This window comes from Scyliorhinus canicula, chromosome 15 (assembly GCF_902713615.1).
Source record: "Scyliorhinus canicula chromosome 15, sScyCan1.1, whole genome shotgun sequence".
Lineage (NCBI taxonomy): Eukaryota > Metazoa > Chordata > Chondrichthyes > Carcharhiniformes > Scyliorhinidae > Scyliorhinus > Scyliorhinus canicula.
The window spans coordinates 9,299,800-9,371,888 of NC_052160.1; the positions used below are offsets into that span (position 1 = coordinate 9,299,800).

A 72,089-nucleotide genomic window follows, 5' to 3' on the forward strand; every position below is an offset into this window, starting at 1 on the left:
TAAGAGGAGAAGGCACGAGAATGGGGATGAGAAAAATATCAGCCATGATTGAATGGCAGAGCACTCTTGAGCCGAGTGGCTGAATTCTGTTATGTTCTCATGATGATCTAAGAATGAGATCAAAATAGTCCTTAGTTAAGGGGTGATGTAGGCAATGTTATTGATACTCCATCATGGTGAGGAAAACAATTTACTTTATCTGCATCTCCAAATGTAGAATTCCACCGCCATTTTCTTCAATTAAATATTGTACTTGACTCACTGGTGTACCCAAATACACACACGCACACCTTGAAATCGTTCAAACCTCCTTAAAACCAATTTAAGTTCCAAAAATGTCACAATGTTCTTTAGTCCTCAATTAAATTAATGTAAAAGAAAATTCCATCTCCAGAAATTGCACAGAGAAGATTAAACGTGTGGATACGCAGGAGGCAACTATTACCGAACAAAATTTACAATCTGCTAGAGAGTGCAGCAAAGGGCAATCTGACAAAATAAAAATCATCTTTGTGATGGGTTGGAGAATTAATTAAATGCAATGGAGAAATTACAGCAACCACTTTATTTAAAGCATTTTTACAGCAGTATACGAAGTTACTCCTAGAAGTATTCAGAATTCAATGTAAAATAAACTCTTGTTTTAAAAGTACTCTAGTCTTAAGAAATATAACAAATATAAATGATGTTTATAATACATGTAAGGAAGACTGAAGTTCATTTTTTGTTTATGAACCTTTAGTCTGTTCCCATTTCAAACTCCATCCAATAACATGTGGATGTTAAATAAAGTCTTTATTACAATTTGTCAAAAAATGTACACCTAGCCAGGGATCAGGAGGTCTTCCTTGCATGTGGAATGTAACTCAAGTCACAGCAATAGTCTATGAAGTATTCTCAACAGAACTTGAAAATAAATCCACTGGAAAATCATCACGACATCTATGTAACAGAGGTTAGAATATTTTCTTTCTGCTAAGTATCAATATGGCCAGAAATTAGTTTCCTTTTCTAAAAGGAAAATCCATTTCTTCACAGTGCAATAGCAGATGAACAGGCATGTGATTGATATACTTTGCCTACTCTGGAAATGTAACTTAAATGAAATAAAAATTAACAGAATGAGGCATTTGGGGGTGGGCACAATGTGGCTGACCCACCCACCCACAGGATGTTGCTTTGGTTGAAGCAAGTTGTTGGAATGCTGTGAGATTCGCACGGGGAATTGTACTTTTCAGAAAATTAGCTAATGGATGTCTTATAACCGCAAGTTGTGTGTATTGCATGCCTGACCTTTGCATCGTATATTAACTGGGGGATTAGAGCATTCTTTGCTTTAGCTTTGCAAGCAGTTTAAAAATAAATTGTAGTTACCAGAATGGTGATTGATGCCCATTGCCTTACCACACAATCCACGCTGTATGCAGATCCTAAACATTTCAACCCTGAATTAATGTTCCAAATAATCCTGTCCCTTTGACCAAAGAATTCCAAAACATTAACATACTGACACACTATACAGAAGGCAGTGAATAACCCACTTCTGACTGGTAACAAAAAGGGTATTCTTTCATCAATGATACGGACTATCCAAATAGACTTACTAAAAAAGTTGTGTTCTGTTAACTAACCATGTGTACACGCATAAACATCCAGATGCTTGTGTGCGCACGCACCAGTCAGAGTGTACAGAAATGTCCTGTGATAACCTCCGACTTGGATACCAACGTTGAATCTGTTCCAGGTGCCCTCCAAAGCACCTTTCTATATTAGTTTGTTGCTTGGCGAGACACATTTCAACAACTGGAAAACATGCCAACAGTGCATGCTTTATGTAATAAGATGTCACAGCAAATCCCTTTAGGAAATTCTTTTTCTTGCCAGTACCACTTCAAGGTGGCTACGAGGAAAAATATATAATAGTCCAAAAATAACTTCACAGCTAGTTACTTTAGTTAACATTTTTTTCATGGTTCGGGTTCAGCTGGAGGTTTTCATGGTGAATGACTTGATTTTCACTGTGCCCAATTTTAGCTGATTTCTTTGTGTTCTGCAGCATTTTAAAACGATTTTGGGAAGTTACTGGAGGGTCAGCCGCTGCATAGTGGATGCCGCACTGAGTTTTTGAGCACTGCTTTCTCAGGTATATTCGCAGAGGTGGCCACAGCCAGCTGGGCAATGTGAACTAGTCTTTAGCCAGTTCATGATGTGCTCCAAGTGCCCACCATGGCTACATCCCTGACACCAAACAAACAGTCCTTTAACAACTTGGTGGCACACAGCACACATACTAGCACACTGCCGGCATCTAAAACAAACCAAAAACAGCAGGTTAGAGTAAATAATACTGGCAATTACATTAAAATATATTATTCTTCCACCAAGAATGATCCCATTCTACCACTGAAACTTTGGCAAGAAACCAGTGGGATGCCCAAAAGAGAACAGCATAAAATGCCCAAAAAGGGGCAGCACAGTGAATGGCACTACTGCCTCACGGCACCGAGGTCCGATCCCGGCTCTGGGTCACTGTCCGTGTGGAGTTTGCACATTTTCCCCGTGTTTGCGTGGGTTTCGCCCTCACAATCCAAAGATGTGCAGGGTAGGCGGATTGACCACGCTAAATTGCCCTGTAGTTGGCAAAAATGAATTGGGTACTCTAAATTTATGTTTTAATAAAATAAATGTTCCTCTAACAGCTATATTTTTCATTTTTCCAATTAAAGGGCAATTTAGCGTGGCCAATCCACCAACCCAGCACATTTTTAGTTTGTAGGGGCGAAACCCACACAAACACAGGGGATAATGTGCAAACTCCACATGGACAGTGACCCAGAGCCGGGATCGAACCTGGGATCTCGGCGCTGTGAGGCAGCAGGGCTAACCCATTGTGCCACCGTGCTGCCCTTTAGTGAATATTTCCAAGTGTATTTCTTTTACTATTTAATGGAATGTACATAACTCCACATTACAAAAGATTGATATAGAATCCCTACAGTGCAGGTCACCTGGCCCATCGAGTCTGCACCAAACCTCTGAACGAGCACCCACCCAGCACATCTTTGGAAACCAGAGCACCTGGAGGAAACCCTTGCAGCCACTGGGAGAATGTGCGCAGAGCTTGCAGTCACCCAAGGCCGGAATCGAACCTAGGTCCCTGGCATTGTGAGATAGAAGTGCTAACCACTGTACCACCCTATATGCAGCTTAAAAAAGTAAAATCCAATGCCTCTTGCTCATTCAGGCAAAGGTAATGCCATCTTAAATATATCCATACGATCTCTTGCTTGCAGAGCACACTTTCAACAAAGATAGATCTCTATCTTTAGCGCATGGAGCTAAATAGGCAATGTGTGGATCCAACTCATGATTCCATTATAATTTCAATCTGCACATATGTAGGTCATATAGTTTACGCTCAAAAAAAAAAACAACATGGAAGAAGAGGAATAATTTGCCTTTAAGGACTTTTAAAATTTTTTTTATTTTTTATTGTTTCTCACGAGGAGATTTTTTGAACAATTGCTAGTTATCCCAAAATGCAGGTCCTTGAACTGGTGAACCTTGTGATCATTATTTTCAAACTTACTGGAGCATTTCAGAGGACATTAACTTCTACACAGTGCGGGACAGGAATCACACGGACACCAGATTGTGTCGGGAATGAGCGGAGCTTTCCAATGATGATCTAGAAACCTTCTTTCTTGTCTTTTTGCTGCCACCCCATCAACTATGAACCTGAGATCAGATTACACTGCACATTCCAACTTTTCCCGGTTGACCAAAGTGAAGGGAGAGGGGATTACATCGGTGATCAGGTTTTCCCTGCAAGTGGCAAGCACAGAGTTAGCCTCTGGTATACGAAGACAATCACTAGCTGCAGACCAGCAATTGACTGCTCTGCACTATTGGTGCAACCAATCGATCAGCGAAGTCAAGACTACTTTCACCACTGCTGAAGGTGCTTTGCTCAACTTTTCTCGCATTCTCCCCATCCAGGTTCCTGATGTTTCTCAGTTTGACCCTTTAACCAAGGCTGTTCAATAAAATGTAAAGCTGCATCAATGTAGTAGAAAGAATTTGGAAAATACTCCAGGAGTAGGCCTCAAGATATGGCAGCAGGACAGGGAACAGCAAAGCTGAAGAATGGGATAAAGTAACATTGTTGGCTGAGTAACTATTCCTTTCCAGGAACTTTTCTGTACGAGTATCATTTTCAGCTTCCCCAGTATAAATTTAACCATGAAGGTTTATCCATAGAAATGGCAGAGACACTGTCTTCCCTTCAATAGCAGTTATTACAGACACAACCCACCTATCACAGATCCAGCCTTTGCTGCTCATTGGCCTCTTGCAGTTGCTGCAGTTGATGTGAAGGGTGGTTGATGCCTGGTTAAAACAATTGATGGAGCTGCATGTGCTCAACTTGATCACCTCATTGGAGACATTCCACAGTTTGAACCGCTGCAGCAGATCAATGTACGATGTGTACCAGTGTTCCTAGCGACAAAAGCAGAAAAGATTAAATTGTAAGACGGCCAATGCAATGGTCAAATATTTCCCAGAGAGGTTCAGTCAACATCTTTTTATTAAGCAAAGCATTCCAAAACACTACATATGGGAGAGCAATGACAGTTTGGAGGCAGAACCAAATACACGGTGGAAAGGATAGGCTCGAGGACTTTTAAAAATTGGTGACAAAAGATTAAGGAAGGAGTTTCAAAGGCCAATGTGGCTAAAGGGCGTCACTGACAAAGGAAGAAGAATATAACAAGGTCAGAACTGGAGCACTGGAAGAAGATTCTTACAACAATGGGTTGACAGCAAGGGTCGGCAAGGCTACAAGAGCTAGACAAGTCAAAGTAAAGGTTCTGAACTGAATACATCATAGGGTATGAAGCCCGAGGGGATAGACAATGGGTAAGATTGCAGGGTGCAAGTGACAAATTTTGGGGTAAATTAAGTTTAAGTAGGGGGAAGAGGAATTTCTTCTGAGGGTCGTTTGTCTTTGAAATTCTCTTCCTCCAGAGAAAGGTGGAGGCTGGTTCTTTAAAATATTCAAGACCGAGTTAGACAGGAAAATTAATTCAAGGGACGTGGGCTTTGCTGACTAGGTCTGCATTTATTACCCATCCCCAATCGTCCTTGAGGTGGTGGTGGTGAGCTGCCTTCTTGAACCGCTGTATTCCCTGTGGAGTAGGTGCACCCACCGTGCTGTTAGGAAATGACTTCCGGGATTTTGACCCAGTGGTAGTGAAGGGAGGGTGATATATTTCCAAATCAGGATGGTGGGACTCCCGTGTATCTGCTGCCCTTGTCCTTCTAGATGGCAGTGGTCATGGGTTTGGAAGGTTCTGCCTCAGTAGACTTGGTGAGTTCTTGTAGATGGTACACCCTGTTACTGGGTGTTAGTGGTGGAGGGAGTGAATGTTTGTGGATGGGCTGCCAATTCAGTGCGCTGCTTCGATTACGAGGAATTATTGGGGGCTGGCAAGAAAGCGGCGGATCTGATTTTGGCCTTATCGAATGGGAGAGCCAAATGTCCTATTCCTCCTTCTTGTGATCTTAAAAGTCCTTCTAAGATCCTCGTAGGACCAATGGGAGACCAAGATGGCTCATAATAAATTGCAAATTCGAGATGTTGGATATTGGTGGATTACAAAATCATGGAACGTAACCACACAGTCCTCAAATAATGTTTAAATGAGAAAGATCATCATTGATGTAATAAAATTATCCAGTGTTTGGACCCCTTTCAGAGAAAAATATCCAATATCTGAACAGTAGAAACCAATAGTTTAATAATGTACCTCTGGACTTTGACTAAATCAAGAATCCAATTGAAACATCCTCCCAATAGGTTCCTACTATTTATGTAATCATAGTCAAAGAAAGAAGAAATTTAACCTGCCTTTTTAAAAGGTCACTAGGACTTTAATTTCAGGAATTGTGATATTCTTCAGAAATCACAAAAATATCGCAACAGAGCAAACAATCACATGCAAATATTATTTTTAAGAAGCGTTAAGATGAAATTTGGTACGCAATGGAAATCGCTCCTTGAAGCAATTTTTTTTTTCTTATTTGGTAGGGACAACACAAACCGAGTTTCATTACGGTCGATGAAATGAGACAAACCTGCTCCCCGATGGCTATCACAAACCCATCAGAAATGAAGTGACTATTACAGAATCTACGGCATGGAGACAGGCCCTTTGGCCCAAACTGGTCCATGCCAACCAAAAGCCCATCTAAGCTAACTCCATTTGCCTGCATTTGGCCCATACTAAAATATTACTAAAGGCAAATCCTGTTTGACAAATTTATGAGTTTTTTTGAGGGTGGAGCAGTAGGGTAGATTTGGGAGAACCAGTAGATGTAGTATACCTGGACTTCCATAGGTGTCACACAAAGGTCAATAGGCACGATAAGGGCTCAAGGGGTTGGAGTAATATTTTAGCATGGTTAAAAAATTAGTTAACGGACAGAAAGCAGAGAGTGGGTATGAACAGACATTTTCAAATTTGCAGGGAGTGAATAGTGGAATGTCGCTATAATAACTCCGAGGAAAGCTGTCGGAAACGAAGATGGATTTATTTACATATTTACAATAGTCTGGGTAATGCAGCATCTCACGCCCAATGCAAGTATAGCTGGGAGGGCTTGTTGCACTAGGCCCCGAGTTGGGCATGCTTTTATACCTTGATCATAACCAACCCCAGGTGGTTGGCCTTCGTCCCCTACCTGGGGAGCTCATACTCACGGGTCCCAGGGAGCGATCAATGATTGTTTCCCCGTGGTACTTGTGGGGGTTATGACAGTCGCAAGGGTCAGTGCTGACTGGTGTGGACTCTATTCCCAAATAAATACAAGTTCAGTCACCACATGACTGGAGACCACTTTCCCCTCAAAATCCCTAGTTGCTTGACTTTGAAATTGGCAGAAAATACCGTTTATTTGAACATACTCTCACCTGTGTCTGTTCATCAATTTCTTTCCGTATGCGGTCCCCGAGTACAATGAGGACGGATACGGCCATCTGCACATCTCCCTGCTCTGCATAGTAATGGAGCATGTCTTTAACAAGGGAATTAAAGTAATCAGCAGGCAGGTAGGCATCGTACAGAGGTTGAGAGATCGACATGAGGGAAAAGGATTCAATTGGGGTCAAACATATAGTCTCTGCCTCATTTCCACTAACATGTGGAGATTCCACTTTGTCCTGAAGATGGTCTGGAGCAGAAGGGTTATCTATAATTTCGTGACGCAGTTGAAACGCTTCCTGAGGCAAAATGTATTCATGTTCCTCTGCTAACAAATAGGAAAGCATTAGATGTAAAGGAAGTTATTGACACTGGCTTAAAAGAAACAAGACAAATGAACATGGATCTGTTCTAGAACAGCATTTTTACATGTATAGATACACAATGGTTAATTATGTGAATCCGCACTGACTCACCGGCAACTCAGAAATATGGATGTACATTTGTTGTGATTTTATAATCATTCATTTTAACAGTCATAAAACATGTGTCCCAAATTCTGATGCCTACCAGCAGGGAACAAGAGGGTGGCAATGAGTAGGTGTAATAAGAGGTAGGGCAATTGGCCTCAGGTTAGAAAGGGGATAACTCGGAGGTTCTCATTCCTGATCACTGCACAGCAATCCTGGATGGAAGCTTCTTGTGCAAAAGGACAGAATTAGACGCAGCCGTGATACTTTCATCATTTCACAGCCTCCAAACATTCACAATATTCACTTGAGACTGAAGGCACAAGGGGGTGCTAGTGGAACCATATTTCGAGCAAGAAGTCAACACCTGCAAGAATGGACAAATGGAAATTGACAACTAAAAAGGTTTCAAGCACGTAGCAGTGATGTGTTAAGAGGGAAAGGATTTTCCAAATAGTTGTAAAAACTTGGCTGCATGCAAGTTTCGTGCATACAGGTCAAAATGATGGCCATGCTTACCCAGGCTCAGTAACTGACCTTTAGGCTATTCATTGGCATGTGGGACATGGATAGACAGCTATCATTCTGACCAGCAAACAGTATGAGCTGGAAACTTAATGCATGAATTTACATACACAACATTATTGACTTGGATAGGTCAGACACAAGAAATTTTTAATTTGTATATTCAACAAGCTTTGTATGCAAATAATTAATGCAGGGAATATGCAAAAGCATCAGAATACGCAAATTCTAGGAGTCACTGTTTCCATCGCTAATTTTAATCAGAAATTATCCAAGAGGTGGGGGCTGGGGTGCAAGTACTTCTGGGATGTAATTACACTCCTACATCAATAAAAGAAAGCACTAGGTTTGACACTGGCCAGTAATATGCTGCTGCATGTTGAGGGGGTCTCACTGGCAGAAAACAGCTCTCGACAAATCCAGCAGGTAATGCTCATTGTAACAATGGAATAAGAAAAAACACCATTTCCTGAACAGCTCTTGCAAGATTCCCACGATTAATAAAGAATTTAGCACCAATCAAGTCCAGCATCATCGTCTAGACTTAGCTACCATTAACTTTCTTCAATCACCTGAGACCATCTGATACCTGGAATGGGCCTAAGCATTGTCTGCACAGGAAAGTTACTCAATGACAGATTTCCATCCGCGCCAGAAGAGCGGTTTTGTTCACAGTGCCAACTTCTCCCAATAGGAATTGAATAAAATGCAGTGGCAAGTACTCCCAATAGGTATGTGAATAAAATGCTCACCCGGGGCATTTTCATGGTCCACCATGTAAAGGTCATCTTCATCCCCTTCCACATCCCCAAATAGGTAATCCGCAGGCACATCGCTACCTTCTGTCTCTTCGTTCTCTGTGACAGGGCAGGAGGAAAATATTAAAGTCAGTCTAGATTGTGCACTTACAGATGAGAATTTTGTTCACAATGAAATAATTTAAGCCATCACTTATACAAAAAAAAAAATCAGGCAGCACCAACACACAGAGAGAGCGCTCGCAAGAGAGAGAACTGCTTCAATTGAAAAATGACATTTTTATAGGGGAGATTGGTGGCGAAGAGAGTTATTGCCTGGAATTATTTCATCTCTCATAATAGCTTTTGTCCTTGGATAATATATAATCCACTTGTTATTTTTTATTTTTTTTTAATAATTGCTGTAAGTGTCAGAATCTTTATCACTGATAAATCATAATAAACCAAGTGGGACTAGCACTGACAGTAGTATCATTACTCATTAATAAGTTTCAGTGGATAAACTTACAGTTTACCTGGACTCCCAGTCGACATGTATGAAAACACTGATCCAGTAACATGGCAAAAATCAAATATTATTCTACCTTCGTTTGCGGTGATCAAAGGATTGGAGGAATCTAAATGATTAATCTCCTGCCGATTTTCAGCCTTCCCTCGCTCCAACCTAGTCTCATTACCAAGCGCTACAGAGAGCTCCTTAAGACTGCGAAGGAAAATAAAACATTACCTGCTATTATTAAAGGGAAAGAAACAGCATTAAAAAATCAAAATCAAGCAAAAACTACCGGGGGGGGGGGGGGGGGGGGGGTGTACTTTTGAACTTGTCAACTGTAATACATTAAAATAAAAGCCCATACCTACAGTAGATAAACCTACATATTTTCAACAGGCTAATGAGTAAAAAAAAAGATAGAAATCCAAGATAAAATGATTTACTGCTGAGGCCAACTTATAGTCATAATAATCTTTATTATTGTCACAAGTCGGCTTACGTTAACACTGCAATGAAGTTACTGTGAAAAGCCCCTAGTTGCCACATTCCGGCACCTGTTCGGGTACACGGAGAATTCAGAATGCTCAATTTACCTAACAAGCATGTCTTTCGGTCATGCCTTTCGGGGCTTGTGGGAGGAAACCGGAGCACCCGGAGGAAACCCACACAGACACGGGGAGAACGTGCAGACTCCACACAGACAGTGACTCAAGCCAGGAATCGACCTGGGACCCTGGCGCTGTGAAGCAACAGTGCTAACAATTTAAATAAATAGTCTTTGCTTTTCATACCTGTTCATAAGAGGCAAGCCCCCACTCTTGCCTATACTTTGATTCAAGTTCACAGATGAAATAGCACCTGGATTGGAGTAGACAATCCTCAGCATTGTCCATGTCTGAGCCACCTAGACACAGAACAGGAACAAGTTAAATCCCACTTGTACCACTGGTGTAGTGCATTAGGAATGCTGACAAAGTGAATCGATACAGATTCAATTCACCGGCAACTCAAAAGTTCCTCATTTCAGCCACATTATTCGAACCCAGTGTTTGTAACAGTCAGTGTAAAATCAATAACATTACATCAAGCAGGGAAAGAAAGGTCCACAGTAAAGTTATCAGCTCCATATTCACTCTGCATATCAATACAGAGCATTTTTCAACATTTGTGCCTGATGTTTATTATAAACAAACATGTAGCACAAACTGAATGCGCGATGAGGAACTTTGATAAATCATTTAAACCCTATTCCTAGGGGCAGATAATAATTCACTCACGCTTTTTCATCCATTAGTTGTCAAAGCACCACCTGGGGATGGAACACAAATCACATTCACCATTCGTGTGTCACATAGTTTGGCATCCGTCCATCAGGACCGCACCAGGGCACACCTGCTCTCCAATGGAGTGGAATTTCTGCCTCATTTATAGCAAATTACATGAATAAAACTTCTTCCCATCTCCTCTGAAAAATTAACACTTGTTTTGTGGTGCGATTTTATATGTGCCAGCAGCTCTCTGACATAATGGCCAAGGGATTATTCTGCAGGGATAACTAATGATGGGCCAGTAGGTGAAAACCACAGCTGGCTCACATGTACTTTCCAGCAAGGTCTCACTGAAATGCTGTTTACACCACTTCTCCTGGATTCCTGCTACAGTCATCGCAAGAGAACAGAGAAGACTCCATTCCCTTGCATTTCGGTCGATGGGTGGGAGGAACTATTTTTTTGCCATTTTTGACCCAAGTAATCACAGTACCTGATAACGATATAATTCTTTAGCAATTTTGGCATTATGATCACAGAGGTCAGCCAGCGATCGGCCAGTCAGAATGTACTGTTGTGCCATGTTGACAAACCAATCCATGGAGTTGGTGCCCAGTTCAGTTTCAAATACATTAAGAGCACTGGATACATTTGCAAATTGCTCTGATAAATCCGGCTTCTTGAAGAAAAAAATGGGATAACGTCTCTCCCCGCCATAGGTTTTCCGATTTGAGTCACTGCCAAACATGCTATCTTTTCCTGCAAAAGCCAAGTCTCCGAATAGCCCGTAGCACAATCCTTCAGGATTGGCACGATCGACAGGCCGGCTGGCATCTTTAAACATGTGCTGGTATAGAGTGCTGTCTTTCGATCCAGAAAGGAGGTAATAAGGATCATGAATGTGGCGCCACACAATTCCTGTGGTAACGTCCTTGTGTTCCTCAAACATTCCAAAAGGGATGTACGGGCGTCGAATGTCCCACACGTAAATGTTGTGATCTACCATCATAGAGCAAGTTGCAAGATGGTATTTCATTTCTGGTCGCCATTTCACACGTGCCACCGAGGCAATAGTCTGGACGCAATAAATCTCCTTGGTCTTGGTTGTCGAAACGTCCCATACTTTCACCATTTTATCCCGGCCTCCAGTTGCTAACCATCCTCTGGAAAACAAAACAAAACAAAATGCACGCATTATACAACATTTATTACTTACCCCTGGTGACGATTAAGATCTATATATCACTGTTCAACCTGTGAAGAAAATTATTCTACTAAGAAAAAAAGAAAATCAAAAGTACAGACCAAATTAGTTCAAGAGAAATACTGTAGTGATGTACAATCCATATGAGCAGTGTGTTACATGATCTTTTTTTATTAAGAGACATGACGTCTATGGGAATGTGAGTATATAAGGAACAAGATGGCTGGGAAACTGAATGTGGAGATGCCGGCGTTGGACTGGGGTGAGCACAGTAAGAAGTCTTACAACACCAGGTTAAAGTCCAACAGGTTTGTTTCAAACACGAGCTTTCGGAGCGCAGCTCCTTCCTCAGGTGAATGGCGAGGTATGTTCCAGAAACATGTTCCAGAACCCCCCCACCATCTGGCCTGGACTTGCAAAATCCGACCAACTGTTCTGGCTTGAGACAATTCACACCTCTTTAACCTGTGATTATCCCTCTCCCTGGATCTGTAATGATTTGATTACCTGCAAATGCTCGCATTCCAAGCATTGTCCAGCATCTCTGACTTTGTCTATATAAATGTTTCTGGAACATACCTCGCCATTCACCTGAGGAAGGAGATGCGCTCCGAAAGCTCATGTTTGAAACAAACCTGTTGGACTTTAACCTGGTGTTGTAAGACTTCTTACTGGGAAACTGAAAGCAGAGTACAAGAGCTGTGCTGGAATCTCTTTTTCAACCTGCACGAACGTTTCGCTCATAGGCACAAGAGGAACGATGCTGAAGTTTACTTGTACCACTCGGAATATTGACAAACAATTCAGGCGATTTGTGGAGGATATGGACAGGTTAGCAAATTGAACAGATAGTTGGCAGATGGAAAATAGAGAGTTGTAAAATGAACAGCGGAATATCTAGAGTTGAGGAACAAAGAAATAAAAAAAAAAGGTCAGAGTAAAACTAAATGGGATCCTAATTTTTATATTTAGGGTCACAGAGATGATGCTAAATTTGTAAAGAGAGTGTGTGCGCCACACCCTGAATGGTGCGTGTAGTTCTGAACACCCAGTTATGTAAAAGGATAAAGAGTTCAGTAACAGTTCATTAAAACTGCTATTGATCAAAATTATAAGGAAGGGCTCGAAAGATTGGTGCTGTTTTCCCCTGTACACAAAAAGCAGAAGTGCTCAAAATCATAAAAGATTTTGAGAGGATGGTTGGTAAACGTTTGTTTCCACTGCTCGGAAATATCAGTAACCAGGAGCATAATTCACACACAGTTTATAACATGGAATGCCTTACCACCATGGTTACAGAAGCAGAGAATAATCATCATTTTAAAAGGAGTTGGATGTGTTTTTGAGATAAATATAAAAGCATAAGGGAAATAAGGATTAGAATAGTCGCTCCGGCTAAAGAACAGATACCAGTATTAACAAAATACGAAAAGTATTCCATATCAGACGAACTGCAGTCCTCCACCACCTTCTCAAGGACAATTAGGGATGGGCAACAAATGCTGCCTGAGCCAGCAAAGCTCACATCCCGTAAAAATAATTTTTTAAAAACTTTTCTTTGCACCTAATTTGACTAATACTATGATGCAATTTTTTCCAATCAGTTTTTGGCATTTATCTTGAGCTTTCTAAAACAAAGTCAAAAAAACAACTTGTACCACTTTTGTGGCGTAAATGTAACTTGCCGCTTGTCAGCCCAAGCCTGGATATTGTCCAGGTCTTTCTGCATTTGGACATGGACTGCTTCAGAGTCTGAGGAGTTGTGAATAATGCTGAACGGCACAACCCCACATCCGACCTTACGTTGGAACGAAGGTCATTGATGATGCAGCTGAAGATGGTTGGGCAGAGGACACTACCCTGAGGAACTCCTGCAGTGATGTCCCGCGACCAAGATGATTGACCTTCAACCATCTTCCTTTGTGCCGGGTATGACTCCAACCAGCAGAGTTTTCCCTCTGAATCCCATTGACCCCAGTATAGCTAGGGCTCCTTGATGCCATACTTGGTCAAATGCTGCCTTGATGTCAAAAGCAGTCACTCTCACCTCTGGAGTTCAGCTGTTTTGTCCATGTTTGAACCAAGGTTGAGGAGGAGGTCAGGAGCAGAGTGATCCTGGCAGAACCCAAGCTGAATGTCAGTGATCAGGTTACATGTCGCTTGATAGCACTGTTGATAAGCTCTTCTATCACTTTACTAATAATTGAGAGTAGACTGATGGGGCAGTAATTGGCCAGGTTGGATTTGTCCTGCTTTTTGTGTACAGGACATAGTACACAAGTCAACCACATTGATGTGGAGCTGGAGTCACATGTAGGCCAGACCAGGTGAGGACGGCAGATTTCCTTCCCTAAAGGGCATTAGTGAATCAATGGTCTTTACAACAATTGAGAATGGTTTCATGGTCATCGTTAAGAGTTTTATTTCCAGGCATTTATTGGATTTGATTTTCACAATCTACGTGTCGGGATTAGTGCAGTGACAACACCACTATGCCGCCATCTTCCCTAAAATGCAAATTGCAATCAGTCTGAGCCTTAATTATTATGCACTGGGTTACAGGGATAGGATGGGGGAATGGGCCTAGGCGGGACGCTCTTTCGGAGGGTCGGTGCAGACTCGATGGCCTGAACGGCCTCCTTCTGCACTGTAGGAATTCAACTAACATATTTCATGTAGGAGATGTTCATTAACATCTAATCCAGATCATCTGAAGGACACCACTTTGATTTCAGTGGATCCTCTGCAGTCTGTGAGCACACCTTTAAAAGAAGCTGTGCATTATAAGTTGGCACAGGGTGTTGAAGCTCTAATATGCTGCCACCTGACAGACACTGTCACAGTGTTGCAGTTAAGTATCATCAAATTTCTACCCCTTGTGCCTATTTATTCCATTTGTTACCCCCCAGCCCTCTTCAACCTTTCCTCCTCTCTGGGACTTCTGCGTTTTGTCAATAGCTGCAAATTGCTACAAGACCCGCACTGAAGTGGCCTGTGTGCCAATTTCCCTATTGTCTCTTTCTTAATGCAGCTGCTTCTCACCTTCCCATCAGGTCCTAACTGATTATACAGACGGAAGCTGGGTATGGAGCTGTTGCCTGTGATTCCCCATATGGTGAGAGCCCAATCTCAATTGTACAATAAACAGGCGTTGAGAACAGGTTGGGCAACTTTCCACAGAAAGCAACCAAGAATGAAGGCAGGAAACAATTGGACACACTACAGTGCGCCTGCAGTAGCCTTGTCAAAGGTTGGAGGGGCTGTCTGGCCACCAACTTAGCCAAGGTAGAGCACCACATAAGGCAGCAGGAAACAGTGACAAAACACAAAATTATTGTTCTTCAGGACAGTTCCAACAACTTCGAGAGATACCTTTATGGTTTTATTTATTTGATGCAAATCACAGTTAATGGGAAAATATTCCACAATTAGCTGGCAACTATCAAAAATAAAATGTATTGTTTAATATTGCACCTTTTGTAGACTTTTGACAATTAATTCCCATTTTTGTCCGATGCAAAAAACGATAGTTAGTTTGGCAAAAGAAGAAAGGAAATATCATCAGTCTTATCAGGACTCTAAATGTAATTACTGAAGGTTGCAAGAGCCTCACTGTACTCACTTATCATCTGGGTGCCAATCACAGCAGAAGACAGGTCCGTTATGCGCTGTAAACATGCGGTCATATCTATCTGGCCGTCTCATGTCCCAGAGCTGAACATTACCATTTCAAATGAAGCAGCAAATGTGAATAGTCTCTTACACTGAACTGGACATCCCGGACACTTTCTGACTGACCTACAGAAGATAAAGTTCCACTTATAAGATTACCAAAATAGGTTCAATTGTTATGGCAGTTAACATCTGGCAGGAGTTAACACTTCTGTGTAAGACATCTAAGTATCCTGCATTGCATAAATGTCAATAGCGGGGTGGCACGGTGGCTAGCTCTGCTGCCTCGCAGCGTTGAGGACCCGGGTTCGATCCCGGCCCACTGCTAATGTGAAGTTTGCACCTTCTCCCAATGTTTGCGTGGGTCTCACCCTCACAACCCAAAGATGTGCAACGTAGGTGGATTGGCCATGGTAAATTGCCCCTTACTGGAAAAAAAAGAATTGGGTACTCTAAAAATAAATAAAAGTCAATAGTTCCTACTGCTTATGGAGGCATGGCCCAGAGCTACCTATAATGAAGTATTAATCTTAGTTCAGAATCATCACGAGGACAGCTAATTAGTGCAAGATGTGGAAAGTATCAATTTAATGCCTTTTAGAATGGGTTAAAGCTCATTGTTGGGAGCAGTGTTAGGGGTTGGGGGCATCTAATCCACAGAGCAGTTTGTAATGCTACACTTAACAGAAACCAACCGCTCGCTATCAAACAACTATCGTGACATCCAAAGTCACAATTTCCTCTTGCAACAGTAGAACAAATCCAAACTAACAAGAAATAAATAAGGACTGATATCAGGGGCTCTCCATGCAAAAGCAATCAATGCACGGAGTGGAATTCTGGATGGAACACGGAAGTGTTTTTGAATGGATAGACATGACGCTTTGAATCAGCGTTTTCACACATAATTAGCTCATAAGCAATTGGTTACTATAAATGGTTTTAATTAAACAGAGCAATAGTAACCTTTTCTAAAACAAATCAAAGGCACTCCCCACAGGATGGTGGCTGCCTCAAGCAGCGGGAACTCGGGCCTTAATGTTAGCGCTTCACCATCAAACAACTCATACTGTTCTTCACCATTTAAATGGTGAAGCAAGTAGTATTCAAACAGGGATTGGGGCAACTTTCTTCAGCAATATTATTTCCGAGAGATACGCCATTTAAGTAAACTTTGGGGAAACTTTTAACTAGTTAACCATTACTGCTAATGTTTTTAAAGCTCATTAACAGGCAGGATAATTCACTTTTAAATATTTTCATTTAGTGGAAAGTTTTCCAAAAAAATGAGTAACTGAGCAACTAAAATGTTTTTATGAATTGCTAACAAAGGAAGGCTGTTTCCTAAACAAACTGACCACTTTGACTTCATAGAAACATAGATAACTATATATTTTACCAGAGAAGGTGCTCACAGATTCTCTCTTCCGGAGGTCGAAGCACTTCATGTAGCCATCCTGGGAGCCACTTAGCAGCATGTGCACCTCATTGGGATGGAAGCACACCTTATTGACTGTGCGTTTGTGCTCAGTGAAAAGCTGATCCTGTTTGTTGCGAGATTGTTTGCCCAGATTCCACGTCACCACAGCTCCATTTGTGGCTGCTGTTGCCAGCAGGTTATCATCCATCTGGTGCCACACCACGTCTGCACAGCTGAAGTTCAGAGAAAGCTTACGCCCAACCCGCAGGTTTGCCTTCTCCACAAACTGTTCTTCCTCTATGGAGTAGATTTTAAATATGTTGCGACCAGCCACTACCACCTGGGCAGCATCCCTACATACGCTAATGGCATTGGCAGGCGCGTCAAGGTGGTAGAACATAGTTCTCCCTGTGATACTTGTGCCACTGAGGGCTGTGGTCACACGCGCCATCTTCTCCATTGCAAACACAAGGAATTTCTGACAATGTTGCCAGTTAGGAAATGAGAGCTGCCGTTACTACGTCAGTCTTGCCAATCTAAAAAGAACACAGTAGCTTCACGTTTTAATTTGTCTCCAATTGATCCTACTAACAAGTCAGCTTATCTGCTAACATATATCAGTGCAGATCCTGACACATCTTGAAGAATGTGAATTGGCATTGTTCTAGCGATACGAACAGTTAAATTGGATTGTACTCCTTAAATTTAAGGCATTTCATTCAAATACAAGTCTTTGGTCCGCGACCGTGAAATGAGTGACAGTTCCAGAGTCGAGGATTGTTACAACCCAAAACGCACATCAGTTTGTTTAAAAACCTGAAATTAAAGGGGACAAAAATTAAGATTTAATCATCAATTAGTGTATCCATTTGGAAATAAAAAGAACGTGAGCACTTTATCACCCAAAGACATACTGCAGCCCTCTAAACGTTCGTGGGTGGGTAGAGATTCCCAGATAATATTGGGCAGGATTTTCCAGCTCGCCGCAGCGTACGTTGCAGCAGAGGTGACAGGGCATTGGCCACCAGCAGGAGCGCCCCGTCCCGTCAATGGCTACTGTGTTTTGTGTCGCTCGCTCGTCCTGCCGCTGGGGAACCCGCCATGGGGGGAGTCAGGAGATCCTGCCCAATGTCACAAGGCTATATCATGTTTTCGCTGTCACTTCGCTTAATTTCGAAAGTAAGATTTTAAATCTTCTTTAGATGCATGTATAATCTCCTTTTCGCACCATGTAGTGCAAAATCTTTATTGTAGCAATTGACAATTGGCTGGAAGGGCAGCCATACAGAAAAAGCAAAGATCTGTACAAATTTACAACTCTCAACACGATTTAGCTCGACACGACTGCAGTTTCCTTTAAAGGCAGCAGCAATCCTGCTGCACATTATTTTAACACGTGTCGTTAGCCACATTATATTCAGGATTGAAAAAGCAGGTTCACGCTCAGACAATGTAACTAGTTATTCAAAGAGCAGCACTCATTACTACATAAGAGGGGATTAACGAGGAAAAGAGCAGAACAAATAGTATTCTGTCTGTAACACGATGGACTACACTTCAAATACTTGTGGAATCACTTTTCAAGAACCACTAAATGAACTAAACAGATGCACCGATCAGACATTTGATTAACTGATGAATGGGAGATAATTCTGCGGCATTGACGTTGACCAGAATGAAATCAGGCAGAGCAAGTCTGAACTTACACAGAACAACCAAGCTAAGAGATTTAGCAAGATGATAACATTTGCAAACTTTGTCCGATCCCTAATCTGGCACAGTACTAATTTCAAGGAGCTAATTTTCCCCAATATAAATCTAAATATACTATTTTTACTTCAAGAATACATTCCAAACCCTATTTTTTGGCTTTTATTTTGTTCAGTTAGTACCTAAAGCGGGGTTAAAATAACAGCTACTAATCGTCAGTTTCACCTGCTGGAAGCAGCATTTAAACCTTCCTGATTCAAACTTCAACATTTACCAGACGGGTCAGCTTTGGGGCTGCTAACACTCTGGCAAAAATCAGCCAATTCACAATCAAACAACCCTTTTCCGATCAACAGAAACATCTTGGAACAAAAATGGTTACACAATGTACGCTTGCAGCTCATGCTTCCTCCCATAGGACTGGGACATGTCAGAGATCAAGTAATTGTGGAAATCCTGTGATAAGTTCAACACAGAAATAAACAGAAAATATGCAAGCTCGATGAAAGAAGCTAAAAGACATAGAAAGCGGGAGATATTTATACTATGGGGTGAGGAAATGAAAGATGAGTCATCGCCACAGAAATCAAGGGAAAACAGTGCTAATAGCAGTCCCCCAGAGAGAATAAAAATGGTGGAAAGCCAAACAGCAGAGAAACTAATATCAGAGGGTAAGCCACAACAAATGTAGGGGGGGGGGGGGGGGGGGGGGGGGGGGGGGGGGGGGCAGGGAAGCAAGGGGAGAAAAGGTAAGAGAGGGGGGAGGAAAATATATATATATAGTATATATATATATAAAAAGACAAGAAAGAAATATAATGTAAAGACAGTTAAAATGAAATGGAATGAAACAAAGGGTCGAGATGGGGTAGAGCTAATCAATCTGAAGTTGTGAATTCAATGTTGAGACAGAAGGCTGTAGCGTGCCTAACCAGAAGATGAGATGCTTTGACAAAGGGTCATCTGGACTCAAACATTCGCTCTTTTCTCTACTTACAGATGTTGCCAGACCTGCTGAGATTTTCCAACATTTTCTCTTTTGGTTTGCGTTACAATTATGAGGTTTATAAATACGTATGTTTTGGGACTATATTTAATTTACGTGAAATGAGGGATGCACATGACTGTTCGTAAGTCTGCTTGACAACACGCCTTGGCGAGGGAAGCTGTTACAGATTCAAGGAAGGCCCAGATTGTTTGTTGGGAAGAAGGCGCAAGGTGTTCACACGTGAAACAATGGCAACAGCATCGGTGTTGGATTGGTATTCTCCCAAGTCCCAGCAAGGTGTTAAGGATGCCGGTTGTGAACTATTAAAGTATTAGCTATACTTTAAATTGTCCATTTAATTCCAAGATAGAATAGAACTAGGGTCTAAAGAATAGCTAATCTTTCTGGATACAAGGCCCACGTGATTCATGTTGCCCTGGAGATGGGCTCGGAGAATTAAAGGGTTTCGAAGAGATCCCAGAAATTCACAAACAAGTTAGTCTGCTAGGATCCAGGAGTGGGGACAGCGAGGCAGGAAGTCTCTCCACTTCAATGCATAGGAATGCAGGTGAAAACCTGCGTTCCAATTAAAATAACAAAATTCATGAGGATTTGAAACAAGGTGGAAGTTTCACCTAGCTTGCACCAGAGTCGAATTGCAAGGAAAAACCCACCACGAAGACAGTTCTGAGATTAAATCTACCAGGCTGGGAAAGAAAGGAGGAGAAGTAAATACCTGGAGCTAGAATTCCTTTGAATTTCTGAGAAGAATCAAATCACTACTGACTTGAAGTTTAAAGCATGATTTGTATAAAAAATAGTGTTTAGTGAATAGAGCTCTTAATCAGTTTGTTACAGTAAAAGTCTTAAAATCTTGCTGTGTCATCCTTTCAACTATTAACTGGAAGTTCAATCTCTTTTTTAAAGTTCCACAGGGATGAAACATGCAGGGCGCCAAACAGAAGACAAACAAAAATTCTGGGAAAAACTAACTTTGCTTTGACACCTCTACAGTGGAAGGTGGGATTAGTTAACTTGAGGACAAACAACCTTGAATACTTTTATTAGATTTGTGTTCCTTTAAAATATTTCAAGAAAAATGGAGCTAGAAATATTTATTAATCATGTTTCCAAAGCATAGCCAAGATTAATTATTTAATCGTACAAAACATAACGGGTGAGATATAGAATCCATAGAAACCCGACAGTGCAGAAGGTCATCTGGCCCATTGGAGACTGCACCAACCAACTGAAAAACCACCCTAAGGTCCATGTCACCGCCCTAACCCCATAACCCCATCTAACCTACACATCTTGAGACTATGGAGCAATTTAACATGGCCAATCCATTTAATAGAGACTGTGGGAGGAAACCAGCGCACCTGGAGGAAACCGAAATGGGAGCACACAGATCAAAAACGAGAGCATGGATTTAAAATAATTGACAAAGAAACAAAAGCACACGAGGAAAATCTTCACCAAACCGTAAGCAGATACAGTCTAGAATACTCCGCATAAGAATCTGGTGGAGGGGCATTCAATCGAAGCATTCATGAAGGGAATTAGACCGATATCTGAAAAGGAAGAATGTGCAGCGATTATATGGAGAAGGCGGGAACTGGCAAAGTGAATCGCTCATTCAGCAGCACAGTGGTTAGCAGGGACCCAGGTCGACTGGGATCTTGGGTGACTCTCTGTATTGAGTCTACACATGCTCCCAGTATCTGTGTCGGTTGGGCATCACAGTGGTGCAGTGGTAGCACTGCTGCCTCATTGCTGAGACCTGGTTCAATGGACCGAACGGCCTCCTGTACGGTAGGGATCCCGTGGTACGGTACGGTAGGGATCCCCCCTCCCCCAACCCCTGGGCCTCTCTCCCCCCTCCCCGGGTCTCTCTCTCCTCCCTCCCCGGGTCTCTCTCTCCTCCCCCCCCCCCCCAGGCCTCACTCTCCCCCCCCTCAACCCCAGGGCCACTCTCTGCCCCCCCCCAACCCCAGGGCCACACTCTGCCCCCGCCCAACCCCAGGGCCACACTCTGCCCCCGCCCAACCCCAGGGCCACTCTCTGCCCCACCCAAGCCCAGGGCCCCTCTCTCCCCCCCCCCCCAGGGCCTCTCTCTGCCCCACCCTCTGCCCCCTCCCCCCCCCCCCCCCCCCAGGGCCTCTCTCTGCCCCCCCCCCCCCCCAGGGCCTCTCTCTGACCCCCCCAACCCCCACGCCTCTCTCTCCTCCCCCCCCCCCCGGGCCTCACTCGTCCCCCCACTCAACCCCAGGGCCACTCTCTGCACTCCCCCCCTCAACCCCAGGGGCCCTCTCTGCCCCCCCCCCCCACCCCCAGGCCCACCCTCTGCCCCCCCCCAACCCCAGGGCCACACTCTGCCCCCCCCCAACCCCAGGGCCACTCTCTGCCCCACCCCCCAAGCCCAGGGCCCCTCTCTCTCCCCCACCCCCAACCCCAGGGCCTCTCTCTGGGCCTCTCTCTGCCCCTCCCCCCCCCCCCCCCCCCGGGCCTCTCTCTGACCCCCCCAACCCCCACGCCTCTCTCCCCCCCCCCCCAACCCCCCGGTCGCTCTCCCCCCCCCAACCCTCACTCTGCTCCCCCCCCCCCCCTCAACCCCAGGGCCTCTCTCTCCTTCCCCCCCCCCCAACCCCAGGGCCTCTCTCTTCCCCCCCCCCAACCCCAGGGCCTCTCGCTCGCCCGCCCCCCCCAACCCCAGGGCCTCTCTCTCCCCCCCCCCCCAACCCCAGGGCCCTCTCTGCTGCCCCCCCCACCAACCCCAGGGCCTCTCTCTGCTGCCCCCCCCCCCAGGGCCTCTCTCTGCATGCCACCCCCCCCCCCAGGGCCTCTCTCTGCTGCGCAAACCCCCCCCCCAGGGCCTCTCTCTGCTGCCCCCCCCCTCCGGGGCCTCTCTCTGCCGCCCCCCCCCCCTCCAGGGCCTCTCATCTCCCCGCCCCCCCCCCATCCAGGGCCTCTCGCTCTCCCCCCCCCCCCCCCCCTCCAGGGCCTCTCGCTCTCCCCCCCCCCCCTCCAGGGCCCTCTCTCTCCCCCCCCCCCCCTCCAGGGCCTCTCGCTCTCCCCCTCCCACAGGGCCTCTCTCCCTCCCCCCCCCCCCTCCAGGGCCTCATCTCTCTCGCCCCCCCCCCCCCCTCCAGGGCCTCTCTCTGCCGCCCCGCCCCCCTCCAGGGCCTTCTCCCCCCTAAGCCCCCCAAACCCCAGGCCTCTCTCTCTGCCCCAAGAATCCCAGGGCCTCTCTCTGCCGACCCACCCCCCCTCCAGGGCCTCTCTCTGGCCCCCCCAGCCCTCTGCCCCCCCGCCCCAGGGCCCTCTCTCTGCCGCCCCCCCCGCCCAGGGCCTCTCTCTCTGCCGCCCCCCCCCCCCCCAGGGCCTCTCTCTCCCCCCCCCCCCCCCCCAGGGCCTCTCTCTGCAGCCCCCCCCCCCCAGGGCCTCTCTCTGCCGCCCCCCCCCCCCTCCAGGGCCTCTCTCTGCCGCCCCCCCCCACCCAGGGCCCTATCTCTGCCGCCCCCCCCAGGGCCATCTCTCTGCCGGCCCCCACCCCCAGGGCCTCGGTCTCTGCCGCCCCCCCCCCAGGGCCTCTCTCTGCCGCCCACCCCCCCCCCCCAACCCCAGGGCCTCTCTCTGCTGCCCCCCCCCCCCACCCCACCCCAGGGCCTCTCTCTGCCGCCCCCCCCCCAGGGCCTCTCTCTGCCGCCCCCCCCCCAGGGCCTCTCTCTGCCGCCGCCCCCCCCCAGGGCCTCTCTCTGCCCCCCCCCCAGGGCCTCTTCTCTGCCGCCCCCCCCCCAGGGCCTCTCTCTGCCGCCCCCCCCCCAGGGCCTCTCTCTGCCGCCCCCCCCCCCCCAACCCCCAGGGCCCTCTCTCTGCTCCCCCCCCCCCCCACCCCAGGGCCTCTCTCTGCCGTCCCCCGCCCCCACCACAGGGCCTCTCTCTGCCGCCCCCCCCCAACCCCAGGGTCTCTCTCTGCCGCCCCCCCCAACCCCAGGGTCTCTCTCTGCCGCCCCCCAAACCCCAAGGCAGACTCTCCCCTCCTACCCCAGGCAGGTTAGAGCCGGTTTGCTGATGGACAACCCGCTGCGTGTCCTTTTGGACTTGGATGGGTCATTACAGCATCACGAGGCTCAGAGCTGGCAACGGCAGCAGCCTCTGCCCCCCCCCCCCTAAGGAACAGAAGCCTCTGCCCCCAAGGAAAGGCAGCCTCTGCCCGATCCCCGCAGCGCCCGCACGGCAGGGAGCAGCCCGGGGGGGGGGGGGGGGGGGAGGTTAACTTTTCTCTTCTCTCTCCGCTGACTGCGTTATTACCGGACGGGGGGGGGATCTGCCGCCCCCGCGGCTCGGAGACTGTCTCTCACCCCGCTTCACCCACTACACTCTTTACCCGGGAAAAGTTCCCCCTCCGCCCGCAGACACACAAACTCCGCCAACAAAAACCACCTCACCTTCTCCTGGCCGCCATGCACCGGAAGCCGTCGCCTTATCGATTCCGCCGCTTCTTTCGCCCCTCACATCCCCGGTCGCTGCACAAACGTTCCGCCCTGAGGCTAGGCCTTCCCCAACCGAACCCGCCGGTGAAAAACCCCGTGTGCCGCCGGCCCGCCCTTCTTTCACCGAGAATCTAACCGCGAAAACCCCGGGCCGAGAATCAGAGTGGTGTTTATTTTTAAATCTCCGCACCCGGCGGGAAATACGTTCCGGCTTTAACTGGAAACTACAACTCCCGTGATGCCCGGCGACATGCTGCCACGTGATATAAACAAGGGTCACGTGAGAGGCTCCCGCGCCCCTGCTTCCGTATCTATGGGAACGGCGCAGCCAACCCGCGCCCAGCACGGGGCTCAGCCCGGTGGGTGGGAGGGGCAGTGACGTCGTCATTGGGCGGGGCGGGGGGGTGGGTGGGAGGAGCAGTGACGTCGTCATTGGGCGGGGCGGGGTGGGCATGCCTTAAAGCTGCAGCTGGTTCCAGGGATTTTGGCTGCTGGGCCCACAGTGGAAATGACCACATCGACCTGGGCACTGACATTGTCATAAACCCCCTTCCAAGGACCATGGGGAAACTATCATTGATCTCCCTGTGGGACTTGTGGAGTCGGAGAGGACAACCTCCTGCGGCCAGTGGCGGACTGGGTCTAAAAATATTGGTTGCCAGGAGACAAAGGGGGCCCACCCACAACTACAATGCTATCATTTAATTTTCATAATGAATAAATAAAATTTTCAAAAAATACATATGGAAAAAAGTGTACAATTAAAATTTTTCTGGAAAAAATGTGTATTTCTTAGTAATTACAGTGTACATGCACTGTACATATTACTGGCAGTAGATACCAAATGTAAACACAATGTTATAATTGAATTTTTAATTTAAAATTTTTTTTTAAGTAATTGGTTGATATTTTTAAATAGTTTACTGCACAATTTACACATTAACAGATAGTTCAAAAGCACAATAGAGCATTGCATGCAGTCCACTATATTAAGAGCAATCGTTTGTGTTCGCTAGATGATTGTGCGAATCTGCCAATAATTGCTTCTGCATCCAATTCATCTAACAATTCCTTTTCAATGGATAGTAACATGTATGATTCCAAATTCTCCTCAGACAGCGAATTTCTTAACCTTGTCTTTGTGGGTTTCCTCCGGGTGCTCCGGTTTCCTCCCACAGTCCAAAGGCGTGCAGGTTAGATGGATTGGCCATGCTAAATCGCCCTTAGTGTCCAAAAAAGGATAGGAGGGGTTATTGGGTTATGGGGATAGGGTGGATGTGAGGGCTTAAGTGAGTCGGTGCAGACTCGCTAGGCCGAATGGCCTCCTTCTGCACTCTATGTTCTATGTTATGTTCCTGTGTTCTGAGGGATTGTGCCTTATTTTGACTAATCTGCGTCCCTTAATTTAGAGATGTCTTTTGGTCTGTACGGTCTAGGACAGCCCATGGGAGAGGGAGCCTGGGACCAAAGAGAAAATGCTGGAAAACCTCAGAAGGTTTGGCAGCATCTGTACGGAGAGAAAAGAACTAACGTTTCGAGTCTAGATGACCCTTTGTCAAAGCTCTGAGTTTGATCACAGAATGGTTACAGTGCAGAAGGAGGCCATTCAGCCCACCCTGTCTACACCAGGCCACTGAATGAACACTATGACACAATGCAATTTCCCTGTTCGCATAACTCTGCACATTGTTTCTATTGAAATAATCATCTAATTCTCTTTTAAATGCCTCGATTGGACATGCCTTCTCCACACTTCCAGGCGGTGCAATCCAGTCCTGAACCACTTGCAGTGAGAAAAAAAGTTTTTGCTTCGTTGGCATATCATTAAATCGGTGCCTTCTCATTTGCTATCCTTTCATGAGCGGGAACAGTTTCTCCTTGTCTAATCTGTCCAGCCCCCTCATGAGTATGAACACCTCCATAAAGACCAGTGTTCGATTCTGACTTCGGGTGATAGTCTTGTGTGGATTCTGCATGTTCTCCCCGTGTCTGCGTAGTTTTCCTCTGGGTGCTCCCGTTTCCTCCCACAGTCCAAAGATGTGCCGGTTAGTGGGTTGGCCATGCTAAAGTGCCTCCAGGTGGGGATAGGGTGGGGGATTGGCTCTAGGGAGATTGCTCTTTCAGAGAGTCGGTGCAGACTCGATGGGGCAAATGGCCTCCTACTGCACTGTAGGGATCCTCTGATTCTAGAGGAATTGACCCACACGTTCATTAGCCCGTTCAGTATAATTCCACAATATAACCGCTCCCCTCCGGCCCAGAGCTATGCACTCCTGGGACAGGCGATAAACCGGGTAAAATTGTGTCCATTAAGGGGTGGAGGAGGAAATCAGAAAAATTCTGCTCTGGCAGAATTAAGGCAATCAAAATCAGTCCAGGAGATCAGGTTGACCCAGATTTATATTACAGATATGATCTGGTCTCCGCTGCAGCCTGAGCCATGATGACTCTCCAGTTCAGTTGAAATTATTGGTCCATATAAATATAATTTTCCCCCTTCATTATTGTGCAAAAGGTGATCAAGGCCCCCAGAATCTATGATCCTCTAAAGAAATCAACTCCAGCTCTTTAAAACCACACAGGTAATAGCGATGTTTCCAATATGTAATTAAGCTGGTGGCTCTCCTCTGAACTCGGAGCTTCAGTATCTGCCATCATGTGACAAGACCAAAACTCACAGTATTCTAACTGAGGCCTTACCAAGGCCAAAATGGTTTGTTGTGTTTTATGGTGAATTTTCTGATGAATGCAACTTTGACCCCTGTCTGCTTTGACTATCGCTTCACAGGGTTAGTCATCAATCTTCTGTCCCTCAATAAAAGATCCAGATTTCGTTTATCCGCAATTGGCTTTAATTTGAGTCCATGTACGACGTAAGATTATGCAGCATTTGATCTACCCACTTGCATTGCCACTACGCATTTCTAAGTTAAACATCATTAGCCTTTTCTGCCAACAAGTAATGATTTGTTTGCAGTAGTAGTATAACCTCCACAGTCCTAATATATCCTGGTATCATCCTCTAACTTGCAGATAATGTTGCCTACACCTTCTAAAGCATTGATGAAACTTCTGAGAAATGACACAGGCTATGCTCATTAGGACAGAAGTAAGAATGCCAAATTTCAACGGAAACGATGAAAAAAGGCTGCAGATTGGTTGAGGCTTTGTCATGGAGAATGCACCAGGGAACTATTGTCTCCATGCTTTGGTATTCAAAAAAGGCACAATGCCTGGATATGTTCCTTTTGCCTGCAGAGGACAGACTCCTGCATCTGAATATATGTAGCTTTTAGCAAGCATAAGTGAGCCACATTGCAAGACCAACTGTTGATTCTAATTTGGTTGTGACTGTAATTCGTAGCACACTCGGGATTATTTAGCAAGTGCTGTCCAATCATGGAATCACATCTGACATAGATATTATGTTCTGAGTTTTGCAAGCACGGTCTGTTTGTGTACGATCAGTGCTCTCTGCCTATTGCAAACAACCAAAGGGAAGTGCTGTTTGATTAATTAAATGTAAATATTTGACCAATTTGCTCTAAAGGGATAACAAAGTTGTTTTGACCGGATACGGAGGTGGAATATACTTCCATTTTTTGGATTGGATTTGTTTATTGTCACGTGCTTTGAGGTACAGTGAAAAGTATTTTTCTGTGAGTAGCTCAACAGATCATTAAGTACATGGGAAGAAAAGGGAAGAAAAGAAAATACATAATAGGGCAACACAAGGTAAAAGAGAGAGGTGGGTAATAATGTTAGTCTTAGAATTAAATTTTAAAAGATTAGAACGATTGTAAGTTAAGTAAAAAGTGGATCTGTTGGGGAGAGCTCGCAGAGAGTCACCTCGCTCTGACGCCATCTTCACACTCATTTGTGAGCAACAGTTGTTTCTTTAAAAAAATGTTCTTGCCAATTCAAGCTGTTTACGTGTTGTGACGATAATATGCACAAACCAACACGTTTCCTGGAGATTTATTTTTAAAAAGAGAATCGTTTTTGTTGCACTTAACCCAAAGTTTGGGCATGCACACACCCTGCGCCAGTGTACGGTCAATTCCAGCCCCACATGCCCCCGAGTTACAACACAGGGAAATTAACCAATAATTCTTATAAAAAATATCCAATGCCATTGGCCCTTGGCTGCCCAATAATCACAGTCACCAGGTTTGTAAATGTAAACAGGAATACTGTTTATTAATAACTAGAACCAGCTTGAAATATGCAGTAACTGTAACTGGTTAACATCAAGCTGCAAACTTCCTCCACCAGCAACAATATAACCTCTCCTTTTGTCTCAGAATTTACAACAGCAGCAGAATGAGGCAGGAAAATGCTGGAGGCAGCATCTGGGTAGATAGAAACCAGCCATCATATAACATCCCTGTCGTTAATAGTCTGAATTAGTGGGATTGTAATGTAGCCAATCATTTGGTTGAGTGGCAAATAACTAAATGTTTCGTCTGCAGTCTGCACCAATTCCCCTTCTCCCCTCCTGCTTCTCAGAATGGTGCAGCCGGCAATGTCCCATTCTGAACACACATTTCTCCCGGCCTCTTCATTCTGAAAGTTACCTTTCAGCGGTAACCACTTTCTGCCGCTCCTGCTCCCGGTCTGTTGTGGGCATCGAAACATTTCGAATCAGAACAGAGGGATTGTGCAGCTCAGGGAAGACGCCGGGGTAATTGTCCTTTTTCTCTCCTTCCAGGTTGTCCTTGCCCATCTATTCTGGGCATTACTCGGATGTTGCACATGAAAGGGTGTCACATCAGCCCTTCTGTCTCTGCGGGATGCTCCTCTGTGATAAGACGGGAAGGACATTGTGCGGGTCGCTGAGGAGGTGGGACAGGATTAATATAAGAGTGCGGGCAGATTTCAACATCCACAGCCCCTGAGAAGGCTCCTCCACTGGTCAGATTTTGTCGAGGATATTCCCGCAGATTCTGGGGGACGCTGCCAGTGCCGCAGTTTGGAGCTCAGGCTCAAACACTGGGGTTAACAGGAGCTCAGGAGAATACTGCAGCATTTTGCAATTGGGGTGAGGATTGGAATTCATCATTAACCTTTGGAATAAACCACGAGGTTCGAAGGGCAGAGGGCAACATTGGGGAAACGACCAGGGTGTCTCAAGTACAACATTTTTGAAGCTAGTTGATTTCACTTGAAAGGCTGGACAGATTCAGTATGTTCCACAACCAGTTCATTTCGATCAGTTTATGTTCTGCAGTTTGTTCATTTTGATAGGAAGAATATGGGGAAACATAGAAAATAGCAGGAGGAAGCTGTCTGTCCCTTCCAGCCTGTTCCACCATTCATTATGATCAGAGACAATATCAAATTGTAAAAGGGGGCAGGAGCAGAGGGCCCTGAGTGTATAGGTGCATAGAGCAGGAGAAGGCAGTTAATAAAGCTTAGAATATCCTGGCCTTTATTAAGTGGGGCGAATGGAGGTCGGTCAGCTCAGTTGGCCGGACAGCTGGTTCGTGATGCAGAGCAAGACCAGCAGCGCGTGTTCGATTCCCGACCCGGCTGAGGTCATTCATGGAGGCTCCATCTACTCAAACTTTCCTGAGGTGTGGTGACTCCCCCCCCCCCCCCCCCCCCAGGTTGAATCACCACCTGTCAGCTCTCTCTCGATATAGGAGAGCCATGATGTGGAGAGGCCAGCTTTGGACTGGGGGGGGGGGGGACACAGTAAGATGTTTTACAACACCAGGTTAAAGTACACCAGGTTTGTTTGGAATCACTAGCTTTGAGAGCGCAGCTCCTTCAGCAGGTAAGCGATATAGGAGAGCAGACAATGGTCCTTGGGGACTATGGCAGCTTTCATATTCGGAGTACAAGAGCGAGGACATTATGCAGACTTTGTTTGAGGCACTAGTTCAGCCACAGCATGAGTTTTGTGTTCAGTTCTGGGCTCCACACTTCAGGAAGGATGTGAAAGCATTGGGCAGAGAGCAGAAAAGAGTCACCAGCTGGGATGACAAACTCCAGTCATGAAGATGGATTGGAGAAGTTAGGACTGTTTTCCTTGGAGATAAAATGTTGAGAGCAGATTTGATAGAGGTATTGAAAAATGTGAAGGGGCCTGGACACGATAGATAAGGAGAAACTGCTCCCATTGGTGGAAGGATCAAGAATTAGATGCCATAAATTTAATGTAATTGGCAAAGTAGCAAAATCCACGATTTTTTAAATGGAAATAGGAGCAGTTTTAGGCCACTCGGCCCATCGAACCTGCTCTGCTATTCAATATGATCATGGCTGATCTTGAGTTCAACTTCATTTTCCTACCCTTTCCCTTACCCCATCCTTCCCTGAGACCAAAAATCTCTCTGCCCCACAGCCTTAAATATATTCAACGGTGGAGCCCCCACAATTCTCTGGGGTAGAGAATTCCAAAGATTCCCAACCCTTTGATTGAAGAAATTTCTCCTCATCTCAGCCTTAAACAATCAGCCCCCTTATCCTTAGATTGTGACCCTGTGTTTTGGGTTCCCCGACCAGCTGAAACAATCTCTCCGCGTCCACCCTATCAAACCCCTTCGGAAATTTGTAGATTTCAATAAGATCCCCTCCCATTCTTCCAAACTCCAGAGAAAATAGACCTAATTTATTCAGCCTCTCATCATAGGACAGCCCCCTCATCCCAGGGACTATTTTAATGAACCTTCGCTGCACCGCCTTCAATGGAAGTTTATTTTTTCTTAAATGTGGAGACCAACACTTCAATCCAAAGATGTGCAGGGTAGGTGAATTGGCCACACTAAATTGCTCATTAATTGGAAATCTTTAAAAAAATTAATTGATTCCAATTATTTGACATGATATTAGTGCAAGACTGTTGACCTGCTGTTGCCTCTATATGTTTTGTCAATCTTTCTGAATATGGACACCAGAGAGGGCGGCCTGCTGATCGGTGGGCCCCTCCCCCCACCCTTCCACGCCGAGTTCCCGCCGGCTGACAGCAGGTGTGGATGGCTGGTGCACAATCAATGGACACGAAACGTAGGTGAAGTCCGAAACAAAAGGCTTTAATCAGCAAGAAGTGAGCCCGGCAGCAGACGTACAGAAATGGCCTGGCTGCTGGGGAACACAGGTTCTTATACCCCGCCTCATAGGCGGAGCTACCTTCCTCTTGGCCAATAGGAATACAGAGACCACGATACTTGGGCCAATGGGCAGCGAGCCCTCTGCACCAATGACAGCTCACACTCCTAGGTACCGTAATACCCCTAGTTATACTACCACAATGGCGCCGGCGGGACCTGGCATTTTCACGATGGCCACTCGGCATCCCGGGCCGAGAATCGGCGGGCTGGCTGCATAGAGCGGCCCCCAACCGGCGTCGGGCCAACCACACAAGTTGTGGGGTATACCTTTACTAAAGTGTCAGCAGTTTTGCCTTGGGTTTTATGACTGTGGTTAAAAATCTACAAGACAGTGTTGCAAAGAAAATGACTACTTGTGTGTTTGGACCAAGTGGGTTCTTTTGGGGAGGCTTTGCGAGACTGTTTTAACTGTGTAATTTTAATCTTGTGTGCTTAAGTTTTCTTCTTGTTAATAACGCTTTAAATGTTTCTAATCGTCAAAAGTGTTAATGGAACTGTGTGCTCCTGGGATCTGTAAGTTTTTCCTAATTTTCAGAACACAAAATAAAGTTCAGACCAGTAAGGCAAGGTTCCCTCTGGGATCTGTCTTGCCAAGCAAATAACATCTGTTATGGCCGTAATGCTATGTTGCAAGTTGGCCGCAGATGCTTTTGCAGCAGATGTGAAAATTTCATCCTCATGACGTGCAGCAAACTGAACACGGAAGGAGGTCATTTGGCCCATCACACCTGTGCTATACCTTGGAAAGAGTTGTCCAATTTAGAACCACGACTCTGTCCCCCCCCAAAAACTATGCAAATTGGTCACCTTCACGCACATATCCAAATATCTTTCCAAAGTTCCTATGGAATCTGCTTCCATCACCCTTTCAGGTTGTGTGTTCCAGATCCTAACATTCCTCCACATGAAGAAGATTCTCCTCACTTTGATTATTGGTGGACAAGTCTTGTGGGTGAGTTGTCTCAATTTAGTAGCTGGGACAGGTTCTGCAGTGTGGCCTGGAATATGCTGAGCTTCCTGACATGCCTTCTGTCACCTTGCAGTACTTCACGTTTGAGGTACTTTAAAAAGCAAGTTTAAAGAGTTAAAATTGCTTCCCAAAATGTGAGTCAATATTAAATAATATTTCAAATAATATAATATAACAGTCGCCTATTTAAGGCAGAGATACATAGAACATACAGTGCAGAAGGAGGCCATTCGGCCCATCGAGGCTGCACCGACCCACTTAAGCCCTCACTTCCATCTTATCCCCGTAACCCAATAACCCCTCCTAACCTTTTTGGTCACTAAGGGTAATTTAGCATGGCCAATCCACCTAACCTGCACGTCTTTGGACTGTGGGAGGAAACCGGAGCACCCAGAGGAAACCCACGCAGACATGGGGAGAACGTGCAGACTCCACACAGACAGTGACCCAGCAGGGAATCGAACCTGGGACCCTGGAGCTGTGAAGCAACAGTGCTAACCACTTGTGCTACTGTGCTGCCCCTCATGGGGATGAGGAGAAATGTTTCTTCTGAAGGGATTTGAAACTCTCGTCATCAAAGGTGGTGGGAGCAGAGTCTTTGAATGTTTTTACGGCAGAGCTAGCTAGATTCTTGATAAGCAAGGGGGTGAAAAGTTATCGGGGATAGTTGGAATTTTGTTTTTAGGATCAGCCATCATCTTATTGAATAGCGGAGCAGGCTCGATAGGCTGAGTGGCCATCTCCTACTCCTATTTCATACGTTCACATTGTACGAAAACTGTCAGAAGAAAGTTAAGCCAGGGTCATGCACCCGAAGACCTTTCCTGGTTTCAACTGCACATTAGAACAGAAAGGGTTGGAAAACAGAAAAACAGTGCAAAGTGCTGATTTACACTTGTGCATTAAATCTGGCATCCTTTATGTATAAAATGGGAGTGTGCAAAAGTGGTGATTTATCCCTTTTAGGGCAACACAGCAGAGTAAGGGTCACCTGGCTTTGGGGACCAATCAGCACTGAGAGTGGGTAATCACCCCAGGGGGTGGCGTCCTCTCTGAGGAGGAAACGCGTAGGGAGTGAGGGGAAGCCATGTGGCTGCTGTACAATTCTTCTTGATAAATCCTGTTGTGTCTGTGAAAGTGCATCAGCTCACTAAAGTTAGAAGAGCAACAACCTGGAGAGGCAATATAATCAAAATGGTGCAAGAGGAAAGGGACCTGGATGTACATGGTCTCCAACCTTTTGAAGCTGGGAGGAGAGGTTGAGGAATCATAGAATTTACAGTGCAGAAGGAGGCCATTCGGCCCATCGAGTCTGCACCGGCCCTTACAAAGAGCACCTGACTGAAGCCCACGTATCTACCCTATCCCCATGACCCAGTAACCCCCACTTAACATTTTTTTTTTGGACACTAAGGGCATTTTAGCATGGCCAATCCACCTACCCTGCACACCTTTGAGCTGTGGGAGGAAACCGGAGCACCCGGAGGAAACCCACGCAGACAAGGGGAGAACGTGCAGACTCCCCACAGGCAATGACCCAGCGGGGAATCGAATCTGGGACCCTGGAGCTGTGAAGCAACCGTGCTAACCACTACGCTACCGTGCTGACCAATAATATTGGATGGCCATTACTCGAGCATAAGGGAAGCTTAACACTGTAAACTGGTGCACATTGAATACAAAAACAAGAAATGATGCAAGCCTTTATGAATTTCATGTCCGGTCTCATCTGGAGCACTGTTTGTAATTCTGTGTGGTACACGTCAGGAAGAATATCAAGGGCCTGGAGAAGGCACAGAGAAAGTTTATCAGAACAATGCCAGAAATAGGGTTTTGTGTAGTTATATGGAAGATTGGAGAAGTTGTGATCATTCTCATTACAGCAGAGAAGGGTAAGGGGAGACCCAATAGAGATATTCAAATTAAGTGCAGTTTTGACAGCTAGCATGCAGGGAGCGACTAATTTTCTCTAGTAAACGGGTTCGTAACCAGCTAGATGTAAAGTAATTGACAAAAGAATGGAAAAGAATGTAGAAAGATGGTTTCTACAATAGCGTCTAAAAGACAATCAGACATGTGAGTCAGGAGGACTAATTTGCAGGATTATGGAGAAGTAAAGGGACTAAATTGGAGAACTTTTTCAAAGGACCAGCACAGATGTGGCCTCCTTCTGTGCCGTAAGATTCTAAGTTGCGGGCCAGAAAGAAATTGGTCTGCAAGATATTCCTCCACTTCAGCCTATTTCCTGTGCCAATTGAACACCTTTTCACCCAGCACCCACGGGTGCTGAGCCAGTCCAATCTACTCATTAGAGTTAGTATAGAATGTGCTATGATGTTGAAAGGTATTTATCTGTGCAAACTTGGCTATGCTAATAGACATTTGCTGGGGGTTAATCCCCTGCATCTTTATTGGTAGAGGCTGGTTTAGCACACTGGGCTAAATCGCTGGCTTTGAAAGCAGACCAAGGCAGGCCAGCAGCACGGTTCAATTCCCGTACCAGCCTCCCCGAACAGGCGGCGGAATGTGGCGACTAGGGGCTTTTCACAGTAACTTCATTGAAGCCTACTTGTGACAATAAGCGATTTTCATTTCATATTCAATTTATGTTGATGCTTTCCTCAATAAACCAAGATCTATTTAAATCAGTCAGAAAATGTATGCAATTTGATCTATCGTGTGTTCTAAAAATGTTTCTTTTCTCCCCAGAGACCCAATGATTGTGCCCCCGACATTCTTCAACATGGAAGAAATTGAAGAACTGCAGACCAGTTATAACGCCGGTGGATTAGAAGCAGTTATCCCAGAGATTAAGAATAAACTAGATGCCTTGGATGATGCACAAGTTAATGTTGCCATTGCAGGTGGAATGGGCTCCGGAAATCGACCTTTCTCAGAGCCCTGATCGGCCTGGGGGGAGGTGAGGAGGGGAGAGTTGGAAATGGTGAGCCCCACGGAGAGTCAGTCGCATTCCCGGAGGGAATGCTGCCCAACGTTTACTTCTGGGAGATTCCAGGAATAGACCGTCCCGACCTGCAGCTCAGCAATGACCTAAGCATGGGAAAGACTGAACGCTACGACGCGTTTCTCATTGTATCAGACTGTCGATTCAAGGGAAATGATGGGGAGTTCGCTCAAGCCATTCAACAGGAGGGCAAACTGCTGTACTGTGTTCAGTCCAAAACAGACAGTCTGCTCCCCCCAGCGCAAATGGAAAGCGAGGCCTTTAACGATGAGTTACAGAAGCTCAGGTTGGACTGTGTCGGCAACTTAGAAGCCACGGGGGTGACGGACCCCGCAGTCTTTCTGATCTCAGCTTTTCACCAGGACAGATTCGACTTCCCCGCCCTCAGACTCGCCCTGGCAAACAACCTGCAAACTATGAAGAAGGCCGCCTTCCTGTCCTCTCTCCCGAATGTCACCTCCCAGATTATGGAAGGGAAAAGGAGACTGTTGGAGAAAAGAGTTTGGGTGACGGCGGCGCTTGCCGGGGTGGTGGGGGCAGTGCCAGTACCTGGCTTGTCCTTTGCCACTGGCACTGGGCTGCTCGCTGTGGGGCTGCTTTACCTCTGGCATCAGCTGGATCTGCGGGACGGGTGCTTGCAAAGACTGGCTGCCACCGCTGGGAAACCCTTGGCAGCTCTGCAAGGTGAAATCCAGTCGCCGGGTAAAATCCCCCGAGCACTTATCAAAATACTGCTGGGCATCACTGCTGTGGCCTGTACAGTAGCGGAGGTCACGTTTGACTTCACTCCCCTGATTGTCTCTGTCCTGGGGGCGGTATCATCCTTTACTGTCACTGCCATGTTACTGAAGGACTCGCTGAACGAGCGTGTAAAAACCACACAAAGAGTGGTGAAGGCCGCATTTGAAACAAATTGAATGGATCTCTGAGCTATTAGTTCGCACTGTGTGTAGCAGTAGATGGATCTGTGCTCATGTCTTCACAGTCCAGCGCTTTCCTCTTCAATCTCTGGTTAGATCTCAGTTTCAATCTCATTATCATAGATTATCATAGAATTTACAGGGCAGAAAGAGGCCATTCGGCCCATCGAGTCTGCACCGGCTCTTGGAAAGAGCACCCTATCCAAGGTCAACACCTCCACCCTATCCCCATAACCCAGTAACCCCACCCAACACTAAGGGCAATTTTGGACACTAAGGGCAATTTATCATGGCCAATCCACCTAACCTGCACATCTTTGGACTGTGGGAGGAAACCGGAGCACCTGGAGGAAACCCACGCACACACGGGGAGGATGTGCAGACTCCGCAGAGACAGTGACCCAAGCCGGAATCGAACCTGGGACCCTGGAGCTGTGAAGCAATTGTGCTATCCACAATGCTACCATGCTGCCGCCGTTAATAAGGAGCAATATGTCTGAGGGAAGAATACATCAGGTGGCTTTCCTCTGCCTTTATCCCTCAAGCTTCCAGCTCTCCCACCATTATAATATCATGGGCGAGGGGCAGCCCAATGGCGCAGTGGTTAGCACTGCAGCCCCACGGCGCCAAGGTCCCAGGTTCGATCCTGGTTCTGGTCACTGTCCGTGTGGAGCTTGCACATTCTCCCTGTGTTTGCGTGGGTTTCGCCCCCACAACCCAAAGATGTGCAGGGTAGGTGGATTGGCCACGCTAAATTGCCCCTTAATTGGAAAAATGAATTGGGTACTCTAAATTTATTTTTAAAAAGATAATATCATGGGCTGGAGTTTACAGGTGTGCCTTACAGGCAGCTAAGCCCACCGCCTTCATGCCCACCCTGACCTACTCTTCATAATGGGATGGGCAGGTGGGTACCGAGATCTGCAGCTCACTTGCCATTTAAAAAGAAATGGATAATTGGGCATTTACCAAGTGAATTCAGCTGTATTTCTCACTATCCATGCCAATAAACGGTTGGTATCAACAGGGGGCAGGGAGTGGGGAGCCCATTTAAAAAAAAGTTTTGGTAAGGTGGGAGCAAATGCGTGATGGAAGGGGGCATGGCATGTGGTGGGGGGGGGGCTGCTTTTCCCATTGAGGGTTCCTCCCCCAAGATGTTACCCCACTTTTATTCCTCCCCACATGGCCTAAAATCTGCTCAACCTGTCCTCATGAGACAATCCCTTTGATCCCAGGACTCGGCCCAGTGAACCTTCTCGGAACTGCTTCCAATGCAAGTATCTCCCTCCTTAAGTAAGGCGACTGCTACTGTGCTCCAGGCACCATCTCCCCAATGCCCTGTACAGTCAGAGAAAGTCTTCCCTACTTTTATTATCTGTCCCCTTTGCAGTGAAGGCCAACATTCTATTTGCTTGCCCCGTTACTTGATGCGCCTGCTTGCTAACTTTTTATCATTCATGTACCAGGACACCCAGCTGAACCCTTCCGTACCACAGCAGTCTCTCCCCATTTTAATAATATTCTTCCCACCAAAGTGATTCACATTTTCCCACTTTATATGCCATCTGCCAATTCTTTTGCCCACTCTAACTAACCTATCTAAATCCCCTCGCCGACTCTTTGTGTCCTCCAAAAAATTGGTTGGATCCTCTGATGGACGTGGCTCATAATTCTGGGCACAGGACCTGGGTCTGGCTCAACTCGCAAAAGAGCAGGGTCAACCCCCACCTGAGGCCTCAGATGACCCTATTACCCTTTGTATCCAGTCCCATATTGTTTCCTGGGATCCTCCCAGCTTTTGGCTTAATTAAGAATCTTTCTTTCGGAACCTTATCAAAACCAAACTGAAAACCAGTGTTATCTGTATCATAGATTGTTGATTTAATCTGAACTGTCCTCAGAGATGTCAGCGATCTTGGTTGGGTATTTAGAAGGAAGGTTGTTGGGTGTGCAGCTTCCTGTCTTGTGCTCCTGTCGGGTGACGCTCCGCACTGGGAGAAAACTTACTGAAAATTAGACATTTGTTGTCCATCCCTAATTGCCCTTCAGAAGGTGGTGGTGAGCTGCCTTCTTGAACCGCTGCAGCCCATGTGGTGTAGGTACACCCACTGTGCTGTTAGACAGGGAGTTTCAGGACATTGACCCAATGACAGTGAAGGGACAGCAATATATTTGCAAACAGGGTGGTGAGTGACTTGGAGGAGAGTCTCCAGGTGGTGGTCTTCCGATGTATCTGCTGTCCTTGTCCTTCTAGATGTCAATGGTCATGGGTTTGGAAGGTGCTGGCTAAAGAGACTTGGTGAGTTACTGCACTGCAACTTGTGGAGGGTACACACGGCTGCCACTGTTCGCCGGTGGTGGGGGGAGTGAATGTTTGTGAATGGGGTGCCAATCAAGCAGGGCTGCTTTGTCCTGGATGGTGTCAAGCTTCTTGATTGTGGTTGGAGCTGCGCTCATCCAGGCAAGTGGGGAATATTCCATTGCATCCCTAACTTGTGCCCTGTAGATGTTGGACAGGCTTTTGGGAGTCAGGAGGTGAGTTACTTGCTGCAGTATTCCCAGCCTCTGACCTGCTCTGGTAGCCACAGTATTAATATGGCTAGTCCAGTCTGGTTTCTGGTCAATGATAACCCCCAGGATGTTGGTAGTGGGGGATCCAATGATGGCAATGCCATTGAATGCCAAGGGGGATTGGTTTGATTCACTCTTATTGGAGATGGTCATTGCCTGGCAATTGTGTGGCGCAAATGTTTTTTTTTAAATTTAGAGCACCCAATTCATTTTTTCCAATTAAGGGGCAATTTAAAGTTTGCACATTTTTGGGTTGTGGGGGTGAAACCCACGCAGACACGGGGAGAACGTGCAAACTCCACACAGGTAGTGACCCAGAGCCGGGATCGAACCTGGGACCTCGGCGCCGTGAGGCTGCAGTGCTAACCCACTGCGCCACCGTGCTGCCCTCTGTGGCGTGAAGGTTACTTGCCACTTGTCAGCCCAAGTCTGGATATTGTCCAGGTCCTGCTGCATTTGCACGTGGACTGCTTCAGTGTCTGAGGAGTCGTGAATGGTGCTGAACATTGTGCAATCATCGACGAACATCCCCACATCTGACCTTATGTTGGAAGGAAGGTCATTGATGAAGCAGCTGAAGATGGATGAGCTTACATATCAACAATGACTACACTTCAATATGTAGTCAATTGGCTGTAAAATACTTTGGAATGTTCTGGGGACACAAAATGTTCTACATAAGTGAATGTTTTTCTCTTTTTCTCTCTCTAGTAGATGGGTATATTAAAATCCTTCAGTGTAATCTCACATCATTTTTTATAAATTGTTAAGATAACTAGATGTATAAAAGCACTTAAAGTTAATTGAAAGGAAGTGATCTGAATACACACATCGATTTGAGGTATATTGATGTACTGATGCAATTGAATGTCCTTCACGTATTCATTTGTTAATCTCATGGCTTGTTTAAAATATGAGACAAGGCATTATTCCAGAGAGTAATTGTAAAGTGCACTTAAGCCACAATTGACAGGCGCTGGGGAGTTTCGCTAGGGATTTGCCTGCTAATGATTTGATCACTGGGGTGCAAGGGAAGCTTGAGGAGGAAGATAACATGAAATGCGAGTGGGAACACAACATTTATTTAATAACCACATAACCTTTCCATGAAAGCTGCCAATCAGAGCTGGATAAAAGTGGCAGTTAGTCACCATGAAAATAGCTTGTGTATTGACTAAAAGATCTATCATAAACATTCTCGAACCCTTTGGCAGCAATAGATTTTACCTTTTGGGTTTGAGTTTGGCTGCGGCAATCCAAATTTTGGTATTTATGAATTTGTATCCCAAATCGATATCTTTAATTTGTGTACAGTGCAAGAGGAAGATGATTCAGGAGTTGGAGGTAGAAGATAAAAGCCATTTGACTCCTTTCAGTCCGAACAACTGGAGAAACCGTCCACTCTTTTTCCCATTGCAGCATCCGTTTCTGAAGTAATTCCAGGGTTTCTACTTGCATTTCCGCCTGGATGTGGAATAAAATCGAATAGAATCCCTACAGTGCACAAGGAGGCCATTTGGCCCATCGAGTCTGCACTGACCCTCTAAAAGAGCACCCTGCCCTATCCCCATAACTCCACCTAATCTTTTGGACACTGAGGGACAATTTAGCTCAACCAATCCGCCCAACCTGCACATCTTTGGACTGTGGGAGGAAACCGGAGCACCCGGACGAAATCCACGCAGACTCGGGGAGAAAGTGCAAACTCCGCACAGACAGTGACCCAAGGCTGGAATCGAACCTGGGTCCCTGGCACTGTGAGTCAGCAGTGCTAACCAGTGTGTCACCGTGCCACTAAGCAAGTCGATAATTATGTTGTGGGATAGTGTGTGGGAGGTCTTGTGGCGCAGTGGGTTGCTTCACTACCTCTGAGCCAGAATTCTGAGTTCAAGCCCCAATCCAGGGGTTGATGATCATAGATCGTAGAATTTACAGTGCAGAAGGAGGCCATTCAGCCCATCGAGTCTGCACCGGCTCTTGGAAAGAACACCCTACCCAAAGTCAACACCTCCACCCTATCCCAATAACCCAGTAACCCCACCCAACACTAAGGGAAATTTTGGACACTAAGGGCAATTTATCATGGCCAATCCACCTAACCTGCACATCTTTGGACTGTGGGAGGAAACCGGAGCACCCGGAGGAAACCCACGCACACACGGGGAGGATGTGCAGACTCCGCACAGACAGTGACCCAAGCCGGAATCGAACCTGGGACCCTGGAGCTGTGAAGCCATTGTGCTATCCACAATGCTACCGTGCTGCCCCACAAAGCTACTGTGCTGCCCCACAATGCTACTGAGCTGCCCCACAATGCTACCGTGCTGCCCCACAATGCTACCGTGCTGCCCCACAATGCTACCGTGCTGCCCCACAATGCTACCGAGCTGCCCCACAATGCTACCGTGCTGCCCCACAATGCTACCGTGCCGATGACGGAAGCTATGTTCAGGCTATGGCTAAACGTGTGGATAGGCAGCTAGCAAATCCATTCAATGTGCCTTTCGCAGGTGGTAAGAGCAAGAGAGGCTCCTGGTCAGCTATTCTTGATATGGTACGGTGCCCCGCAAGCTGTAACTTCTGGCTAGTGACATGTTCTGGGAAAATAAGCTAACAGATGTTAAAAAAAGTGCCTCGTCTGCATTGGGAATGTCTAAATGTGAGATCCATGTCTGACAGGTGATAGCGCATTTCCCTCTCTCAAATTTTATTTCCGTTGAAATCAAAATCTACTCTTTGTGTTCAGAAGAGCAAACTGATATCGATTTGAAATATGGCTTTTAAAAATCATCGTGTACATTATTAAAAGACTGTTGTAGCACCATTAAACAAATAAACGCATTAACTCCACTGGTATATTCTATTACTTTTTCTTCTGATCTTTCGTGATTATTGATTATTGTTGTCATGAGGATATAGATACACTGTGACCCACAGAACTACCAAATAGATCATCGAGGCAATTCCTATGCTGCATTTTGTAGGGAAAACAAAGGTAGTTTTAAGGGAATTAGATTTATGTTGGTAATATTAAGTGGGTTTAATTTATTGTTTCTGTACCTGAAGGGGTAAAACCTATAGTTAGATTCATACTGGACAATGGTGTTTGTATGTGTAGGGGTTGGTTAAGTTCTAACAGTGTTTCTTTTGTGCTGAGAGCGGGCTCTGGTGTGAAGAATAAGTAAAAGGCATAAGCAAGTGGGTGTTGCTTAGCAACTGAAGCCCTGTAAGGTAGAGAAGATTGCAAATTTTAGTTGGCTAATTTTATTGCAGTTGGAGATGGGTATCAAGAGAGAAGGCAGCTCTCACAGCTCTACTAGAAGCAGCTGGTTTTAAAGTATCGAGAGGGAACAGCTTTCTCAGCTTTGCTAGAAGAAAAGTCATACCATGGAGTAATGGTTAAGAAAACAAGGGCAGAAAACTGAAGGGCAACTAGATAAGGAAACTAGAGAAATGAGGAGAAGTTTCCAAGACGTCTGAGGTTAAAGGTATTAGAACGGAGCACTGTTCAGTAAAGACAGGCAGAGCTGAGAAGAAGGCTAAGGAGCCAGAAAGATATCTGATGTGATTTTCAGGTTTGTGAGATTTTACTACAGCCTGTGAAATGTGAGTTGAAATAACAATGGAAATTGGTGGTTGGTTCCCAGAGTATATGTAAAACTATTTAAGACAAAATAAATCCTAAAAGGAGGTGGTGTAAAATCCTCGACTGGATTCACTGTTAAAAAATGGACCAGAAGCTTGGGTTAAAAGAGTTATTTGTAAAACTTGGTCTGGATTACGGAATGCAAACCACGAAAGGAAGGCATTATTATCAGAGAAGATTTTAAAGCATGTTTTTGGGAGTGGAGTTTGGAAACTCGCACGTGACAAATATTCCCTTGGGTGTCAGAGTGGAGAATATATTTTCCCACAGTCCACCTTGTGAGCTTAAAAGTGACTTTTTGTGTCAATGAGACCATTATAGTTGAAGATATACTTTGTAATCCATGTTACACGTTAAATCTGTGTGTATTTGCTAAGCTAGGCAGGAGGGTAAAGGGGTATTGTATTGTAATCCAATTTTTCCATGTTTTAAAAACTAATTAGCAGTCCTGTGACTCCTCCACGTTTTATAAAAAAAGTTACACGCCGGAATTCTTCGGCGGGATACTTCGGTCCGCCGGCAGCACACCCAGGCCTGCGGGATTCCTGGCGGCGTGGGGTCGCCACAATGGGAAACCCCATTGGCCGGCTGGGGGAATGGAGAATCCCGCTGCCGGCAAGGGGGAGGGGGGGGCGCCATGCAGGAAAAAGCAGCTGGGCGGATCGGAGAATTCCGCCATTTGAGCCACTGCTCCATTCTGGGTTCTTCCCGCCCGTTTATAACATCAGCTGGGACGGTAACAACTTTCTCAAGGCCATGTACCAGCCTCATGGCCAGACTACAGAGACAAAGCAGACGTTGCATGACTAGGCTTTCAATCTATTGGATGCTAGTGACATACCAACATAAGCAGCATCTACAATGAACCTTGTAACTTCATAAATCTATTGTTACGGACTTGATCTGTCTGTTCTCATCTTTGCTACACTTTAAATGTTGGATTCAGCAGAAAGATTGCTCATGCAGTACTTTTGCCAACATCATTCCTGGAACAAACTTTCGGTGTATTTGAGGATAACGCTATTACCCATCATAAGGGCAAAATACAGGTGAGTCCATAGTCATTATAGTAAAGTCACCATAGGCTGCTTTCCCCTGAGAGCTCACCTTTTTTAAATTTGTCCATGGGATTTGTGCGTCGCTGGCTGGACCTGCATTTGTTGCCCATCCCTGAGAGCTTTTAGGAATCAACCACATCTGGGGTCACATGTAGACCAGATCAGGTAAGGATGGTGGACTTTCTTCGCTAAAGGACATTAGAGAACCAGATGTTTTGTTTTACAACAATCAACAACATTGGTCATTTGACTTTTAGGCAGCTCGGTGGCACCGAGGTCCCAGGTTCGATCCCGGCTCTGGGTCACTGTCCGTGTGGAGTTTTGCACATTCCCCCCGTGTTTGCGTGGGTTTCGCCCCCACAAACCCAAAGATGTGCAGGGTAGGTGGATTGGTCATGCTCAAGTGCCCCTTAATTGTAAAAATTGAATTGGGTACTCAAAATTAAAATAAAATCATTAGACTTTTAACTCTACATTTTTGTTGAGTTTTAATTTCACCATCTACCAGCGGGATTCGAATCTGGGTCCGCAGAGCATGACTCTGGGTTATTAGGCAAGTGATTAAACCACTGCAACATTGCCTCTCAGTTGGGACGAGGTCAGGTGAGCTACCTTATGCCTTCCTGGCTCCTCACTCCCCTGTAAAATATTGGGCAGGTTGGGGTCGGAGGGGAAACATATTGATGGGGGAACTGAGTAGAAAATTGAGTAGAAATGATGAAAGCATGGATGTGTTTAGTTGGAGGATACAAGCCAGCGTGGAAACAGACAGAGCCGGAGAGTTGGACAAAGGTCATGGTGATAAATAGGATGTCGGATTTTCACAGTTTGAATATAGAACATACAGTGCAGAAGGCCATTTGGCCCATAGAGTCTGCACCGACCCACTTAAGCCCTCACTTCCACCCTATCCCAGTAACCTAATAACCCCTCCTAACCTTTTTGGACACTAAGGGCAATTTAGCACGGTCAATCCACCTAACCTGCACGTCTTTGGACTGTGAGAGGAAACCGGAGCACCCGGAGGAAACCCACGCAGACACGGGAGAGAACGTGCAGACTCCGCACAGACAGTGTCCCAGTCAAACCTGGGACCCTGGTGCTGTGAAGCCACAGTGCTAGCCACTTGTGCTACCTTGCTGCCCATAACAAATGGCTGAAGTGTGTGAAGGTAATATCGAGGGAGCAAAAACCGATGGAGTTCAGTCTTCCCTGAGCCCAATTTGGAGTGGAATTTGAACTCGGCCATGTTTGTCTGTCTGATTGTCAATCTGGCAGCTTGGGAGTGTTTGAGGGGGGCCTAGAAATGGTGGTGGCCCCCATGCCAAATGGTGACGACACCAATGATTTCCCTACGTTTGGAGACCGTGAAAGGTTGCAGGGAATACAAAGATTTGTTTATGGTCAGGGCCCAGTACAAGAGTATTAGGTGCCTGAGACGAACCTTCAGCTCCCCCCACCGCTACCCCCTGCCAATTCACGTTCAAAAGTGAACGCAGTAAAATGTACAGTAAAATGCACTGGCTCCCCGACAGTCCCACTCTCTCACAATCACCAAAAATGGCCAAACCCACGGGTAGTTGTTACCTGCGAACGGCACTCACTCCAATCTCAGCCCCCTATTGCTCCACTGTGCCACGTTACCTCAGCACCGCTCACTAGGTCTGTTTGACCCCACACCTCCCACAAAGTCCCAACACCCATTTCGCCACAAGATCACCCCGGAGCTTTCTGATGTGGTTGAAAACGCAGAACTCTTAGTTAACCAATACGAGTGGCAGAGAGCAGGAAAGGGGGGAAACTGATTGGAGGATCAGTGAGCACATGAACGAGGGAGCTAGGAAAGGGAGAGCTATGATTGGATATTCAGTGACCACGCAGAAGGAAACATAATTCTGTGATTGGAGGATCAGCGAGCACTTGGGATTGGTCCAGAGTGAGGAAAGGAGAAAGTCTCTGACCATCTCGATATGTCCCAGACCCACAGCCTCTGATTATACTTCCTGTAGGCCTTTGTCTCTGATCCCCATTCCGAGGCCTTAATCTCCAGTAAACCTCTCTCACATTCTAATGATAACAAAGCAGGTCCTCTTACCTCATTCCCTTACTGAATTTGTTTGATCTTCTTCAGTGATCACTCGCTAATGAGTCGGATTGTCCACCTAATGAACTCCATGTTACTGGCCATGTGGGTCCTTGTGTGGCTGATGAACCTGATCCTAGAGTTGCAACTTTGACCTCACACTTGGCAGGTGTTTCTGGGAAATGGGATGGTCCTTGTGCTCAAGATTGCTGGTATTCCTTTCTCAGGCTACTTTCCCAGACTTCCTCTTGCAGATTTTTGTCCCTTCAATCAGGAGGTTCCTCGAAATAGATCCCTTCCCAGCAAGGGTCACCCAGTCATTGACGTTTATGTTGCATTTCTTGAAGTAAGCCTTCAGGGTATCTTTGAAGTGCCCCCTTCGTCCTCCTCTTGTTCTGGAGCTGGGCAAAGAAGATTTGCTTTGGCGGTCGGGTTCCTGAGCACATGGTCGGCTCAGCGGAGTTGGTTTCGGATGATCATGACCTTGATGTTGATGCTCTTGGCTCCTTAAAGGACGCTGATAGTATTCCTGCCCTCCAAATATATTGGTACCTCTCCATGGTCTTGAGGTGGAGTATGCACGTAATCCACGTTTCTGAGTCATTTGGAGAGATGGGAGGATGACTGCCTTCTAAATGAGGATCTTGGTATCAGCACAGATATTGCAGACGTCAAAGACTCTCGTCCTTTGGTGTCCAAAAGCAGCGTCCATGGATTGGGTACCTTGTTGAATGTCTGCATCGATGTCAGCCTTAGAGGAGAGGTAGTTCCCCATGTAGCGAAATTGTTACACATTTAGGAGGGTTACTCTGTTCATCTTGATGGATGGAGAGATTGGATCTTGCCCTCAGGTGGGTTGGTAAAGGGCTCGAGTCTTCTTGACGTGAGGCCGAGACTGATTCATTGGTCTGCTTCCGCGAAGGTATCATGCATGGCTTGGAGAGTCTCTTCTGAGAGTGGAGATGGTGATAACATCCGCATGCAGAAGTGATGTCAATGTCGTTTTCTTCTTGAATTTCAACTGGTTGAGGTTGAAAAGTTTTCCATCCATCCTGTAGACGATGTCCACTCCACTGGGAAACGTGCTCTTCACGAGGTGAAGGATGATGGTGAAGAAGATGGAGAAAAGGGTATGGGCGATGACACATCCCTGCTTGACCCCAGCTTTGATCTTGAAGGTTTCGGTCTCATTTCCGTCAGTGAGGCCTGAGCCAGAGAATGTTGATGAATTTTTCTGGACAGCCGGCCTTTAGCAGGGTCTTCCACAGCACTTTCCGATTGACTGAGCCAGATCTTGATCAGATCAATTAAGGTCATGTAGAGGGATTGGTGCTGCTCCTGGCATTTCTCCTGAAGTTGCCGAGCAGTGAAAATTCAAGTCCGCTATTCCACGGTTTGGCCGGAAGCCACACTGGCTTTCCGGAAGGATTTCTTCAGAGTCTGGGAGAAGGCGGTTCGTGAGGGATTTAGGCCAAGCTCTTCCCGGTGATGAAGAGTAAGGAGATTCCTTGGTACTTCCCCTCCAAGTCACTCACCGCCCTGAATTGGAAATATATCGCCGCTCCTTCACTGTCGCTGGGGCAACATCCTGGAACTCCCTCCCTAACTGCACGGTGAGTGTACCTACGCCTCCAGGACTGCAGCGGTTCAAGAAGGCAGCTCACCACCACCTTCTGAAGGGCAACACGGGATGGGCAATAAATGCTGGGCTAACCAGCAACGCCCACATCCCGTAAGTGAATTTGAAAAAAGTGAAAGTGTAGCTCAGTGAATGTGTCTAATTTCTTTTTAACAAAGTGAAGTGCTTACACTGCCGTACACTCCCTGGTTTCATCATGAAGGGAGACTCTTCCATCTATATTTGTGACCATTCAAATAAAATCTTGAAAACTCAGAAGAAAAAGGACCTACAGAACCCGAATTAATTTGTAATGGACAATTTGAGGGAGTTGCATGGTCACAGTGTCATATTGAAAGTTCCCTTGGGTTAGTATTCTCTCTCAATATGATTGAAGATTACTGGTGTTTTGGGATCATATTCTGCAATTCCATTTGGGCATCTCATACGAACATCTCCCCATTCCCTCAACTGGGTCCTACCTGGATCTGAACAAGATAGTTTAGCTTTGTCCTTCTTGGCATCAGAGATTTTCATGGTTCCACCATGGACTTTCAATTGCTGTGGTAACTCTCTGGAGCATCATTAATCTCCCTATGGGGCTCGTTGAGTGCGGGTTCCCATGGTAACGGGCTGAGACCCATCCAGCTGGGATTCGTTATAGAGCCTTTTAAATGCTGTTCCCGGACCTGACTGGGAGTCCACCCTGGGATGGGACACTTGTATTGTACGGCAAGGGTGTGGCTTTACTTACGAGTAAAGTTGCATTTGACCATTATGTTGGTGTTTCCTGGATCACTGCAGTTACCTAGGCCCTAATCTCTCACTGAACCTCGCTTCCTCTTTCTATCCCTTTGAGACAGACATTAAATACTTTGAGCAGCCTTTCAGCAACCTGTTCTAGTATTTCCTTATGTAGCTTGCTGTTAAATTTTGATTCAGATCGCATCCCACCAAGTACTTTTGGGACATTTTATGAGGTTAGAGGCACATGCTGAATTCGAGTTGTTGACGGATGAGTCAAATATTTTAATCATGAGATAGAATTTTCTGCGATTCTTGCTGTTAATTTGTGGCTCACGGTTTGCGATTTTACCAGTTTGCTGAAGATTGCAAATCAATTAAACTTTGATTAAAGGCTGCGAAATGGCCATGAATTATATATTGTGCTGTGCGAACAGTTTGCAGCGATTGCTCAGTCAAATCGGTGCAGTTTGGTACAATATACACTATGGGGCAGTCTGCCACCATTTACACTTCCTGAGCTTCATTCCCCTCCACTGCAAGTTACAGTACAACAGCGCATGAATAGCTGCTAGTGGTTTGCTTTCGGGCCTGTTGAACAGTCAAACAATATGCAATGGACTAAGAACAACTTTAGGGACACATTATCACCTACACAGTGTTGTTAATCGAGCGTTGGAGTCTGTTTATTAGAATGCGGCGCACTTTTATCATTCAAAATGCATTTTCATAATCCCCTCAGGAGGGCATTATATACTGGCCAAAATTTCAACTGAATGACCTTTTCTCAAAACAAGCTTCAAGAAAATGCAGACACTGCAAAAGTGAAAGGAAAGGTTAAGGTCTCGGCAGGGATATTAACACTTGTAACCTGTCAAAGGATAACAATCTCTGGGTGCCATTCCCAAATGGGAGTGGGGCGCAGCTAATAATAATAATCTTTATTGTCACAAGTCGGCTTACGTTAACACTGCAATGAGGTTACTGTGAAAAACCCCTAGTCGCCACATTCCGGCGCCTGTTCGGGTACACGCAGAGGGAATGTCCAATTCACCTAACAAGCACGACTTTCAGGACTTGTGGGAGGAAACCGGAGCACCCGGAGGAAACCCACACAGACACGTGGAGAACGTGCAGACTGCACAGACAGTGACCCAAGCCGGGAATCAAACCTGGCGCTGAGAAGCAACAGTGCTGCCCACTGTGCTACCATGCTGCCCAAGCTAGAGGGAAGGTTTTAATATTGGGCGGTTTTCAAACTTCCAATCTGCAGGGGTGGCAAGATGGGGCAGTGGTCAGCACTGCTGCCTCACGGCGCTGAGGACCCGGGTTCGATCACGGCCCTGGGTCACTGTCCATGTGGAATTCGCACATAGTAATATTTTATTGTCACATGTATGAAGTAACTGTGAAAAGCCCCTAGTTGCCACATTCCGACGCCTGTTCGGGTAAGCTGGTACGGGAATTGAACCCGTGCTGCAGGCCTTGTTCTGCATCACAAACCAGCTGTCTCGCCCACTGAGCTAAACCCCCGTGTCTGCGTGGGTCTCACCCCTCACAACGCAAAGATGTGCAGGGTAGGTGGATTGGCCATGCTAAATTGTCCCTTAATTGGAAAAATTCAGAAAAACATCCAATGTACGTGGGGCTGGAAATGCTGATGCCACTTGAGGCTGATCTGTTATCTTAATGGCCCCCACTCATGGGCTGGGTCTGGATTCCCCCTTTTACACCCCCTCACCACCCCTCGATCCCCACGCCTTTGTCCAACAGAGACACGAAACGGGCGCGGGCACTACCGATTCTGGCCCCCATATCCCCTCCACTCCCCCCCCCCCCCCCCCCCCCCCCAAACCACCACTGCCAACCCATCACACAATCTTCCCGGACCACCATCTGAATTCTGCGATCCAGATCCCTCAAAATCCAGACAACCCACCATAACCTGGATCCCATCCTCCATATCTCCCAGTCCTCCGTAAATGCACCAATACGCTTCCTGCCTGAAATACCTTTGGCCTCTCAATCAGGTTGCATGTGGGTGGGAGTTTTCATCAAGGCACACAAGAGCACGGGCCTCAGACTAAACATCCGTCGGACAAAGGTTGATTTGATTTGATTTGATTTATTATTGTTACATGTATTAGTATACAGTGAAAGGTATTGTTTCTTGCAAGCTGTACAAACAATGCATACTGTACATAGGGAAGGAAGGAGAGACTGCAGAATATAATGTTAGTTATAGCAAGGTGTAGTGAAAAGATCAACTTAATACGAGGTCGGAACTTTCAAAAGTCTGATGGCAGCAGGGAAGCAGGTTCATGACTAACCTGCCCCTGCCACACAGCAGTGCCCCCGAGTTCTCAAAATCCATGATGAGGTCATGGACAATGAAGACGACTTTCCTTACCTCGGGAGTCGATAGTCAACAAGGCAAGACATTGGTGGCGAGGTGGAACACCACCTTCACCGTGCCAATGCTGTCTTCGGTCATCTGAGGAAGAGAGTGTTTGAAGACCAGGACCTCAGCTCTGGCACCAAGCTCATGGACTACGTACAGTGGTACAGAGCAGCAATACCCTCCCTCTTGTATGGCTCAACCACATGGACTATGTACAGCAAGCACCTCAAAACCCTGGAGAAGTACCACCAGCACCGCCTTTGCAAGATCCTGCAAATCCAGTTTGGGCGGCACGGTAACACAGTGGTAGCACAGTGGTTAGCACTGTTGCTTCACACCACCAGGGTCCCAGGTTCGATTCCCGGCTTGGGTGACTGTCTGTGCGGAGTCTGCACGTTCTCCCCGTGTCTGCGTGGGTTTCCTCCGGGTGCTCCGGTTTCCTCCCACAAGTCCTGTAAGTCGTATTGTTAGGTAATTTGGACATTCTGAATTCTCCCTGTGTACCCGAACAGGCGCCGGAATGTAGCGACTAGGGGATTTTCACACTAACGTCATTGCAGTGTTAATGTAAGCCTCCTTGCGACAATAAAGATTATTATCATTATTATTAAATCCATTGGGAGCACACCCCCCCTAAATTTGTATTGTTTTTCAACGTCAATGTGATGATAAAATTCAAGCTATGTGGGAGGCTTTGAAATACATAACCCACTTAGGTTCCTAAGACTCCTCCATAATAGCATTTTTGATGCACCATTTGTTTTAACAGTCTGAACTCACCCTCAATATGTCAGCAGGTATATGTTTACTGCACAAAAATACAGATAGTCTGTTTTCATCTAATTATTGTTTTAAATACTCTGTTGAATCCATTATGGTTGCATTTAATTCAATAAAATAAGAAGTAAGCTGTGCTAAACAATAATTATGCTGATAGCTTTTCAGAATCGTTAGTAAGTGGCTGGAAAAGGAACAAACTGCAGATTTCCAGATACATGTTGATAGAAAGCTGCTGATGTTCACAGTGTTTAAAGAATCTCCACATTTTAATGTGCTTTTGGGTTTTTTCTTATGGAGAACGGTTCCCGTCATTTCTTAAATACCCAGGGTATTGACAAAGCACCTTCATGGCTTTACCAGGCCAACATTCGGCCCATTTATGGGTTTCACAGAAAGGGAGCAGTGCAGAGCTGCTCTGTAGAAGAATCTTATGGGCTTGAAACGTTAATTCTTTGTGTGTGTCTCTCTCTCCACAGATGCTGCCAGACCTGCTGAGTTTATCCAGAATTTCCTGTTCTTATTTCAGATTTCCATCATCCACGGTATTTTGCTTCTATGTGTTGCTTTACTTTTTGCATTTTTCATAGAATTTACAGTGCAGAAGGAGGCCATTCGGCCCATCGAGTCTGCACCGGCTCCTGGAAAGAGCACCCCACCCAAGGTTAACACCTCCACCCCCATAACCCAGTAACCCCACCCAACACTAAGGGCAATTTTGGACACTAAGGGCAATTTATCATGGCCAATCCACCTAACCTGCACATCTTTGGACTGTGGGAGGAAACCGGAGCACCCGGAGGAAACCCACGCACACACGGTGAGGACGTGCAGACTCCGCACAGACAGTGACCCAAGCCGGAATCAAACCTGGGACCCTGGAGCTGTGAAGCGATTGTGCTATCCACAATGCTTCCCAATTGCCCTTGAGAAGGTGGTGGTGAGCTGCCTTCTTGACCCGCTGCTGTCCCTGGGCGGTAGGTACACCCACAGTGCTGTTAGGGAGAGAGTTCCAGGATTTGCTTTGTCATACACTCCCAGAGATTCACAAAATCTCAAACCAATATTCTCCCCTCACATTATTGATTGGAGAAAATTCAAATTCAATTACTGCACTCATTTCTATCTTAAAAGGCAAAAGAATAAAATGATTCTTCCTGAAGTTTAATCTATTCACGTTAACACATCCTGGCTACAAAAAGCAAGTTGGTGTGCCAATTTGAGAAAGGAGCACCCTCGATAATTTTGCTTCTGCGATTGTAGTCGATGATAATATTGGTTTGAAGCATTAGCAAAGGGGCTTCGCTTGTTCATTGTTAAATAATAAATCCATTTCAAACTCTGGAAGGCCTGGTGAAAAATTCCTTTGCTTTCAATGGAGTTAATAATTGACAACGGCAAGGGCAGCACGGTGGCACAGTGGTTAGCACTGCTGCTCCACGGCGCTGAGGTCCCAGGTTCGATCCCGGCTCTGGGTCACTGACCGTGTGGAGTTTGCACACCCCCCCCCCCCCCCTGTGTTTGCGTGGGTTTCACCCCCACAACCCAAAGATGTGCAGCATAGGTGGATTGGCCACGCTAAATTGCCCGTTAATTGGAAAAAATGAATTGGATATGCTAAAAAAAATTTTTAAACGAATTGACAATGGCACCTGAATTAGTGCTGCACAGTGGTCATGTTGCCTTACAATATTGGGTACTGTGACCTGAGGCTTGGCGCTTGATTGGGGCCTGATGTACATTATTGCGGCACTGTGCAGTTTAAAAATGCTGTCAGTGCTTCGAGTTTTGACAACATATGCTTTGGCATCAGATACTATGCAAATTACACAAATCTCAAGTTGTGTCTGAAACATCTGAATATCACAGCAGACATGTAGCGCTTCTTTGAAAGGGATATGGGCCCCGCCCATCAATGTAGGCACATTGGGACTTGAATCTGTGAATAAACATCTGCCATCACAGACTGCTTGCCCAGGGATCTTTCACACTGTGTTTCTTATGTATTAATTAATTAAACTGTTGTGTAATTTTTCCAGGTTTAATAGAAGGGAGATGGGAGAAGACAGGAGGCAGGTACATTGGTGCATTTTTTTGTATCTGTTTGTTCCATTCTATGTCTTCACCAACTTTGCGGAACTTTGTTACCAATTAAGAAAAATTGTAACGTTTACGTTTAATTTTTAAGATGTATTCACGGGATGTGGTCTTCGCTGGGAGGCCCATCCCTAATTGCCCTTGAGAAGGTGGTGATGAGCTGTCTTTCTGAACTGCTGCTGTCCACGTGGTGTAAGTATACCCACAGTGCTGTTAGGGAGGGCAGCGACGGCGAAGGGACAGAGATGTGTTTTCAAATCAGGATGGTGAGTGCCTTGGAGGGGAGCCTCCAGGTGGTGGTGTTCCTAGGCATCTTGTCCTTCTCTAGATGGTAAGATCGTAGGTTTGGAAGGTGTCGTCTAAGGAGCCTTGGTGAGATCTTGCAGTGCATCTTGTAGATGGTACTGCAGCCACTGTGCGTCAGTGTTGGAGGGAGTGAATGGTTGTGGATGGGGTGCCAATCAGGTGGGCCGCTTTGTCCTGGATGGTGTTGAGCTTCTTGTGTGTTGTTGGAGCTGCGCTCATCCAGGCAAGTGGAGAGTAATCCACCACATTCCTGACTTGTGCCTTGTAGATAATGGGCATGCTCTGGGAGGTGAGTTACTCTCCATAGGATTCCTAGCCTCTGACCTGCTCTTGTAGCCACAATATTAATATGGCTAGTCCAGTTCAGTTTTTGGTCAATGGTAACCCCCAGGATGATGCTAGTGGGAGATTCAGCAATGGTAATGGGCAGCACGGTAGCACAGTGGTTAGCATAAATGCTTCACAGCTCCAGGGTCCCAGGTTCGATTTCCGGCTGGGTCACTGTCTGTGCGGAGTCTGCACGTCCTCCCCGTGTGTGCGTGGGTTTCCTCCGGGTGCTCCGGTTTCCTCCCACAGTCCAAAGATGTGCGGGTTAGGTGGATTGGCCATGCTAAATTGCCCTTAGTGTCCTAAAAAGTAAGGTTAAGGGGGGGGGGGGGTTGTTGGGTTACGGGTATAGGGTGGATACGTGGGTTTGAGTAGGGTGATCATGGCTCGGCACAACATCGAGGGCCGAAGGGCCTGTTCTGTGCTGTACTGTTCTATGTTCTATGTTCTAATGTCATGGTAAGGGGCTGGTTTAGCTCACTGGGCTAAATTGCTGGCTTTTAAAGCAGACCAAGCAGGCCAGCAGCACGGTTCGATTCCCGTACCAGCCTCCCCGGACAGGAGCCGGAATGTGGCGACTAGGGGCTTTTCACAGTAACTTCATTGAAGCCTACTCGTGACAATAAGCGATTTTCATTTAATTGAATGTCAAAGAGCGATGGTTAGATTCTCTCATTGCCTGGCACAAGTATTACTTGGCAATTGAAAGCCCTCAACTAGATATTGTCTGGGCTTTGCCGCATTTGGACATGGACGGCTTCAGTAAAATATAGTCAATTGCAAATGGTTACAAATGGAAGGATGGGGAATGAATTGTCTAAATCTGGTACATGTTGTCACATGGAGTGGTTGAAGGGAATAGTATAAATGCATTTAAGGGGAAGTTTAGATAGGGACATGAAGGAGAAAGGGTACGGTTGCTGCAGATGGGGTTTAGGTTGGGGGCGATGATGGTGTAGTGGCAATGTCACTGGACTTGACTAGATTGGCAACCAAGCATCAGATCGCACCATGGCAACTGGTGAAATTTGAATTTCATTAATAATTCTGGAATGATTAAACCTAATCTCAGTAATGGGCACCATGAAGCTTTACCCCACCTGGTTCCCTAATGTCCTTTAGGGAAGGAAATCTGCCGTCCTTACCCAGCCTGGTCTACAGGTAACTCCAGGTCCACAGCAACGTGGTTGACTCTTAACTGCCCTCTGATATGGCCAAGCGGGCCACTCAGTTCAAGGTCAATTAGAGATGGGGAACAATTGCTGGCCTTGTCAGTGATGCTCGTGTCCCATGAAAGAATAAGAAGAAAGATGGAGGAGCCTTCTGTGGAGCATAAACAATGACATAAAGCAGCCTTGTTTCCGTGCTGTAAGTTCCATGGCCAGGAATTTCTGGATGGTGGAATTTCCCTTCCCACCTTCCGAGGAGTTGGCGGACAACACGTCCCTGCCCACACTCTTATATTGAGCCAAACAGATAACCAATAAAACTCAATCAAATAAACCAAGGGACAAATTCAATGGGCGGCCCCTTAAAGGGATACTGTGTTAGACAAAAACAAATCTTAAAGTATTAAACCGAAACATGATTAAGGAAGTTGATAAAGCACCCCAATCCCTATGGTGCCCACTGGGCATGGACGGCCTTGACGGTGCCGGGGGACACCACGCACTCCCTCTGTAGGCACACCGGGCTGCAATTGTAGCCACGGGGGAGGGGCAGGCAGTCGTGTCAGACAATCCCCTCGGTTGGCCGCTGCCGGAAATGAAAATGAAAATCGCTTATTGTCACAAGTAGGCTTCACATGAAGTTACTGTGAAAAGCCCCTAGTCGCCACATTCCGGCGCCTGTTCGGGGAGGCTGGTACGGGAATTGAACCCGCACTGCTGGCCTTGTTCTGCATTACAAGCCAGCTGTTTAGCCCACTGTGCTAAACCAGCTCCGAGACCTGTTTATGGCAAACCTGCCTGGACCTGTTTATGGCATCCTCACCCATACTCACTGCCCCACAGCCACTCCATGCTCCCGAGTTTTAATTGGCTGTCAAAGAACAAAAGAACAAAGAAAATTACAGCACAGGAACATGCCCTTCGGCCCTCCCAGCCTGGTCCGATCCAGATCCTTTATCTAAACCTGTGGCCTATTTTCCAAGGATCATAGCCGGGAGGAGGTTCTGCCTCAAGAGAGCAACTGGGCAATCTGATTGGTCAGGAGCTCTCTAATGCCTGCAGCGCCAGAAGCTGCAGTGGACAGGACTGGGACTGCGAGCAGTCCGCGGAGTCTAAGTCCCGGGAATCCAGGTTTAATGTTTGAATGGTCTCTGCTCAGGGAGGCTAGGTGGAGGACTGGGTAGAGGGGAGCTTGTGTGTCAGTGGAGGGGTAGGGGTGGTTCCGGAGTACCCAACAGGGATAAGACCTTTTGGGGGAGCACTAATATTAAAAGAGGCTGCTGATAGAGGACCACCCTTCACACCCCCCCTGCACCCCATCCTGCCTGAGGCCTGAACAGGGCTAATTATCAGATACCCTCCCTGCCCTTGAACTCCTCTTGCCCATCTCAAAATCGGGAACAGGCCCTAATTGATTGATAATTGGCCACTTATGGGCCTGAATTGAGACACGGACCCAGCGTAAAATTGCAGAGAGATTGAGACAGCTTTGAACCCAATGGGAAGGAATCCCTAAAAATGTTAAAGTCAGCCCCCAGCTTACAAGCCCACCAGAGGGGGAGTGGAAACTCTTGCCCTTAATATTGTCCAGCTTCAGATAAAGCTAGAAAATCTGGCATTGGCCACCAAGAATATTGGGCTTCAAACATTTGAAGGGAAATATGTTTACCGGGCTGTAGGGAAAGGGCAAGTGGCTGACTCTATCAAAGAGCTGGCATACTGTGACGAAGGAATTTCAGATATATATTGCATTATATTATTTGGTGCAGTAATGGTTAAAAGCATGGTTCAGTTTGTGTACATATCTGCTTTAATAATGTATTTAGAAATCCTGTTTTAAAAGATTGGCATGCACTGTAGCTACAGAAGGGGTCATTAAAGCGTTGTAAAAATGAGATCATCTTTACTTCAAGCCATGCTTCTGTTTGAAAGGACAAACCTAATGGATTTTGTCATGATTTCTGGGGCATAGATAATTAGAAACATCGGTCGAGATTCTCCGGTTCGCCAGTTGCTTTTTAGGGTGCGACGTGCCCCCCCCCCCCCCCCCCCACCCTCCCCCGGCAGCAGGATTCTCTGTTCTCACAGCCGGTTAGTGGGTTTCCCCATTGTGGCCACCCCACACCATCAGGAAACCCATGGGGTTGGTGTGCTGCTGGCAGACTGGAGGATCCAGCCGATGGAAAATCCCGCCCATTGAGTTTAAACATAAGTAATCAGGTCGTGAGATTTAAGTCGGATAAGGATGATGTAATTAATGGGAGGAGCCAGGTTTGGCTGTGAACAGAACAGTAGCTTTTGCCAAATGCTGTGAAGTTAAACAGTAGTTTGACACAGCCAAAAATCTGCAGACTGTTTCCTGAAGGATCTCTCTCTCTCAAAACAGTCTTTCCAAAACTTCTCTCACAGGAAGTATTCCTGTGTTTGCTAACTTTATTTGAAAGTGGATTTTGAGATGAGTTCGGTTTTGCTTGATTGGAGATAAAGATGATAGTAGTTAGGAGAAAAAGCTTCATTTTTTTGTTGAGCATTGTTTAACTCATAATAGTAAACAATTTCCTTAGTGATGTTAATGTTTATATAGTTTAATACTGTGTTAATAATAACATTTGTTGATATATACCATGTCCTTACTTGTGCGTGGAGTCACCGCTGGAGTGAGGTATCCTTCACTCACAAATGAAAAAATATTGAGTTTCTATCTGGTACCCTAGCAAGCCTTGGGGTCTGGTCCTGGATTGTAATAAGAGACACAATGGGCCGAATGGCCTTCTGTGGAACTGCAGAGTGATTTAGTTGTTCTAGTGCGTCAGTCACAAAAGGTTAGTATGCAGATGCAGTAAGTAATTAAGAAGGCTAATATCAGGATGATCTCATTTTTACAATGCTTTAATTAGGAAGGATTTTATGTTTCAGTTATACAGGGTTTTGGTGGATCATATCTGGAACACTGCGTAATTTTGGTCTCCTTATTTAAGGGAGGATGTATGTGCATTGGAGGCAGGTCAGAGGAGGTTTACAAGATTGATACCTGGAATGAGCATGTTGTCTTATGAAGAAAGGTTGGACAGTCTTGGCTTCCCATTGGAGTTAAGACGAGTGAGGGGTGGCTTGATTGAACTAGATAAAATCCTGAATGATCTTGACATGGTGGATGCGGAAAGGATGTTTCCTCTTGTGCGTCCACAAGAGGGGGTCACCCTATTAGGACAAAGTTGAGGAGAATTGTTTTGTCTGAGGGCTGTCTGACTGTGTAACTCTGTCTCAGAAGGCTGTGGAGGCGGATCATTGAATATTTATAAGGCGGAGGTAATAGATTCTTGTTGGGCACGGGAATCAAAGGTTATTGGAGGTAGATGGGGAATGTGGAACTCAAAGAATAAACAGATTGGCCATGATCTTATTGAATGGTTGAAAAGACTAGAGGGGCCGAATGGCCTACTTCAGCTCCTATTTTGTATATTTCTATGATGTAAGGGTGCTGAGGAGATGCCAAATGTGTGCACTGGCAGAGGGCAAGTCCGTTCTCCCAGCGGCTAATTACATTGCAGAACTGGCAGTGGCGAGGGAGCCCACACCCTGAGTCAAGGGTGAACGCACATTGCGGCGACCAAAGCAGGACCAAGAGGAGAAAATAATGAATAATAAACGGCTCAAATTCAATCATTTTCTATGTTGGAACAATGGGAAAAAAGAACTTCTAGCTAACTGAGAGAGAACTTACTTTTATCATTTTCCATGAAAATATAAATGTGTTCTTCATTCACGCGTCTATGATTTTAATGCCACATCACCACACTCCTGCAATGAGCAGATGATTGTTTATGGTACTTGGCCAGTTTCCCCGTTGATTCAACATCACAGAGAATGCCAACACACTCATCTGGCCATTTCAGGAGCATCAGCAACTATCTCAGCTACACTCCACCTGTCACAGTATCAAGCCAAATATTCCAGTCTTATAAAGAGAACAGATTTTCATTGTTCCCCCAGATCAAGAAACCATTGTCAATTCTGCATGAGCCCAGATGAAGGTTCGCCATGAAACCTTTTTTCCATTGTGAAACATTAATAAGCACACAGTCACTTGGCGGTGCACCGCTTTGAGTATTGCTATAAATAGAAAATAAAAGAGACAGGACAGATGCAAGGAACCACATTTCAAAGGGGACAACAATGTACAGTGCATGAGAAAAGGGTGCTCTTTGGTGACAAGTGGAATCTGATTGGGAGAGGTGTTGACATGGAGGATCCGTCAGGGAATAGTTATTCCCCAAGCTTTTGTTTCAATTCAAACAGGCAAGTTGACTCAGATTGGTTGAGGCATTGCCATGGAGCATGCATCAGGGAACAGTTGACCCCCAAGCTTTTGATTAGTTGGAAAAAGCGCAAAGCTTGGGCATGTACTTTCTATTTCCAAAGGACAGGCCCATGTGCATGAATATATGTAACTTCTAGCAAGCGTAAGTGAGCACACCTCTGCTAATCAGAGTCCATATGTAAACCCAGCAGCACCCTTTCACCGTGCAATATAAATTGTCATTCCCTTTGATATTTGGTCATCTTGTGATTCTGTCCTGATGAGTGCAAGATGGAAAACTTTGACAGGATGTGTCTTTTCACCGATAATTAATATATTGAGATTTTTTTACATTGATTTTCCACAGCAAAAGGCAGCAACTGACTATCTGAAAGAAAATTCAATAAATCTATCAAGAACACAAATCGAAGCAAAAGTCAGAAAATACTCACCAAGAAAATCGACACTTTATCAGGGAAGAGATGATTGAAATGTTTGGCCTTGAGGAGGTTTTTAAAGGTGAAAGAGGAAGGGGAGAGGAGGCAGAGTTTGGAAGGGAGTTCCAGTGGGTAGCGCTGAGATTGGTGAAGGGTCAATGATACTCACTGCAAGAGTGAAGGGAGCTTTGGACACACAAAAAGGCCAAAGTTAGGCATCAAAGGGAGGTGATCATAATGCTGGAGATGACTTGTCACACTGCCACCTGGCTGCTGGTAGCATGAACTGCACCTCTGTTATGGTCCAGGGTTTAGAGAACCCCAAAGTGTATCATGGAGTTCACCTGACCCACAACTTTAAATAGATTTTGGTTATGGGAACACAAGGGTCCACTTTACAGGTGTGATGCAACAGAGGACTAAGAGTATTTTAAAACAAAACAATGTTTAGTCTATGAACCCAGTTAATATTTTATAAACCTACAGTGAACATCTTAGCAACCATAAATTCAAATACACCCCCCACAAAGAATTCAGTACTCTATAAGACACCCATAAGACAAAAAAACCTTTTTACAAAAGGATAGCAGGTTTAAATTCTCTACTGAGGGCAGTTACCACTTTGAAATCACCAAATGAACATTCTTTAGCTTGCCGAGATTCATACACATCTTGCTGTGCCTGCAGCTTCTCCAAATCTAAAACAAAACTAAATAAAGCAGCTTTTCAGCTCAAAATGAAAATGAAAGACAGACAGACCACCCAGCTCCACCCACACCCTGACATCACTGCTGCCATTTGAGAAACACACATTTCTTCAAGGGACACTTACATGACACCTCCAATACAGAGCTGGCAAGAAGGCAGACAGAACGTAAATCTAGTGTCACCACTAAACCTTTTATTTCCTCCCAACAGTGATCCGAAATGGGGATTATAGAGAGGGGGATCCTGTATTAATATGATTGAGTCCCATCCATTGGGCTAGACAATGTAAACATTTGAAAACGTGAATTGTTATCTAAGACATTGCAGACCATTAGGGTCAATCTAGGTTATTAGAACATAACTGCACAAATAACAGAAACGCATTGAATTACTATGGGAGTGATTCACCCACCCGTTATGCCTACCACAGATCTGGGCACAATGGGCAAATTGAGTGAGAGTGCCAAATCGGGGTCCGGGCCAGGCCGACTGTGACATACCCGACCCGTTCCGCCCGGCGCGATCTGGATCTCGCCCTCCCTGTGGGGGTCTCTTTATTTAGGGGGTCCCTGAGGGGTTCTCCTTATTTAGGTGGTCTCTGGTGGGGGGGGGGGGCGATGTTGGGGTCTAGTGGGGGTGGGTGGGCAGGTCTTGTGGGGGGGGGGGGAGGGTGGCCCTCGGAATGGACACTGGGGGCAATCCCCTTAAAGAGTTAACCTTTGACCCTCCGCAAGGTCCATGGCGTCAGGGCCACGTTTGTCAGGACCAGTAGTAATTCTCACCCACGTGTTTAACAGCTCAGAGGCCCGGAGAATATGGAGCCCGGCGCCGATTTGATTTTCTTCACAACGCTGCATTCTCCGCCCCATGGGTAACCCCGCTACTGGCGGCACGAGGCAGAGAATTTAGCCCTGTTTCTGAACACAGTATTAAATGTCACTTATGACAACATTATGACAACATGTCTCTCAGGCTACTGTTATTAACGCATATTAAGCGGCTGGATTGACGGATTTCTAATTTTCATCCAATTTGTTTTTCAGAATTCTAAGACATCTACCGCAATCTATCTTGGTCACTCAAATCCTGTAGGAGCCCCGATTCCCCAGGATTTTCTTGTGGAACAAGTATTTGTCAGAACGGCTATTATCACAGAATGGTTACAACACAAAGGGTGTCCATTTGCCCCGTCATTTCTGTGTTGGTACAGGGGCGGCACGGTGGTGCAGTGGTTAGCACTGCTGCCTCACGGCGCCGAGGACCCGGGTTGAATCCCCATTTCGGATCACTGCCAGTGTGGAATTTGTACATTCTCCCCGTGTCTGCGTGGGTCTCACCCCCACAACCCAAAGATGTGCAGGGTCGGTGAATTGGCCACGTTAAATTGCCCACTAAATTGGAAAAAAAATTGAATTGGGTACATTAAATTTATTTTTTTTAAATGTCGTTGTTGGTTCATCAAAAGAACAATTTGCGATGTTATGAGTGGTAACATTTCTAAGGATCTGCTTTTTGGAACACGCCGTGTCGTTTGCCACTTAATTAGAAAGGAATATCTACATGAAGGTGCGTATTCACTTCAAGCTACCACAGGAGCCCCAGTGGCTCCTCCCGTAGGAGCCCCGATTCCCCAGAAATGTCATGGTTCTTGTACGTACTTTAGTCACATTGCCCTATGTATTGCTAACTGAGGAGAGGCCCCAGAGGAAACAGAGGCCAGTGAATCCTGCATCTCCTCATCCCACTCCCTTCACACAGAGGAAAGAGGCTGCCACCTCTGAGGGGGGCTCCTTAAGTTGTACCACGCCATGCTTAACACGGTGTTGACCACCATGTCACCAACCATGACATCAGGCTGCCAATTATTGACTTATATCAGCGTTCGGGACTGAGTCTGGCAGTGATACAACTCCACAGCATCCATGGTTCAACTCGAATAGCTATTGAAACGTTCAAATAGCAAATGAAACCAAATTAAATAAAACTAGATTATTTGTTGCCACAGTTAAATGTACATAAAGGTTGGGGGTCATAACACCAGCAGGCCTCGTGTGCTATCATATACAGGGGCTGATTCACTAGGACATGTCCGACCAAAGGTCATCAACATGAAACGCTAATTCTGTTTCTCCCTCCACAGACCCGCTGAGCATTATTTCCAGCACTTCCTGTTGCTTTTTTTTAGATTTAATTTGAGATTTTCAGCATCAGCAGTATTTTGCTTTTGTATGCAAAATGCCTGGTTCTGTCCCGAAAGAGGTGGCGGATGTGCAATGCGGCCTGTCCCTTTAAGGCCACAAAACATTATTGCTAAAACTGCTGGAAACGTGAGGCGTTTCTTGAAGTCCGTTTGCAGATTTTCTTTTTAAACTGTTGCTGGAAAAGTCTGCCTGAAGCCAGCAGGGGGCTTAGTTTATTGGGCACTTTGGTTTAAAGAGAGAAATTTGTTGCTGCGATATCTAAAATGGCGTGTTTAAATATAACTGTGGGAGAGAGAACGAAGGGAGGAGATGGGGAGAGGGAGGGGGAGAGGGAGGGGAGAGAGGAATTGAGGAGAGGGGGGTGGGTGAGGCAGAGGGGGAGAGGCGAGGGGGGATGTTGTAGAATAATCCGGTACATTAAAAGTCAACATGGGGCTAAGTACAGAACTGTCACAGTCCCGGAAGATGTGCTTGTTGGGTGAATTGGACATTCTGAATTCTCCCTCTGTGTACCCGAACAGGCGCCGGAATGTGGCCACTAGGGGCTTTTCACAGTAACTTAATTGCAGTGTTAATGTAAGCCTACTTGTGACAATAATTTTTGTTAAATAAATTTAGGGTACCCAATTCATTTTTTCCAATTAAGGGGCACTTTAGCGTGGCCAATCCACCTACCCGGCACATCTTTGGGTTGTGGGGGCGAAACCCACGCAAACACGGGGAGAATGTGCAAACTCCACGCGGACAGTGACCCAGAGCCAAGATCGAGCCTGGGACCTCGGCGCCATGAGGGAGCTGTGCTAACCACTGCGCCACCGTGCTGCCCCCTACATGTGATAATAATAAAGATTATTATAAAAAGAAGACACCTGACCTAGAGTTTAAATCAAAAATAAAATGCTGGAAAATCTCAGCAGGTCTGGCAGCATCTGTAGGGAGAGAAAAGAGCTAACTTTTCGAGTCCAGATGACCCTTTGTCAAAGCTGGACCAGGTGAAAATGATGGAGGGGTGGAAACTGGAAGTGAAGTTGATGAATTTTTCCAGGTCCGGCCGAGAACATGAAGCGGCAGCAAAATAGTCATCAATGTATCGGTAAAGGAGTTGTGGGAGGGGGGCCCGGATAGGCCTGGAACAAGGAATGTTCCACATACCCCATGAAAAGGCAAGCGTAGCTAGGACCCATGCGGATACCCATTGAATTGACGAAAATGGGATGAGTTAAAGAGAAGTTACTGAGAGATAGAACGTGTTCAGCCAGGTGGAGGAGAGTGTTGGTGGATGGCAATTGTCCGGGTCTCTTTTCAAGAAAGTAGCGAAGAGCTCTCAGGCTATCCTGGTCCGGGATGGAGGTGTAGCGGGATTGCACATCCATGGGGAATAGAATGCGGTTAGGGTTCGCCAACTGGAAGCTATCAATATGACGCAGGGCATCAGAGGAATCCCGGATGTAGGTGGGGAGGGAATGGACCAGAGGAGTGAGGATGGAGTCGAGATAAGAGGAAATAAGTTAGGTGGGGCAGGAGCATGCTGACACAATGGGCCTGCCGGGACTGTCCTTTTTGTGGATTTTGGAAAGTAGGTAAAAGTGGGCTGTCCGGGGTTTGGGGTTGGGGGACGGGCTGTCCGGGGTTGGGGGACGGGCTGTCCGGGGTTGGGGGATGGGCTGTCCGGGGTTGGGGGACGGGCTGTCCGGGGTTGGGAGACGGGCTGTCCGGGGTTGGGAGACGGGCTGTCCGGGGTTGGGAGACGGGCTGTCCGGGGTTGGGAGACGGGCTGTCTGGGGTTGGGAGACGGGCTGTCCGGGGTTTGGGGTTGGGGGACGGGCTGTCCGGGGTTGGGAGACGGGCTGTCCGGGGTTGGGAGATGGGCTGTCCGGGGTTGGGAGACGGGCTGTCCGGGGTTGGGAGACGGGCTGTCCGGGGTTGGGAGACGGTCTGTCCGGGGGGACGGGCTGTCCGGGGTTTGGGGTTGGGGGACGAGCTGTCCGGTGTTGGGAGACGGGCTGTCCGGGGTTGGGAGACGGGCTGTCCGGGGTTGGGAGACGGGCTGTCAGGGGTTGGGAGACGGGCTGTCCGGGGTTGGGAGACGGGCTGTCCGGGGTTGGGGGACTGAGGTTGGAAGCTGTAGGTGGATGGCATCCGGAGGAAATGAGGTCACTAACGGTGTTGGAGATAATGGTTTGATGTTCAGTGGTCTGGTCATGGTCCAGGGGGAGGTAAGAGTAAGTATCGGAGAGTTGGCGCTCAGCCTCTGCGAGGTAGAGGTCAGTGCGCCAGACGACAACAGCACCCTCTTTGTCAGCAGGTTTGATGACAAAGTCGGGGTTAGACCTGACGGAGTGAAGAGCAGAAAGTTCAGAAGGGGAGAGGTTGGAATGGATGAGGGGGCAGAAAAATTAAGATGGCCAATGTCCTGTCAACAGTTCTCAATGAAAAGATCGAGGGCAGGTAATTGTCCCGGCTGGGGGGGCCACTTGGAGGCACATGAAAGGATCTGTGGAATGGGGGGAGGACTCTTGCCCAAGGAAGTGGGCAAAGAGACCGAAGGCGATGAAAGAATAGTTCAACATCTTGTTGAGCCCGGAATTCATTGAGGTGCGGACGTAAGGGTACAAAGCTGAGTTCTTTGCTGAGAACAGCACGCTCAGCCTCAGAGAGGGGAAGGTCCGAGGGTCCGAGTGAACACACGGCAACCGCTGGGACTGGGAGAAATAGGGTACGAGGGATTGGGACTGTGGACGGCCGTGCTGTTGATCTAGAACTTAGGTCAGCAACATACAGCTAAGTAGCAAGATGTAAAGACATGTCAAAGAGCCCTCTCCATATCTGTACCCTCTAAGTATGTACATAGTTGGAAGCTCCCATCATGAGTCTCGAACACACGACCCTGGGCTTAAGAGCCCCAAGCTCTACTGACTGAGCTAGCCGGGCTGGTTAGTATGTACATAGTTCAGCAATATTAATAAAGACTTCTTGGTTATTTGTGCAAGACTTAATGATGTAAAAGCAGCACACACCACAGGGAGCAACAACGCAACAAGACTAGGGGGGGGGGGGGGGGGGACTGGAGAGGCCAGGGAACAAGAGAGGGGAAGAGAAGGAAGGGAGGGGGGAGACCGAGGGAGGAGGGAAATGAAGGGAAGAGAGGGTGAGGGAGGAGAGGGGGAAAGGGAGGGAAGAGGGGTAGGGGGGAAAGGAGGTGAGTGGAGGGGACAGGGTGAGAGGGAGGGAGAGTTGTGAATGTGACAGAGTGAATGTGTTGACAGACTGATTGAGAAGCAGAGCGTGCCGAATGATGGAGTCTGAGCAGAACTGTTCATTTCCAGGGAAAGATTTGCAAGTTGGGGATCGGAAGCTAGAACAGAATGTTGCAGTTTTAAAATCCTAGTTATTTGACAAAGATGCGAGGGATTGGTGGGGAATACACTGCAGTGTGACATTGATGTACATTTTGCATCGGAGCAGATGAAATGTAACTAGAAGGGATATTGACTCACGCAGTAAATGTATAAATACCTGTCTTATAAATGGCTTAAAAGGAAGGAATAAAGACTTATGGCTGCTTATTTTGTTCAAATTCTGGATTCAAGCTTATCTCGCTGGAGTTTTGTACCTCCAGGGGAGTGGATTTCTGCTGGAGCTACTGTGGGGAGTCAGAAGTGCAAAGGTGTGAACGTGAGGTTTACCTGTGACAGTAAAGATTATTATTATTAAAAGTCAGGGGCAGCTAAAAACCGAACAAACTAAGAGAGGTCAAGAAGAATAAATGTGTGGGGGTGGCGAGTTAAAGAGAAATTAACAAAATTGAACGGGGAAGAACAAGGGAAATTTCAAAGAAATGGAGGGTGATAATAATCTTTATTAGTGACACAAGTCGGCTTACATTAACACCGCAATGAAGTTACTGTGAAAATCCCCTAGTCGCCACACTCCGGCGCCTGCTCGGGTACACAGAGGGAGAATTCAGAATGTCCAATTCACCTAACAAGCATGTCTTTCGGGACTTGTGGGAGGAAACCGGAGCGCCCGGAGGAAACCCACGCAGACACGGGAAGAACGTACAGACTCCACCGGACCCAAGCCAGGAATTGAACCTGGTACCCTGGCGCTGTTCAGCAACAGTGCTAACCACTGTGCTACCATGCCATCCATGTAAGGGTGTATGTGAGGGTGTCTGTGTGTGGGGGTGTGTATGAGGGGATGTGTGAGGGTGTCTGTTTATGGGTGTATGTGGGAGTGTGTATCAAGGTGTGTATGTGAAGGTGTCTGTGTATGGGAGTGTGTGTGAGGATGTCTGTATATGGGTATAAATGGGTGTGTGTGTGTGGGTATGTGTGTGTGAAGGTGTCTGTGTATGCGTTGTGTGTGAGGGCGTGTGTGTATGTATGTGTGTAGGAGGTGTCTGCTTTTGGATGTGTGTGTGAGGATGGCTGTGTATGGGGTGTATGTGTATGTGTGAGGTGTCTGTGTATGGGTTGTGCATTTGAGGGTGTCTGTGTATGTGTTTGTGAGGGTGTCTGTGTATGGGAGTGTGTGTGAGGGTGTCTAAGTATGGTGTGTGTCAATGGGTTGTGTGTGTGAAGGTGTCTGTGCATGGGGCTCTGTGTATGGCTGTGTGTGTGAGGGCGACTGTCAGGTGTTGGGTATGGGGTTGTGTGTATGGGTGTGTGTATATATGAGGGTGTGTACAGGGTTGTGTGTATGATTATGTGTGTGTGTGAGGGTGTCTGTGTATGGGTTTGTGTGTACGTGTGTGTGAGGGTGTCTGTGTATGGGTGGTATGTGAGGGTGTCTGTGTATAGGTGTGTGTGAGGGTGACTGTGTCTGGGGTTTTGTGTACGGGGTGTCTGTGTATGGGGTTGTGTGTATGGGTGTATGTATGGAGTTCTGTCTATGGGTGTGTGTGTATGGGTATGTGCATGTGTGTGTGTATGGGTATGTGCATGTGTGTGTGTATGGGTATGTATATGGGGTTGTGTCTATGGGTGTGTGTGTATGGGTATGTGTATGTGTGTGTGTGTTTGTGTGTATGGGTATGTGTATGGGGGGTGTCTGTGTATGAGGTTGTGTGTATGGGTGAGTGTATCGGGGTATCTGTGTATGAAGTTGTGTGCATGGGGGTGTCTGTGTATAGTGTTGTGTGTATGGGGTGTCTGGGGTTGTGTGTATGGGTGTGTGAATGGGTGAGTCTGTGTATGGGGTTGTGTGCATGGGTTTGTGAATAGGTGCGTCTGTGTATGGGGTGTGTATGGGTGTGTCAGTGTATGGGTGTGTATATGGGGGTGTCTGTGTCTGGTGTTGTGTGTATGGGTATTGTGTATGGGTGTGTCTGTGTATGGGGTTGTGTGCATGGGTTTGTGAATAGGTGCGTCTGTGTATGGGGTTGTGTGTATGGGTGTGTGTATGGGTGTGTCAGTGTATGTGTGTGTATATGGGGGTGTCTGTGTCTGGGGTTGTGTCTATGGGTATTGTATACGGGTGTGTCTGTGTATGGGGTTGTGTGCATGGGTTTGTGAATTGGTGCGTCTGTGTATGGGGTTGTGTGTATTGGTGTGTGTATGGGTGTGTCAGTGTATGGGTGTGTATATGGGGGTGTCTGTGTCTGGGGTTTGTGTATGGGTATTGTGTATGGGTGTGTCTGTTTATGGGGTTGTGTGTATGGGTGTGTGAATGGATATGTCTGTGTATGGGTGTGTGTGTATGGGAGTACCTGTGTATGGGGGTCCCTGTATATGGCATTGTGTATGGGTGTGTGTGTGTGTATGGGGTGCCTGTGTATGGCAGTGCCTGTGTATGGGTTGTGTGTATGGGTATGTTTATGGAGGTGTCTGTGTATGGGGCTGTGTGTGTATGGGGTTGTGTGTGTGTATGGGTGTGTGAATGGGGTTGTGTGTGTGTGTATGGGTGTGTGTATGGGGTTGTGGGTGTGTGTATGGGTGTGTATGGGGTTTTGTGTGTGTATGGGGCTGTGTGTGTATGGGGTTTTGTGTGTGTATATGGGTGTGTGTATGGGGTTGGATGTGTGTGTGGGGTGTCTGTGTATGGGCGTGTGTATGGGGTGTGTGTGTGTGTGGGCATGTGTAGGGGGGTGTCTGTGTATGTGTGTGTGTATCGGGGTGTCTGTGTGTGGGTGTGTGTATGGGGGTGTCTGTGTATGGGTGTGTGTATGGTGTGTGTGTGGGGGGGTATGTGTAGGGAGTGTCTGTGTATGGGTGTGTGTATGGGGTGTGTGTGTGGGTATGTGTAGGGGGGTGCCTGTGTATGGGTGTGTGTATGGGGTGTGTGTGTGTGTGTGGATATATGTAGGGGGGTGTCTGTGTATGTGTGTGTGTATGGGGGTGTCTGTCTGTGGGTGTGTGTGTATGGGGGTGTCTGTGTATGGGTGTGTGTATGGTGTGTGTGGGGGGGGGGTATGTTTAGGGGGTGTCTGTGTATGTGTGTGTGTATGGGGTGTGTGTGGGTATGTGTAGGGGGGTGTCTGTGGGTGTGTGTGTATGGGGGTGTCTGTGTGTGGGTGTGTGTATGGTGTGTGTGTGGGGGGGTATGTTTAGGGGGTGTCTGTGTATGTGTGTGTATGGGGTGTGTGTGGGGGGGTATGTGTAGCGGGTGTCTGTGTATGGGTGTGTGTATGGGGTGTGTGTGTGTGTGTGTGGGTGGGTATGTGTAGGGGGTGTCTGTGTATGGGCATGTGTATGGGGGTGCCTGTGTATGGGTATGTGTATTGTGTGTGTGTGGGTGGGTATGTGTAGGGGGTGTCTGTGTATGGGCATGTGTATGGGGGTGCCTGTGTATGGGTGTGTGTATTGTGTGGGTGTGTGTGGGTGGGTATGTGTAGGGGGGTGTCTGTGTATGGGTATGTGTATGGGGGTGCCTGTGTATGGGTGTGTGTATTGTGTGTGTGTGTGTGTGGGTGGGTATGTGTAGGGGGGTGTCTGTGTATGGGCATGTGTATGGGGGTGCCTGTGTATGGGTGTGTGTATTGTGTGTGTGTGTGTGTGGGTGGGTATGTGTAGGGGGGTGTCTGTGTATAGGTATGTGTATGGGGGTGCCTGTGTATGGGTGTGTGTATTGTGTGTGTGTGTGTGGGTGGGTATGTGTAGGGGGTGTCTGTGTATGGGTATGTGTATGGGGGTGCCTGTGTATGGGTATGTGTATGGGGGTGCCTGTGTATGGGGTGTGTGTTTTAGGTGCAGTGAGTGGAAGAGTGTAGAGTCTGCGCTGTCTCTGAGCAGCGGACAGTCAGCGCTGACAGGCTCAGTGTGAATCACTTTGGGAGCTGCAACTCAAGGAGGGTAGGAAAGCAGAAGCAGGGCACACTCCCGCATCTGGATTCAGCAACAATGAAACAAGCAGATCCGAAATTTGCCGCTTAACTTGGACAAAGTATCCGGAGATATCCCGTTATAATTAAAACGGTGGGTGTGTGGTTTATAGAATTGGACATAGATAGTAACGTGTTGATGTTGTGGTGTACATTGTGGATAGTAAATCTGTATGAACTATAAATATATAGAATGATTGCGATATTTACGGTGCCGGTGTATATATATAGGTGTTTAGAGTGCGGTGTATATAGATGTTTGCTGATGTTACTATGAAGAATTAAATTGACATGGACAGGCAATGATGAATGGCCAGGTTCTCTTTGAAAACCAAGGGCGGATATAGAGGTGAAAGTAACAATGTGCCGATAAATCAAAGCTACTGGACCAGGGGGGGGGGGGGGGGGGGGGGGGGGGTCAAATATTTCTGTGATCACTAGGACTCAACCATACACATGTTCAACATTTACAATAGGAGTGTGTGCGCACACACATACACTCACAAACTCACACTTAAATATCTATATATATGCACACACTTAAACACACACAAGTACTCAAACTCACATCCAGACACACACTCACTCACTCACTCAGACACAAGCACCCATACTCACTAACACACACACACACACACTCACTATCATCCACATACACACTCATACTCACATACAGGCACACACTCATCCACATACACACTCATCCACATACACACTCATACTCACATACAGACACACACTCTTATACACACACACTTACACACATATAGACACACACACTCACACACACACACAGGCTCCCATACTCACATACTAACACACTCGCATACACACACACACATACACACACTCTCATACACACATACAGACACACTCACTCTCACACATACTCACAGACACACACTCACTCTCACACACACTCATACTCACATAGACACACACTCATACTCACATAGACACACACTCGCTCTCATACACACACTCTTACACACATACAGACCCACACTCACTCACACACACATACTCACATAGACACACACTCGCTCTCATACACACTCTTACACACATACAGACACACACTCACTGTCACACACACACACTCGTTCTCACACACACACTCATACTCACATACAGACACACACTCACATACAGACACTCTCACACGCACACATTTATACTCATACACACACCCACACATACTCAAATACACACACACATACTCATGCTCACATACACATAGTCACGCACGCACACTACTTATATACATACACACATATGCACATACTCACTCACACTCACATATACACACTCGCTCACATACTCACACGCGCACACAATCACACAAATAGCATTGGTAGCTGGCGTTCTAAGACAATACCAGAAAGATAAGCAGTTCTCATTCAAATCCTTGCTTGGGAGCAGTAAGACGTGATCATTCCTGTTGGCAGCAACACTCAGAGAGTCCCTGGCAGCCCACTGCAATCTTCCAACGTGTCCCCAAGACCGAGAGGTTTTATTGTGTCCATTAATAACTAAACCTGTGCCAGAGGAGAGAGTCCTGCCCAAAGCACTTTGCAGAAGGGATGAATCAAAGATTCTCTCGCTGATACAGATTAACAATAAATAAACAGCACAGATTCATTTTCAAATATTCAGGCTTGATGGAAGTTGGGTGGAATTTGAAAGTTGACGGGATGCAGGGATAGAATGGGTACAGTGCAGGGGGAGACCATTCGGCCCCTCCTGTCCCTGCATAGTTTGCTCTCAGGATGGTGAAAGTGAGGATGGCGGCGGGAGGTCGGTGAATTGCTGTTTTCTAACGAAGTCCCTTTACAGATTCGGAGCAGGGAGCGCTGAATACAATGACGGGAGCCACTGATGGTGAAGTGAGTAGTCGAGAGGCGGCGGTATTAACTCCAATAATCTCCTTTTCGGAATTATCGAGGTGCATTGTCTACATTTCATACAATCCCTGCAGTGCAAAAGGGGCCATTCGGCCCATCGAGTCTGCACTGACCCTCTGAAAGAGCACTCTCCCCAGATCCACTCCTCCACCCTATCACTGTAACCCCACCTAACCTTTTGGACACTTAGGGCCAATTTAGCACGGGCAATCCACCTAACCTGCACATCTTTGGACCGTGGGAGGAAACCGGAGCGCCCGGAGGAAACCCACGCAGACACGGGGGAGAACGTGCAGACTCCGCACAGACAGTGACCCAAGGTCGGAATTGAACCCGGGGTCCCTGGCACTGTGAGGTAGCAGTGCTAACCACTGTGCCACTGCGCCACTCGTGTGTGAGGATTTGGTTGTCATCAGGTCCTGTTAGGGAAATTGGCACAGACAATAAATGCCTTTTGGCCCATC

General features: G+C 46.6%; 2 protein-coding genes and 1 pseudogene across 2 annotated transcripts in view; 2 read left to right on the forward strand and 1 right to left on the reverse strand.

Moving 5' to 3' along the window:
- Positions 1 to 546: 546 nt before the first annotated feature.
- On the reverse strand, positions 547 to 24,178 carry wdr24 (WD repeat domain 24). Its single transcript, XM_038819776.1, is given in 13 exon segments — positions 547 to 2,308; positions 4,316 to 4,500; positions 6,974 to 7,311; positions 8,731 to 8,835; positions 9,321 to 9,439; positions 10,021 to 10,133; positions 10,991 to 11,660; positions 15,324 to 15,432; positions 15,435 to 15,452; positions 15,455 to 15,499; positions 16,773 to 17,609; positions 20,971 to 21,065; positions 23,943 to 24,178. Coding segments are annotated over 11 exon segments (2,352 nt in total). The 5' UTR covers positions 17,254 to 17,609; positions 20,971 to 21,065; positions 23,943 to 24,178; the 3' UTR covers positions 547 to 2,139.
- Positions 24,179 to 28,896: 4,718 nt separating this feature from the next.
- LOC119978788 lies at positions 28,897 to 36,043 on the forward strand (annotated as a pseudogene).
- A 33,552-nt stretch (positions 36,044 to 69,595) lies between these two features.
- The window catches only part of galr2b (galanin receptor 2b), an 18,027-nt gene continuing 15,533 nt past the window's right edge, over positions 69,596 to 72,089 (forward strand). The window contains exons 1-2 of the mRNA XM_038820843.1: positions 69,596 to 69,815; positions 71,558 to 71,607. Of these exons, the coding sequence (XP_038676771.1) occupies positions 71,584 to 71,607 (24 nt within the window). The 5' untranslated portion in view covers positions 69,596 to 69,815; positions 71,558 to 71,583. The remainder of the gene's footprint in view (positions 69,816 to 71,557; positions 71,608 to 72,089) is intronic.